Source organism: Thalia democratica, chromosome 1 (genome assembly GCF_965202585.1).
Source record: "Thalia democratica chromosome 1, ktThaDemo2.hap1.1, whole genome shotgun sequence".
NCBI lineage: Eukaryota > Metazoa > Chordata > Thaliacea > Salpida > Salpidae > Thalia > Thalia democratica.
Genome location: NC_139165.1, coordinates 67,610,885 through 67,682,973, shown reverse-complemented (window position 1 = coordinate 67,682,973; position 72,089 = coordinate 67,610,885). Strand labels below are relative to the sequence as shown.

General features: G+C 25.8%; 3 protein-coding genes across 4 annotated transcripts in view; 1 reads left to right on the top strand and 2 right to left on the bottom strand.

Moving 5' to 3' along the window:
* Positions 1 to 780, bottom strand: part of LOC145832139 (uncharacterized) — a 9,734-nt gene extending 8,954 nt beyond the window's left edge. Inside the window, exons 1-2 of the mRNA XM_082939498.1 lie at positions 713 to 780; positions 123 to 451 (exon numbers count right to left, since the gene is read on the bottom strand). Coding sequence (XP_082795624.1) covers positions 123 to 451; positions 713 to 752 — 369 coding nt within the window. The 5' untranslated portion in view covers positions 753 to 780. The remainder of the gene's footprint in view (positions 1 to 122; positions 452 to 712) is intronic.
* A 39,848-nt stretch (positions 781 to 40,628) lies between these two features.
* LOC145830340 (uncharacterized) lies at positions 40,629 to 53,667 on the top strand. Its single transcript, XM_082938263.1, has 9 exons — positions 40,629 to 41,399; positions 45,822 to 46,129; positions 46,414 to 46,963; positions 47,137 to 47,281; positions 49,145 to 49,261; positions 49,992 to 50,131; positions 51,303 to 51,461; positions 51,928 to 52,128; positions 52,461 to 53,667. The coding sequence occupies exons 1-9, from the start codon at positions 40,884 to 40,886 to the stop codon at positions 52,953 to 52,955; spliced, it is 2,631 nt and encodes an 876-aa protein (XP_082794389.1). The 5' UTR covers positions 40,629 to 40,883; the 3' UTR covers positions 52,956 to 53,667.
* A 12,153-nt stretch (positions 53,668 to 65,820) lies between these two features.
* LOC145829912 (large ribosomal subunit protein eL38) lies at positions 65,821 to 71,876 on the bottom strand. Of its 2 annotated transcripts, none has more exons than XM_082937789.1 (3): positions 71,806 to 71,876; positions 68,694 to 68,805; positions 65,821 to 65,983 (listed from the first exon to the last, which is right to left on the bottom strand). In XM_082937789.1, the coding sequence occupies exons 2-3, from the start codon at positions 68,796 to 68,798 to the stop codon at positions 65,876 to 65,878; spliced, it is 213 nt and encodes a 70-aa protein (XP_082793915.1). In that variant the 5' UTR covers positions 68,799 to 68,805; positions 71,806 to 71,876; the 3' UTR covers positions 65,821 to 65,875. The 2 variants fall into 2 exon arrangements, with proteins under 2 accessions (XP_082793915.1, XP_082793924.1); XM_082937798.1 differs by lacking the exon at positions 71,806 to 71,876 and adding an exon at positions 71,773 to 71,795.
* Positions 71,877 to 72,089: the final 213 nt, after the last annotated feature.

The window sequence follows — 72,089 nt, the reverse complement described above, 5'->3', positions numbered from 1 at the left end:
TTTTTATAATTTTTTTTAAGCAGGACTCTTAAAATGATCTCGAAATTAATTGTCTCTTATTTACACAAACAGTACTTGTAATCTTTAGACAAAATAAACTTTGAAAGTTTTTCATGACTAACTGAGCAAAATCCTGAGCAAGGAGTCGTTCTTACGAACCTCGTGTCGCTGATGTCGGCACGTGACCAGCATGATGACGTCACGTCGCTGATCGAAGTGCCTTGGCACTCGACGCAAGAATGCTTTTCTGTGACGTCATTTGTTCCTTCGAGCTCGTCGTCAGTAAACACTTCCGGTATGAAATCGCTGGAAGGCAGCTGCAAAATTCGAGTGGGCTTTTCTAAAATTGACGGCCCGACCTGAACATTTGGATTCGAAAGCGAACTCCTGATGATATCTGACAAGCTGGCAATGAACTCTTTATCGCTACTGAGCTCAACTACGCTAAAGTCTGCAGATTTTTAGAAAAAAATTAGTTTAAAACTGAGTTCTTTTTTGGTTTACACAAAAAATCTTAACAAAACTATACTTTTAGATTAGTTTAACAATTAAAATCTTAAAAAGAATTAATATTAAATTTTTATTATCTAAAACTGTCTATAAAATCGTGTTAGACCTATTTATTATTTATCTTCAAACTAATAAATAGAAAGTTTAGTGAGGTATAAGTTGAGCTATTAGCTAAGCTTAAGCAAAGACAATCAAAACTAACGTAATATAAACAAAAGACCGACTATGTATTTACCATACATTTTTAGCTTTCGGTGTGTGTTTGCACTACAAATTTTAAAATTAAGATTAAGCCTGGCACGTGCAAACTTATTCATCAATGTAATCTGCTGTCAGCCTCACTCAAGCGTGAATTTTAATGTTGGCAAATTTACTTTTGTTCGCGCGATGACTTTTGGCAGAAATTCCATTTATTTCACACGATGAACTAACACATGTCTTTCAAGAATGTGTGAATAAATTTTTGCACAACGAAGAACAATTTTATTTTTTAATTTATATCTTTAACCGAGTACTATATTGTTTATACATGGCATTGTTCTATATATGACTTAGTGGTAACAGTTAAATTATTCCTGTTTATTAAATTTTTTTTCAACTTTTGAAAAAAAATTGTATGAATGATTTAGGCATAAATTTTTATAATTATGGTTATTTTTAGGATAAAATATTTCAAAAGAAATATATTACGTTTTACGTAGTTAGATCAAATAAAGTGTTTTACAATGATCAAAAAAATTAAATGTTTAAATTATGATGTTTTACTTTGTACGTGCTAATCAAACTTTTTCATTCTATTAAAAGATTATCTGTTAGTACATTTAAACAGAACACCAATCTTGTAATATAGCACATTTGACTGTAAAAAAATAAACACATTACAGTAATAGAAATTTAATTTGAACTATAAAAAATAGTAGACTGAAAAGATAATATAAACTTATAATTTTATTTTCCAAAAAACGCTTTGAAAGGAAGTATTTAAATAAAATTTGACCTAAAATAGAAACTGTTTTATTTTCATATACAATCCTAACTTTTTTATAGGTGTTGAGGTTTTTATTTAATTATTGAATACCTACTATAAAACGTTGCATACATAAAAGTTATTAAATAAAAAAGGTATTAAGACAAACTAATAAGGTTTGATTTTTTTTAGTTGAACAATAACCAGACATTATCTTTTAAAATACCTTTAAAATTTCTTGTCTTAATCGAGATTAACTTTGACAGACCTGGGTTATTAACACTTTATGTTTGAGATTTTAAGAATTCAAGTTTGACCTACTTAAATATGAACCCTAAGAGCTATCACTTAGTCAAAAGTCCTAACCACTACAAACTACTTAAAGTGATCTACTTATTAAAAGTTAACTGGCCTCAGGGTGTGACGTAATTATGCTCTTTTCAGCACGATTTTAAATATGTCGGTAGACCTTTCAACAGATCATGATAAACGTAGACTTTATTTACTGTAATTTAGTTACAGATTGATAAAGTTGTTGTGATTTAGTAATACCTAGTTTTTTTATAAGTTTACGTGTAACAGCTGCTGTAGTGAGTTATAAATGTCTTTAAAGATAAAGACTTAAAGAAAGTAGTAATACCTATTCAAAGCTTCTATCATTTTGAGAAAATTAACTTACATTGATATTTTTGTCAAAATGATTTACAAGAAAAAAGTATCAGTTTTTTATTTTTATTTTTATTCAGTTTCTTTTAAACAAAACTTTCTTAACTTTGTTGCAGTTTTTATAGACTTTTTTAAAGATTGACTTTATCTGTTTCGTTGTAACACAAGACAATAATTGTTCAACAGCATAAGTATTCGAAGTTTATTTTTAAAAGACGATATAAACACAAAACATGCACCGTTTGTGCTCACTAGTTGTATATTTTTTGATTGCTTCAAAAACTTTAAGTTTACCTTTAAAAGATTTGGACTGTGAAAAAGCTTTGGAGAAAGATAACAATACAGTTTCACATGAAAATTGTCTTGAAAGTAAGAATTATGATATCAGTTGCTCACACATTAAAAGTAAATAAAGTTGTTTTGAAGATGCGTAAACACTTGATTGGTTAAATAAACACTTATCAAATATGTTAAGTTATAGATTATGTTTGAATTCTTTTACAATTATTTGTTAAATTATTTCTATATTGTTTAATTTTTCTATCAGTTTTAATCAGATGAACACTTTCAGAAGTTTAAGCAAAACATGGTTATTAAAACTGAAGTTAATAATCTCCTCTTACTATAAATGGAAGAGTTTATTTTTCATGTGGTACGCAATCATATAGCTTTGCAATCATATTATGACAGTTCTTATCAAATTAAATATTCTAGTATAATAAAAAATGACAATTACATAACTTAAGAGTTTATACTTACAAACGTTTATTTTTTTTAATCTTTATGTACTTTATTTACATTTTATGAAACAAATATCAATACTCAATTTAAAAAAAAACGTTTAATACTTACTTCTAATTTTAAACTAAAAACAGACAGAAAAATTTTAGAAGGTTTTAAAACCAAGTCGGTTTGCCAAGAGCTTTTAAATTGTACAAAAAATTGTTTACTGGGAAGAAAAATAAATTTGAAAACAAGTTGTGAAATTTGTGAGTGCAAAAGTGCCGGAGGTAAATTTTTTATGTTTAAAAACAATAAATCTTTATATTTAAAAAGAATCAACATATTTCCATATAGTTATATTTTTATGTTAACAGACATTTATCAAGGAGACATTTTATTAACACCAGTCATTGAACAATATCTCTTGGAAAGGCTAGAAAGTAGGGCTGATAAAAAAATTACGCATAGGAGGAAGAAAAGAGCATTGACATCTGTACTGCCATTATGGACTAAGTATAAAAACGGAATATATAGTATTGTCCCATACGTTGTTAATCAAAATATTGGTAGGTAATGTTTTTTGTAATAACTAATAAAACTTTATTCATAAAACATTTAAAAGTTAAAAAAATATATTACTTTATTCAAAATGAAATATTATCAACTGTAGGGGATAAAGGTGTTAAAGCAATACAAGAAGCAATTAAGGATTATAACAAGTTTACTTGCATAAGATTCCAAAAAAGAGTTGATCAAAAGCATTACTTAAACTTCACTGACGAGGGAACAGGGTGTATAACACCAGTTGGATTTACTGAAAACGAAAAAGTATGCTGAAATTATTTTGTCAAACTGATTGTTTTCTTTTATGTTTTTAAATAATCTACATTTAACTTATTTATTTGTTGTTTTACACTAAAAAGAAAAGTTTTTGTATAGTATTTACCTTATATTTTGGTTTTAAAGGAACTTTACTTCTTTTATGTTTACAAATACGTTTGCGTTTTACAAATACAAACAAAATAATCAGGTGTCCTTATCAAAGGAGTGCTGGACGAAAGGAACAGTTATCCACGAAATTCTACATGCACTTGGAGTATGGCACGAACAAAGTCGGCCTGACAGGGACCGATATATAAAAATTAACTGGTATAACATTCCAAATGGTATGCTTTTATGCTTTAATTTATAAAATGGTTGTATTATATTAAAAACTTGTGTTTTATTTGATAGTATGTAAAAAATGTAGTTAAAAGCGACTTTTTCTTGAAATATAAAGTTTTGTTATTCTTGCAAAATGCGATCTTCTCCAACCACACTCGTTTTTTGTAGTTTTTTAAAAATGCTCACAGATTGACTTTTTGCTCAAGTGGTAACTTTTGATCCGGGTATGCAACTTTAAGGTTATAAAGCCAAAATTTAGGCTTCAAGTGTTAAAGTTAAGAAATTTAACCTTGTGGTAATATATGATTTTTATAAAAGCTTAACAGACAGGTGATAAGCAAGCAGTTAAGTAGTAAAAATTGAACATAACAATTGTATATTGAGTTAAAAGACAAAGTAAAAAAAATGTAAATAAATTAAGAATAAAATACTAAGTTTTTTATATAATATCCAAAGGTGTGTTCAAGATTATGGAAACAAGGATTACGGTTAGAAGTTAAGCTAATGGGTTGGGCTTTTATATTAAGATTAAAACAGTTAACCGTTTGTTTATTATAGTTAGGAGTGGGGATTTAAGTTGAAAATCTGAAAACTACCGACTACACCGATTAATTTTCAACAAAACGAAGACTTTAAAGTTGATTGAAGATGTTTTATTTTTACATCTTGATTTTAAAAAGTATTAAAGTTTTACTCTTTTAACTTTGTATAAGAAATATCCCTTGTCCGTAGTATAGGTAATTTTTAAAATAATATCTACTACTTAGTAAACATTGTTAACAATCTAAACCACCTAATAATTCTTTTATAAGAGTAAATTAATATTTTTTTTTAAGTGTCTTCTTTACTTTTTTTAATTTATTATTAGTTTTAAAATTCAAGCTTTAAAACCATTCGTATACTATGTAGGCTGAGCTAACATACAGCTTTTGATATTTACTGTTAAAAGTACTGCAGTAAACTTAACAAACTTAAACTATTGTTTTCAGATTAACAATGTCAATGAAAAAATTAAATGCATTAATCTTTTTACATTTTCAAAATATTTTCCACACAACTAAAAAAAACGTAAAAACTTTTTAGTAAAATTAGAATGTTGCAAAAATTTTCAGCTCTACATTATAACTTTGGAAAGTTTGGTGATTATGAAATTGACTCTCTAAAGTCAAAATATGACATTAAATCAGTTATGCATTATAGCAGTATGGCTTTTTCAAGAAACGGACGACCTACTATTGTAGATAGAAAAACTAATCAGAAACTAGATACACAAGTAAGTTGAAATTAATGTTTAAAGTATATTTCTATTCTATACAATAATTATAAATTTAAAGAAATGTTTTATGTTATCTTAAATAGAATAAATAATTTTTAGAAAGAAAATTTTTCAGAAGAAGATATAAAGCAAATAAATGCACTTTATGGCTGCCCCAACTATAAAGCTTCCAGTGTCAACACAGCTGTTGACAAAGGTACAGAACATCTTAAAAATTTAGCTAAATGTGTCGACGCTCGAACATTTTGCTTTCAGTTTGCTATTCAAGGTTTTTATTAAACTTATTTGTATCTGAAACGTTTGTATTAACTATAAACTTTATCATATAAGTTATAAAACTTAATTCTTTAAAATAGACTCTGTCAACCTTTTGCAAGTAAAGGGCCAGGCTTATAAAAGTAAGACTTTCGCGGGCCACCATAATTCTGAAAATTTTACCAAGAAAATCAACAAAAACCTTTAAAAATAATGTTTAAATGAAAAAACAATTTAATAATCACTACTTAAAATTGAATTAGGAGCATATTTGTTTTTATAATGGATAGTTGAAGTTTTCTTATTTCCCACAAGTTGTTCCCAATCTATAAAACATTGTGGGTCAGAAATGTATGTTTGGCCAAAAAATGTCAACAGTTTAGAAACTTCTTCTTTAGAAGTTTTTTTAATAATGGTTTTCAAATTAGTTATTGATATAGTTTCTAGTAAACAAAAAAAAAGTATAAATTAAGTTATAAAAACAAACAAATTTCATAAAAATAAACTTAAATTTTCTAATTTTGTAAATCAATTATCAAGCAAAAGTAAAAGCTCTACGAAAATTCTAAGACAAACATGCAAATTTCACGTGAAGTAAAAAAGTATGTCTACTAAAATCAAAACCTTTCTATTGCAACACTATATTTATAAGAAAAGTACACTAAGTACGGTACTTATGTATAATAAAGTTGGAGATAGTTTTGTTTTATGTATATGTTTATTAGTAGTATAAACGTTTGCAACTTATTTTTATTTATTTATCCAGGCTCTTGTAGTGACAGTGAAATATTTTCCGAAAATTGCTGCGCAAGTTGTCGTATTGCAACCAAACTAATATCTCAAGCAGCAACAACTTCTTCGAACGTTTGTGTGAGAAACAAGCGGTCACAATGCACGTGGTGGAAATTGATGGGGTATTGTAACAGGCAACCCAACCTTATGAGGAAGTTTTGCTGTAAATCGTGCAGGGCTCCGAAAATTAATTGGAACCAAGTGTTTAAATAATTAAAAACATTGTTAAATGGATAGAAGTGTATAGATCTAAGAATGTAATAGCGTTATAATGAAAACTGAGAGTGGGACAAACTTAATGGCTATTTTATTGAATTTATAACAGTTTCTTTTTATTTGAGTTGATATATAAAATCATTTTAAAGGTTTATAAATCTAACTTCTATTAATTTCATCATTGAAAGTACACATATTTATTTATGTAAGTTTTATGTTTATATTTGATCTTTTGTTGTTCTTAAAAATATTTCTGGCGTTTTTCTTTATAATAAACTATTCGTTGAATAAATAAAACTCGAAAAAAGTACATAGACTTCTGTTAATATCAAATTTAAAAATGTACCTGAATTAAGTAAGTTTTTTTTATCAAATTTTATGGTGTAATATATTTATTTAAAAACTAAATTCTAGTTGTTTAAAAGTAAAATTTTCATCCAACATTTTTCTTAGTTTTATAAACTTTCTCTAAAATTATATTGTTTGAAACTAATAAAGTCTTTATACTTTAAAATTTATTTTCTTTTACTTTTATAAATTAAAATATATTAAACTAATGAATTCCAAAACAAACTAATTAGATTGTTTTTTTATATAATGTAGTTTTGCTTTAAAACAGTCATTGTTAATATCATAGATTATTTTAAAGCTATAATATTATATATCTGTGTTTTTTTTCAGTTTGTAATTTGAACAATAAAACTTCAAGATTTTGTTGGTTTAAAATAAAGGTTCATGATACTTTTTTGCTTTATTTTTCTTTATAATAAAAAAATGTTTTATCAAGTGATAAAAAAAGTGATTTTTTTAAATTGAATTTGTTCTTTTTAAAAACGCTTGTAAGAGTAAAACTCTAAAAGTCTTACACTTACACCTTCTGTTTAGTAATAACAGACCTGATAATTGTTTTTAAAAGATATACTTAGTAATCAACACCTTTATTTATACATATTTAACCACTTAAAGTAGAAAACTACTTGTAGATATACTGTTTATATAGTAAAAACATTTCTCGATTTTAAGTAGTAAGCAAAATGAGTTTATATATATTTTTTATTGAACGATAAAAAAAGGGCTCAAAAAGTTTGGTTTAAGGACCTGGTGTACAAAGAAACCTTTTGGTTATCGAGTCGTACACCACATATAACTGCAAAAAATTTTTATAAGTTTTTACTCAAAAAGGTTTTATGTTTTTTTTTTTAAAGTTTGTTTTAATTTTTTGGTAGACTTTTAAAACATTACTTTTTCATCAGAGAGTTTTCATTACGTTATATCAAAAAAATAAATATGATGCATTTTTTATTTAAAGCTATTATTTTTAAATCTTTTTTATTTTGAAATTTTATAAGTTTTTCTTTATAAAACCAGCTTACATGATTTTTAAAAAGCTCTATGTTGAAAGAGACTTGATGTTGTTAGTCATCTTCAATCATAGTTTTGTCTTTTGAAATTTTGTCTTACTTTAAGTAGTTTTTGTTGATAAAAAAACTAATTCTGACTAATTGGAATAAAATCTTTATTTATTATTTTAATTTCTAAGAAAATCTATTTGGAAATCTGTTTGTTATATACGATAATAACATACTTATTTCTTTGTAATTACTATTTGTTAGTAAATAATATTAATAAAATTTACTACTTCAAATTCTTAGTAACAGTCACTTTTCAAAGAAGTTTAAAGCTAATATTTAAAAGGTATGATAGTCCTGTAGTTTAGACAACGCAATAAACTATTTTGAATACAGATTAAAAAGGAAATAGCATACTTTGATAATCATCTACAGAAGTATTCTTTTTATAAATGTAAGAACTTACCTAACTTTTAAACTTTGCTAATTTAACTAAGGTAACTATTAGACTATAGTGTAAATGTTAGAATATTTTTATTATCATTTGTTGAACAAACAATTCAAATACAACTTTGCTTCGAAAAAGCAAGATTTTCTTAACTCCTAAACAGTAAAATACATATTCGGTTTTAACTAGTCTACGTCATCACAATTTAGTAATTTTTCTAAAAATCGCTTGTTTTTTTTTTTTGTTTTATTCATAATCATATTTTACTCAGTACCTAAAAAAAGATGTGTTTTGCACCAACAAAGCTTGCTAAAAAAATCGTACTCATGTTTTTTTTTCCAATATATTAGTTTTCTTTTTGTTTATTCAATTCGAAGTTAAATCTAATTCAAACAGAAACTAAAGTATTGTTTTTTTAAATGGTCAATACTACTTATCTAAACCTAACAAAGTTTAGATGAAAACACATTAGCGTTATTTTTTTGATTATTTCTTATACTTTTTTTATTGATTTTATTATAACAAATATCTAGTTGAAAATACGTTTTTGGTTAATCAAAAATTATAATATTCTATATATATATATACAGTTTGAACAAAGAAAAATTAAATTTGTGGTAAACTACTATTTTCTATATTATATTATATACCCATTTATTTTACATAAAAATGCTTGAATGTTTTAATTCTGTTGTTAAAAACTTTTTAAAAGCTTTAAACATTTGAAAGAAAAATTCTGTGCACAACAGGTTTTGTACTAAATAGTTTTTATTAAGAACAACTGATTCAATTTAGTTGTATTTGTTACCACACAATACGACAAAAATGTTACAAGTTATCAAAAAATACGTTTGTAAATAAGACATTAAAAATGTATGCTATCTACTTTTATTATTTATTTCTAAAAAATTAATGGCATAAAAGTTTTATTTCTATGAACAGATTTATATTTAAAGCCACTTAAAAGTCTACTACAAAAAGCATTGTAAAAATGTTGATCTAAAATTCCTAAGCACCGTTTTTAACTTTTTTCAATATTTTACCCCTTTACACAAGGCAGTTACCAAATTTACCCCTAATAAAAAAGTTTTTGACTAATTTTGAGAAAAAAATTAATATTTAGCTTACTTAGTAAAAATAATGTAAATAAATAAGTTTTATTTGACTTATAAAAAACAGTTCAATAACAAAATATAGATGAAAGAGACAATCTATAAACTTAATTTTACACGACTTGTTTTCAAGAAAATTTACCTCAGTTTAAGAATCGATGATCTATAGAATATATATTAGAATTTTAGCAAAGTAGGTCGAAAGATACAAAAGCATTATAAAAAATGATTAGCAACCTATTATAATGATAGAGTAAAATTTAATATATAAAAAACAACTCGAGGGTAGGATTAATATAGAAAAAATATTTTGCTAGCCCTTTTACTTTTTATATTTGTATTAAAAAATATAAAGCTTCTTCACTTATTAAACATAAAATTAAGTAATCATTTAATTGACACTATTAAAAATTAACAATAAGAAAAATTACACTTTTGTAAAAATGTAAAAAAAAAAAGCATTTGTGCTCAAGTGGTTATCAAAAATTATTTGATTTGTGCTTGCCGGGCCGTAGTTTGTCGACCTCTGTCTCTAAGACTTTATATTTAAAAACTGTTTAATAAGAGATACACTATATGAAAATTCTATTAGTTCGTTGATGAAACTTTATATTAATATAATTTATTAATTTAAGTTTTGATTATTATTTTTTAAACTGCATTGTTGTTATTTTTTTGTTAAAGTCATGTTTTATAGGACGTTCTTAATTGATTGGTATTGAAAACTCAAATTAAAAACGCTTTTTTAGTTTTAACTCATCCAAATAAATCACATATAGTTTTAAAAAAATTGTAGTTTATTGAAAACATTTTTTCTTAAATTGAACCGTAAAACTAGTTTGCGAAAAAAGACACTTGTGTCTGATAAAAATTTAGCGTTCAAACTTTTTGTTCTTTTGTTAATTTGAACTCAAGAGTCACTAGAAAGTGCTTTTATTTCAAATTACCAAAAATGTTAACTACCTTTAAACTTTTATAAATTTTTAAATAATTTATAGGATTAATAAAAGTAACAAAATGTGCTTACATCTCAAGTACACAAAACGCTTTAAAGATTTACAATTAGAATTTAAAGCGGGAATAGCGAGATGTAACTAGATTGAATTATAATAAAAATTAATAATTTTGTTTTGGTGACTTAATGCAAAAACTTTTGCCAAACGAAAATCAAAATTGAATTGATATGCATTAAATAATTTTTTGTATTTTTAAGACTTTTTTTAAAACTATACCTTTGTTTGGAGGATAAGTAAAATAATACACACCAGTTTAAAACCAGTATTGTTTTTTATTTGGCATGAGTTAAAAAAGTATTATTAAATAAAATTATTTTTATAGCAGTGTATGTCTTTAATTCAGTTAATATTTGATAAGAAAACAAGTCTTAACTCATATATTTTTTTTATGCATTTTTAGTTAAGCGATATAGCATTATAAGTTTATTTAGATTTTAAGCAGAGTTTATTTTAGTTGCACAATATAGCATTTATATGAGATTAGCTGTACTGAATTTTAATTTTTAGAGCTTGAATTTTTTCTAAACAGAACGTTTTTTATTACTTACTGAGTTTAAGCAAATATTAGCAGTTTTAAATTTACTTTCTAACTTACTGGTTTATACAATACTTAAAAACATTGATTTTAGTTTGGCATAAAAAAAACATAAGTTTTATTATAAAGAAAAATGATTGATGTGAAAGCCTAACTGTTCAGTTTACTTTCTAAACTAATATACGTACCATACAATAAAATAAACTATATTTTACGCTAACGATTTTAAAATATTTTACTGAGTTGTACTTCTTTACTACTGATGTTAGATTATTTATAAGACTGGATATTTTTTGACATTAAGTTATAGTTTTTCAAAATATTTGTTTTTAACTTTATAAATTTAGTTTTATGTACAACTATCACGCTTCATACAATTTTCGAAAATAAATCTGATACCATTGGATTAAAAGTGTTCACGCTGCTAAATTTTTATTGTGAAACTTAAATTTTTTCACATTTTATGACATGAGTATTTATTCTTGGAATTTTTTTTTTATTGGAAGTTTTAAACATATTTTAGATAAGTCATTGGATAATATCGGAAGCAATAGAAAAGAAAAAAATACATTCTGTGAACAACGTTATCTTGCCAAATAACTTAGTGTAAGCTTTCAAATAAAGTCTAATCCTTACTAAATGTTTAATAGACAACTTAAAATTATACTTGAAAAAATTTATTAGTTCTAGTTTAAAATTTTTTTTTGTTTCTACCTAGTTTTATAAGGAAGTTCTGATATATGTGCAGTAAGTATATAATGTTTAAATTCAGAACGAAGTTTTCAAACGAGAAAAACTTCTTAAATAGAGTCTACACAATTATTTTAGTTTAAAATATTTTTTACTAGCTGTATTGTTTAAAACCAGTTATCTATTTTTCTAACTACTTAGCTATTAAATAATAGTAAACAGAATATATCTTTTTTAGATTTTTTTTGTAAAGTATAAGCTTGTTACACAAAAATGTTCATACTGTTTTGGAGACAACTTTATGATAAGTTTTACTCCAAAATTGCTTGTATAAGTCACAACTATAAAACAATTATGCTAACTTTAACAAAATGTATAATATTCACAGAAGTAGTTAACATGAACTTTTCTACAACAATAATGCTGGTATTATATTTTTTTAATGATGTTTTGGCTAGAGTGAGTTTTTTAGTTCATAACCAAACGGCTTAAAAATAATTAAATTCTATTGTTAAGTATATGTTTAATTAAAAAAGAGTTGAGTATTTATGTTATTTTAATTTATTATTGGTGAAAAAAATAAAGAATAAGAAACGATGAAAATAATTTTATACTCAGTGGTAAACTATATTAAGAACACTGTAGATTTAAACTTGTTTAACATTACTTAATCTAGCCTAACTTCCTCTCTACTGTTCGCTAAATATTTTTTTTGTTCATCAAAGTTTGAAAGTAAAAGTATATGTTTCCTGATGGAAACTACATTATTTTAAAAATTGAATTAGTTTTAAATCTTTTTGTAGTAAGAACAACATAATTTTTAATAAAACTGCCTTTGTTAGTTAAAAAAAACAAAATTACTAACTATTTCTCTGTTATTTACAATTTTGTATTGCTTTTTTTGATGACTTAAATGTGATTAAATACGCTCATGACCTTAATAGCAGGTTCATTAAACAAATTAAACAACTTAATGACGTAAGAACTATGTAAACAAAACCAAAAAGTTTCGAAATCGGTAAAATATCTTATATAAACTTGTTTATTTATTTTTTATTACTAAATAATCTTTTTAGTTATTTTAAATAACTTAGTGTACAATAAACAGTATGAAAAAGTTTATATAGTTATTACATGATATTAATATTATTGGAGTATGTGAAACTTTTGTTTTTTGAATCATTGTATTTTTTAGTCTAACTACAATTCTTGCATGCAAAAAATATCTTGTTTAAGTAAAAAAAGTACAGCGGTTTTGCTAAGAAATAAAACAAATTCTCATTTTTGTTTAATTACTACTAATGCTTCTAAACTTTAGTATAATATCAAGTTAATACAACGCAATAATCAAATTTTAAACTAAAATGTTTAATATTGCCTCAAAATCTTACACTACTTTTTTGATAAAATAATTCTAATTTTACTTAAAGAAATACAGGTATACTGGAAAGAACACAGGTAGATTGCAAAAAAAAAGTGAGCTTATTAAAAATTATTTTAAAATTTACTGCTTTTATGCTATACCTTATATTTAAATATAAAAGTTATTTAAAGCTAGTATATTAATTTTATTCATGTAAAAAATAAAACTGTAGTAAGATTTTAAGTTTATAAAAGTTGATATCTTAAATCCAAAATATTGTCAAATTTACTGACTTGTAAAGCATCAAAGTTTTTTTTTTAGTCTCATAATGTTTGTTTCTTGAAAAGTCGTATAGTGTGTTTATGTAAACATAATTTTAAATAAATGATAATATCTTAATATAATATTACTAGCAAAACTTTATCCGGTAATGTTTTTTATAAAACATTATAACTGATATAGAACTATGTAAATATGCTGTTTTCGTTTAAATTTATCAAGATCAAAGTTTTTAATATCTTTAAGTAAGACTTAAGTAGTTATTTTTACAACTTAACAGGGTTTACCATGCCTGTTGTAGGAGACAGAAAAGTAACAAAGGCTGAGCTAGATTCAGCTAAAAGTCATGTTAGTGGTAAAAAATATAAAATCAAGGTGACAATTCTCGTATCGAGTGATGTAGAACGACTATTTGAAAATCGACTAGAATGTAAACACTTTTTGTTAGCAATTATACACATGGTTTGTAATTTTATTATAATTTACTATCAATTTTTGAATTGTTAAAATATTTTAAATGATGAAGCAATTAACAGGCAAACAAAAGATATAACAGAATAAAATCAGTTTGGAGTCTAAGCATTGAACATGAGTCGTACATGTTTTTAGAAGATAAAGTTCGTTATGCTTTTTAAAACTAATAAAAGTATTTTTTAACTTTATCACATCTAACTAGAAACTTTTCAAGTCAATTTGTTTTTCTAATTTGCATTCTTTACTAAATTTTTTTTATTTGAAGTCAATTTTTTGCTAGACATCTCATAACTGTAATAATTCAAACTGTCCTACAAATGTACAGTTTTAATATGGTCGGCAGCACAACTAATTTGATTTTATTTACTAAATTTTGGTAATACTCAGTGTCTATAAAAAAATTAACCAATGAAAACTTTAAAAACTTTACAAATTTACAGACAAATGAAGCGCAAGAAGTTGGTAATGATACAGTAACTTGGAATAAGTTTATAGATTTCACAACAAAGCATAGAATAAAGGGAGATGCTGTAATTTTGCTCACAACTACAGTTGATTTGAGTATGTTAAAAGCTTGTTATAAGGTAACTATAAAATGAAATGAAGGTAGAATGAAAACATCGAATGAAAATGTTATATAATTTGGACAAAACACTACACCTTATATTTTTTAAAATCATTACAACTTCTAAATAAGCTTAGTGTATTTTATCTACCAATATAATACTATAATAAACAAACTCATAATAGAGCCTAAAACGTACTTTTTTTGCATTAAGATTTTAAATTTTTTCTATATAAACTTGATGAATTTAGAAAATAAGAAAAAAAATCTACTTAAGATTTTTGCAGTTTAACTTACAGATGCAATAAAAAACGACACGATAGGTGAATTTCCAGGTGAAAGCAACATAGTACTTGCCTACAAAGGGTTTGAAACAAGCATTGGACTAGTTCAGTCAATTGCAAGATTGTTAGTTTCGTGTCTGCCCTTGATAATAATTTAAATTAAATTTAGATTATTTACATTTTAAAGTTAGATCTTTTACAAATCATAACTAACAAATATACGTAAACTTTAGTATCACTATAATAGAAAAGCATTATACAAAGTATTTTACTGACTATAACTGTAAACTTTAATATTTTACATAAGAATTGGCATACATGACCCAACATTATGCAATCAAAAGGATGGGATAAGACACAAGTATTTGATGAGTCATGTAAGCGATTCTCTTAGAAATGCAAAAAGGATGAAATTTAAAAGCAAGGGATTTCAGTGGAGTAGATGTTCACTTATGCAATTTCCATTCGCACTAAGGTGAATGTGAATTTTTCATTGGTCTTTTTTAAGAGTGGTAAGACTACTAAGTTTGTTTGAAAATAGTTGGTGTAAAAATAATAGCCATGACTTTAAAACTTTTAACCACATTTATTTAATTTTTATGGTATTTCAAAAATAAAACTATTGCTATACTTTATAGTGCATATATCTAGTTCAAAAAATCAGTTTAATTTGAAAAACTAAAGACAAAATTTGTTATAAAGTAGATAAGTTTAAATTAACTTTATTATCTATCTGAAACTAATTATCAGAAAGTATGAAAGTCTGCTAATAGACAAAGGTGAGAAAGTAAAAAAGTCAGTGTTCTTGCATCACCCGGGAGAGTATTTCGACAACAACAAAACTTGTAGTATTGAAATTAGAGCCTTTGATCTTGAAGGATTAGTAAAAGTTTGTACTTTTATTTAAAAGCTAAAAATAGAATTAAAAATTTTGTTAGAAAAATAGTTATTTGCTCTTTAAATAACTTTTTTAAGTAAAACTTTTTTTAGTAAATCTGGTCCATTAATTAGAAAAAGCCATTTAAAAAAAAGTAACTATCATTAACAACTAGTCCATTTTTGATGGTTTCAAGATTTTTTTTTGGTTAAAATGTCAGCTTTTTAAGATAAGAAAAACTATCTTTGATAATTTGTTAAAATTTAAATACGATAATCACACCTCTAAATTCTACTACTTAAAAATGTAAGATTCAATGGTTAAAATTTTCATATCGAACGTATCACAAAAAGTTCGAAGATGCATATTTTTATAGGTATAAAACAGTTATAAAATAAATATATCAATTTTATATTTTCAGTCTAAACAAAAAAAAATTAAATTAAAAACTTATGTGCTATTTTACGAGTATTGCTTTCAGTACATGTAGCAATAAAATACCATCAAAAGCTGGTATCATTTTGATAGGTCAAATGGCATTCGTGCAAGAGAGTAGTCTGCTATGTGAACGACAGCTATATTGGAGAGCACAAAATTACAATAACACCACTGGATGGAAGTTCTTGTACAAAGGATGAAACCGAGTCTGTTAGTTTCTTTTAAGTGATTTTTTTAAGTTCCGAATAAGACGTAGTAACTCACACAGTGGTGTGTTAACAAAAGATGTGTGGGCAAATTTAGTGGCAAGCCAGCCAGATTCCATTCGAAATATACGTATAGCAAATACAACAACGATCTGTCGAAGTTTTGGAATTTAAAAAGAGTTATCAAAAATTGTAACTCAACTTGCTCATCTAGAGGTAGAAAAGTAGTAAAAGTGTGCCACAAAGTTAGGTGAGTATTTATAAACTTTCATACACATGCTTGTAACCTTTAAACTAAGCATTATTCATTTAACTTCTTACTATTTTTATGACGATATTTTTATAAATAATTTTAAGCAGAAATTCTTCAAAATTTTAGCTTGAAGATCAGGGGTAGGTAGGGTTGTATAAGTAACGGGCCAGAGTTTGAAACTCAATTATGATTAATATAGTTTTGTATTTTTCTATTAAAAAACTAAAAATCAGAGTCTAAGTAAAAATATACTAGTTTAAAAATTAACAACATAGCATACACGAAAACTATAATTTAAAAATAAATCGTAGCCTGAAATTTAACCTTAACGGGCAGAATACAGCCCGCAATCAATAGTTTACCTACCTTTTTTTATAAAATATTTTTCAAACTTCAGTGATTATAAATATTAAATTTTTATTCCTTTTTATTTTTTTGACTAAAATAATATTAACAGGACTAGATTTTGCCGTCAAAGAAGAATTAGTTGTCCAAAGAAAGTAAAAGGATGTAATTAAGTTAATTACACATGTAGTATTAGATTGTATTTACATTTATTGCTTTTTTTGTATTTTTTCCTGATAAATTCAAAATATTTTTCTTTTTCTATTTCGTTGATTTTAAAATAAAAATTTACCAAGTTAAAAAATTGTTTTAAAATTAATAGTCGAATGCTTAAGATAATTGTAGACTGGTTGTTTGTAGTTCTAAAAACCATAACCTTTAGTCACATAAGTACTTTATGACGAATCATAAAAGAAAATTTCATTAGTAGTAGTACTTTTTTTAATATATCATTATCTTGATATCTTTTTTTAGCACAAAAACATGTAAAAAATGCTACCTAAAAAAGTAAAAAACATAATGTTATTTGTACTGCTTTCTTTTTTATATTTTAAGCAAAAAGTGACTAAGTTTAGTATGCGTCATTAAAAGTGATTAATTTAAATTGATAAAAAATACTTTACATAAAAATTAATTAGTAGCAATACAGAATAAAACACTTATAAGTGCTAATTCAAGTTTAAGCAAAAAAAGTTAATAGCGATAAGTTCTATTTATTTAAAGATTCGTTTCAATAAACCTTCAACATTGAATGTATAGAACGTTATTTATGAGTTTAAACTGTAATTTTTTGCTTTAAATGATTGTTATGGTATCATTGATAAGCTCTTAACTGTAGCTAAAGTATATTTTTGTAAAAAATAAAATGAAAATCAATTAAACTTTAATATTATAGATCTAACCCTTAGTGTCTATTTGTTACTTTTAGTTATAGTTAGAACAATAAAAAGTTTGTAGTTTTAAAGTTTAAATTTTAACTTTCTTTAATAAATTTAAGCTTTTGAATTTTAATAGTTGTTAAATCATAGTCATATTTTTTCATCTGATAGTAGCATTTTTTAAGATTGAAAACTCTTTGCTACCTTTTAAGACGAAACAGCACTACATTAGACGGATATTGCTTGGCTAAGAACTATAAACTTGCTAAAATATGTTTTAAATCCATATTTCAATGTTTGAAAAAAATTTAATCAAAATAGTTTTTATTCTAATTTCTTTAATTTGAAAGATTTTTTAAACCATAGCTTAATTAAACATATTTTTAAAAGTCCTTTTGTTGCAGTTTATGTATGATTGTTTTACCATTATCAATAGCTCAATTTTACTAGGTACAATTTTACTTTTCGAGACTTTAATTTTTTAAGAAAATTTTTATACTTTAGTTTTTCTAAACTTTTTCTTACTTAAGTATCCTGAATGTGAAAACAAAACATAGTTATGTAAGTACTGATAAATTAAAAAAAAAACTGTATCAGTACTTATTATACGTTTTGTTATAAAAAATTCAGTGTTCTAAATAAAATTGCACTCTTTTTTTACAAGGAGAATTAGTACGATTTAATTTTTTCTAAATTTTGTTACGCAAACAGTGTTTTGCTTAAAGAGCTCATCAATGCTCATTTAGTTAATATACAAATAATTGGTACTTTTTTCTAAATCTAGATATTTATGTTACATGATACAGTAAACACATACATACCTACACAATTTAATATGTGTTATATATATAATTTTTATTTCACTGTCCTAAAAGTTTCTAGAAATTAACTTGCGGATAACTAGACACTATATTAAATAAAAGCAAACTTACAGTTTATACAACAGTCGTACAAACATTTTCCGATAATAATATGGATACTGTTGAACGTGACCGTTTAGGTAAGGTAACGTTTTTTATTTTTTATTTTCAATTACAATTTAATCAAAAAAATAAAAACTGTTATAAAATAAATTTATAACTTTTGTAATACTAGTATAACTAGTTTTTTAAGCGTGAAGGAATCACTATTTACTTTAAAAAATATTTTTTGTTATTTAGTTATGAAAAAAAAACATTTATATCACATTTTATAACAGCACTTTTTTGACTTCATTAAAAATTAAGTCGGAGCTTTTTTTTTGTTATTAGTAAAGTTAACCAAGTTTTTATTTATGATAAACACTAAACTTAAATTTTCAAAACGTATTTTATAAAACGGAGTATATATATATATATATAACGATTACAGCTGTCATTGTGTTCTTGTTAGCAGTTTTTTTGTTTTCACTTATTTCTGCTGTCGTAGCCAGGTATATATACAAGAAACGTTGCTTACCACGAAGAAGTCGAAATGGGGAAGGCTATCCCAACCTTTTCTCAATTAGTAAGTTTGCAACTAGTAAAAATGGTGTTTATTGTTTATAGTATTACGAGTATTGGATGAAGTATGGTTTGTTTTATTAGTTAAAAAATAGTTAGAACGTTTTATAGTATAAAATTGTGTAAGAAAACAGAAAGAAATATAACGATATCTTACTACCATATGAAGAACATAATTTTTCCAATTATAAGAACAATAATTGTACTACACTCTTCTTTGAATAAAGTAGTAATTATTTTAATGTCACTGCTCTTTAAAACCTCTTTAAATGTTTAAATTAAACCAGACTATATTATTTGAAATTTTCTTTGAAAAAAAAAGTAAGTTATTTTATTTTAACTTTATATAGGTTTTAATTAAGTATAGTCATAATGTATATTTAATTAAAAGTTTTAAGACAAAAAAAATTTAATTTCTTATAGTTATTATAGTTTATTGAACGATAAAAAAATACGTTCAATTTTTTTTTTGTCTTGGGACCTATGTACGAAAAAAACTTTTAGGTTATCGAGTCAAAAGGTTATAGGTACAAAAGTTTAGAAGAAAAGTTATATATTTATCCTTATATAGCTTTTTAAACTTTAGTTTGCAAGAACTTTAACATAAAAGTTATAAATATGTTATTTTTTATAAGCTGACACAAACATTTAACCGATATCCAGATTTTTTTTCCAACTACATATCTAAACTAACTCAATATGCTTAACGGTTTTACAATACAGCCTTAGCTAACGTCTATAATAAGTATAAAAACACAGGTTCATCGTTCTACCAAGCTATGGGGTTTCAAAGAAATGATAACGCTCAACCGTCAGCACCGCCGGTGAACATCATTGAAAATGAAAGTTATCGAAGTTAGTTAACTTTTTGGCAGTTGCGGTAACATGCAATTGAAAAAAATTATTGTAAAGTTAGTATTTTTTAACTAAATAACTTTAAAATTTTGTTTTAGGCTCCCAATGAACATTTTTCTAGTCTTATTTTGATATAAGTGTTTACGGTTAAACTTTAGTAAAAGTTTTTCTTTAATAACAGATGTAGAAAGTTTGCATGACTTAGACGGTGAGTTGTTTATACAATTTGATTATTTTTTCAATTGCAATTGAAAAATCTATAGGAAAACTTTTTTTAATAACATACTGACTAAATACTGATATGTTTTATATTGTAGCGCATTAGCTATTAATCTTACATTAAACTATTTTGAAAATAAAAATTATTATAGATGTTTTATCTACGAAAAAAGTATACAACTAATTAACTTAATATTTATTCGAATCTTTAAAAGTCTTAACTGGTTATTTTTTGTTTTAAATCTAGTTATAAATTTTTTCACATATTGTTTATAAGATACTAACTTCTATAAAAATCTAAAATACAGTTTTAAAAGATTTTATCAAATTAATATACTAGCTTAGTTCAATTAAATAAGGTTCTTATCACAAAATGCACTTTTATATATTAACTATTTTAAAGCATAAAACAATAAAACCACAAATAGTTGATCAATTGTTCTAACATTTTAGCCGAAACCGAAACAGAAACACTGCCACCGACATATGCAGAAATAACTAGAAGTACATAGTCTTTGTAGATGACTATTGGCAAAAAAAAGTTATATATATGAAAGAAATCTAGCGTCGAATAGTTAATTTATTTTTGTTTATGTTATGCTAAAAAGTTGTTGACTAACTTTATCACTGACTAACTTTTTACGTCTTGTTAACTTTTTAATAGTTATATGATATGTTTTAGTAACTTTTCAAGTAGTTATTGGTACTAAAACAGATTAAATAAATAAAACTTTTTTATAAAGCTCCTTTGTTATTTAAAGTCAATATAGCTTAACTAAAATGTGTTCAAACTATGTAATATATAAAAATCTCTAGTTCTCTTTCTTTGCTTCAAAAATTTTTTTAGTGTGACTTGTAATTATCTATTATTTTCTTTAATAAACAAATCAAAGTTTTCAAAATTATAATTTCGGTGAAAACGTACTACTAACTAACTATATACGTAAAATAATCATAAATGGTTTAGATTATTGAAAACAGTCTTTATTAGGAGACCTACAACTTCTTAATGTTTTTTGTAAAAAAAAGTTCTAAAGTCTTAGGTAACCTTACTTATATTACGAATGTTTGAACACTTTGGTTGTAAATGTATACAAAATAAGTGTTTAACAACTTGTACTAATGGTTTTATAAGCGGTTTTCAAGATTGTTTTGCTTTAATGTATAAAAAAAATTATTATAATTTTTTTTTTTAATTAAGTAATTTACTTAAAAAATTATTTCAAAATCAAAATAGAAGTTTAATACCAAATATTTTTTAACTTTTCGTTATAAAAAGCAGAAAAGCTAGTGTATTTTTTATAAAAATTATAATTTTAAGCGTTTTTTTTGTTAAAGTAAACTAACGAATAGCTCACTTGTAATTGTCAAACAATAACTATATCAGTATTTTTAACAACTAAGAAAATTTTAAAAAATTACACTTGAATATAAATAGTACTGTATTTTAAACAGATATTAAAAATATTTTTCAACTAATAGTTCGTCTAACACTTTCTCGTGTACATTTGTTATGAAAAAACTTTTTTTACAAGTAGGTTTTTTCAATTTTGTATTAAATTTGATAAAATAAATTCTATACCTTAGTTTTTTAGTGTTTTTACCGAAATCCTAACATCGGTAAATATGAATGTGTTTTAAGTTTTTCAAAACCACTACTACATTGTTAAAAATAAATAATAAATTGTTTATTTTTCATAATTATAAAAATTTTTCAGTCCGTGCATGTTTTGAAAAGTCTATAAATTTAAAAATAAAGAATGATGCAAAAAGTATAAAAACATTAATCACTCAAAAGTTATAGATTATAAATTAATTTGCCTTTGCATGACCTAGGAAAATTATATAAAATTTGACAATTTATATTAAACGAAATAAAGTAGTCTATAAAAAAATAAATAAATAAACTAAAAATAAATGTTGTTAAATATTTCAAATAATTATTTATACCTTAAATGTGCTTTATTCATCAATCTAAAACAAGTTGTTTGCACTTATTATTAAGTAAATTAAAATGAAACAATAATAATCAACGTTGTTAAATATGGTCTTAAAAAGATTGAAAAAAAAATTAAGGTAGTTGTCTTCTATTTTTGAATTGAAAGTCTTTTTTAGGTCTCCACAATAGATTTTTCTACTTATGCATAAAGTTGTTGAGATTTAAAACTACTTTTAAATGTTTCTACTAAACTTTTTTATTGTATTAATTTATTAATGTTTAACCTTTATTTCATTCTTTTTTAAGGAAAGTTTAAAGCACAAGAAAAATTATAAAATTTAAATTATCTATTAATATTACGATTGCTGTTGAGCAGCAAAACAAGATAATTCCAACCAGCTATATTTTCCAATTTTACAAATAAACAAGCTACTTTTCCCCATTATCTAAATTTTGGTTTCTACACTGTTGTCACCTGCATAAAGTGTAAAGTTAAAATGTTTGATTTAAAAAATGCTTTTTTTCATAAACATACTTTTAAAACTTGACCAAATTTATGAAACTCAATCTAACCTTGACCTCGTCAAGTACAAAGTCTCTACAACTTATAACGGATTGCGAAATTGTTGCAACCTCATCGGCATAGCAGTAACTAGTCTCACTTTGAGGAACTTCATCATATAAATGTGTGGACTTTTCTACTATTTTCTTATTTATGGGACTTTCTGTCTTATAACTAGAATATTCACTAAATGTAGAGTTATTCTGAAAAATAAGTAGACTGAATACCTTTAAAGTAACTTTAAATATTGGAGTTTTATGTATCTGTTTCGATTAAATTTATTTAAATAAATATTTTAAATTTAATTTTAGTACTTCCATTGAAAGCTCCTTTACTTGTACGCTGTAAAATTCAGTGTGTAAAAAGACTAGACTTTTTTTTAGGCTTTTAGGAATTTATATCTATGTTTTTGAAATAACACTAGTTTCTCAATTTTTTGATAACCGATCTACCAAGCAAACAATCTTTAGAATTTATTATATGGTTGATAAACGTCTACAAAAAAATAACATTTTAATATTTTTTTTCAAAAAGACTACTATAAAGTTTAATATGTTTAATTGTATTATTTTGTTTAGTAATTAAAATAGTTTTATACCGTACATAAACGCCAGATAGTGCCGGATCTGGCCATAACTTGCCAAGGTCATGATCTAACCAGCATTTTATTTGAAAAAAATATATGTATCCGGTCTAAGCTTGATCTTGATTTGAAAAACTGATTCTATCTAGTTCCTATTTGACGTGAATTTAGATTAAAGTTCCGAATCCAGCAAAGCTTATCTTCAAATTGAGCTTTGCTGGATCTGGAACTTTAATCTAAAATAACAACCAACACAATCAATACTGACTACTCTCAAAGATAAAGTAGTTATAGATTTTTTCTAAAACATTTGAAAGAAACATTACCATTTAACTTGTTAGTATCCTGTTTGTTTGAATGTTTAGAATAAAATTTCCCTCAGTTTAAACTATAACCTTATAAATAAATACATTTTTATTTAGTAAATGTGCGCCGAAGCTTTCTTTTATAAACATGAATGATGCTCTGTGCAAATTTTATTTTTAAGCTTATCCATTACCTAGATTAGGTTGGTCAGATATGACAGTCTTTTGTACATAACGGGATATATGTAATAAACATAAGACGATTGCAGACGTCTTTATTTTGTAAACTTGCACTAACTAAAATGGATTTACCCATAAAACATAAATAGTTTAAATTATAGCTAAAAACTTTTTACAAATATTATTTTAAACACAACAACTGAGTGCAAAATGATAAATGAAAACTAAAAGTTATGCAAGCTTTTATATAAACTTTTAATATAAAACATGATTAGCTAATCTTGTTCGTACTTTCAAACAAAACTCACAATGTCCGAAGTAAATTTTTGATTTTCATCGTTTTGAAACCTATTTGCAGTATTAGCTTCAGGCAATCTTGAAATTGGTAGAAATCTCCTGGGAGCGGGAACTGGTGGTCTGACGCTCATAGCGTCGTCAAAACTAACCTCGTCGAACTTATCTTCATCTGGTATATTTCGTGTTAGTTTTGTTTTGGAATTGCTTTTTAAACTTTGTTTTTCGTTTCTACCGATTTTGTTTTCTAAAGTTTTGTAGAGTGATGACAGTTTTCTTTTCTGTTGATTTGATTAAAAGTTTAAACTTGTGTACCTGATATTTAGTATCTTTTTCACTCACACGATTTAAAATTTCTTCTATTTTTTTACTTTTAATATGTATTACATTTTTTAGGCTTTATTTTCAATACTACATTTTAAATATTTAAAATAAGTATTTGCTTGATTAACTAACTTCTGATGTATTTATAAGGCTATTTAAGTATAAATTTTCTTTATTTTGTTACAATTGGTTCACACTGATGAAAATTTGTTGAAATATATTTGTCTTGAATAAAAGACCTTGTTTGTTGTTATTAAAATACAATAGCAGACTAATGTTCAAAGTTTTAAAATAATTGTATCAAGATAGCATAATATTGCAGTGATTAATATTTTTGTTTACTGTTTTTGTGTATAGATCATTCTCTTTGGTATCCAGGGTAGAATTTTTTTTCTTATTCTCAATTTCTTCTAGTATTTCTTTGTATGTTCTTAATAAATACCATAATTAAGGAAATTTCCTTACTATAAAGTTTAAATTATTTTATACACTAAATGTAATAAAGATTAAACAGCATCTTGTCCTAGTTACTTTAAAACTTTAAACGTTTAAAACATTTATTTCATTACACAGACCTTTTATTTAACTTGAAAATACTGTATGAAAACCATATGACCGTACAAACAATGCATAGCCCGAACAAAATAGATACAACGATTAGCATCCAAATATGCAAGTAAGTTTTACACTGATCACCGACAAACCCTGAGGTAGTATAGACCCGACAGCTGTGAAAAATTAAAATTTTACAAAACATATTTTTTGTTAAAACAGTCTTAGTTTGTTTAAAAATATTACTTCTATTAGATGAAAGTTAGTTTTAATGATTGAATACATGGTTGGAAAAATATATTAATGTTTTTTGTTTTCTTGATGTGTTTTAAACTAATTGAATTGAATTTATTCATTTTCTTAAAATTTTAAACCTAGCACAAAAAATATATTTATTTTTTCAGCTGTTAGAAACTATCTTGTAAAAAATATGAAAAGGTTAAAAATTTATTTCTCTTGTGCTCAATCTCTAAAACCTGCAAGAAGGGTTTGAGTTATTTTTGTTGTGAAAACAAACTCCTCCATTATAACAATACTCAGATGTACAGCAAACTGACTGGCAACAAAGTTCTATTCCATTTTCAGTACAAACAGTACCATACAAACAATCTGTTTTTCCGCATAAGCTTTTTTCTGATCAAATTAAAAGGTTGTTTAAAATAGTTCTTAATAGTACTTCAGTACTGAAAATATTTTTCTAATTGATAAGCATTTTATTTACTCTTTTATTACTAAAACAGATTCAATAGTTCTAAAACATAAAGAAGTATTATTTAAAAGTAAAAGTTTTAAAGTTTTAAAAACTGTTTATTTGCTATCGTGTTTATAATATCTACAAAATTAATTACACAAACCCTAAAAAAAATCAACTATTTTGTAAAATAAATTAAGCTAGCTATTTATATTGTATCAAACCTTGGTGTTAATAAAATTAGATGTGATTAAATAAAGTTGCTTAACGAAACTAGACTAAATAACTGATTTAAGCATATGACTTAACACCAAAAATAAATTTGATTTCAATATTTAAAAATTAATTTAAGAGTAAAATTATACTTTAAAAAAAATTGACTTTGTTTTTTAAATAAAATATAGTACTCATTATAAATGCGTATCTAAAATGAAAAAATTACATAAAAAGGTTATAAGTAAAACTAAAACATAAATATATTATAAAAAATAAATCTAATAAAGTTTGTGACGTTTTATACTACTAGGTATCAAAAAACTATTGAAAGGTCGGAATTTTAAGTTGAGTATACTATCATATTTTAATCGTCTTTGTTACAAAACCTAATAAACTTTAGTTTTTATAAACGACTTTATTTGTATTATTTCTTTATAGTTTATTAGCTAAATACCAAAGTGAAAACAATACTAAATAAATTTGAAGCAATTAAGCTAATCAGATAAGTTATTCTCAGAAAGTACTAAAGAGCTTACTTAAGTAGCTTAACAAATAAATAAATAAAAAGTATTATTACAACCCGTACGTAAAGTTCTTACTTTCTATCTAGCTCAACTTTAAACATAGGTTTCTTAAATTTCAAACCGCCCTTTTTTCAAAAATTAAAAATGATCGCCCCCACTCATTACAAACCCTAAAATATCTAGTGTAAGTTTCAAATTTCTGTATATATGTACCTAAGACTTTTTGGGCTCTTAATTTTAAACTTAAAAACATCTAGTGTAAGTTAGATCGCCCCTTTACTAAATAAGACCCCCATTTTGCCCCTTTACAGCTTATCACCTTTTATTTGCTCATTTGGACCTCTTTTAGGAAACCCTGCTCTAAACTGATCCTTTATACAATTAACACTTTAGTTTTGTTATCTTAATACAAGAAAACTTTTATAATTTGCAGTTTTGTTTGTTCATATAAAGGTGCAAATCTTATACATAAAACTCTTTTTACCTGTTACAGTAAGACCTTCTGATAAATTTACTTTATAGCTGTTATTAAATGTTTCACTACTCCATAAGTAAGCATCAATATACGTGATATTTTTGATTGTTGCCTCAATAATTTTGTTAGTACCTTGTGAGCGGAGAATGTTATATACATACAATGTTTCGTATTTTACCTAAATGCATCAATAAACAATTTATAAAAACTTTAGGTTACTAATTAAAACCTACATAACTTTTTTTTTTCTTTTACATTATTTTTTATATAATTTTTTGTAGCTAAGTTGATAAAATTTTAAACTTTAAAGTAAATAGCATAACATATGTAACTTAAGTAAAGTTTAATGCAAATAGTTAATTTTATTAAAAATATTTCTACTAATAATTTAAATTAATAATACAGTAAAATATACTAAAAATAATTTGTAGTTAGACAACAGATACTCGATAGGAGAAAATTAAGTAAATAGAAATAAGCAACTGATAAGCTCGTCAAAATCAATTTAAAATCAAAACGGATGAAAAGCAGTGATCAATACAAATCAAAATTAAAAAGAAACAAATAAAAAATAACAAAAAAAACACAATATTATAACAAAACTATAACAATTTGATACGTTACTTATTTTACCTTAACTTTACTATAACTACTTTAAATAGCTTAGTTAAAAACGATAAAACTATTACAAAACCAGCAGTTTTCTTAATCTGTTTATCAAAAATATTTTTTTTAAAAGGGACTAAAAAAGGCATAAGGATGCTAAAAACAATGAGAAGATTTCCTTTTTTATGTTACACAAAAATAAAATAGCCTATATGAACTTTGAATTGAATTGCTCTTTCTATTCTAATAAGAAAATCTTTACAACTTTTAAATAGATTTTTTTTAACTAGTTAAATCTACAAGTTTTGTTTTTATTTATTACAATACTTTAAAACTTTTGATTGTGCAATTTGATACAAAAAAGTACTTATTGTGTTAACAATATGTAATATATTTTACTAAAAGTTTTTTTTTTATACATACTCATATACTGCAATGATTATTATTCTCTTAAATAAGTATGCACAAAAAAATAAAATTAATGCCATAAAGAACTAAAGTATTAAAATTTTGTATTTATATGAAGCAAGAACATACTTAGTGTTGAAGGGTTAGTATAACTACTTGTAAAAGAGTACTATCAGTTTTTATTTTTGAATTGAAAATAAACTCTAACATTTTTGTGTGTTTTAAAGCAGTGATTTATAGGCTTTCAAATAAAGTATGATGAGCTGTACGGTACATTTTTTTTATAAGTTTCTATAACTGTTCAAATTTACAAATAGATAATTTTTTGAAAATATTTATAAAATTTTAAAAACTCAGTATACAATTTTTCACTAGTACTAGATTAAAGGAACGTTTAAAGATTATATATTTACAACAGATTAGTCTTATTTCGATGCGTACCAAGTCCGTTTTTTATGAAGTATTTTTTCGCCTATTACTGTTTCTCTAGTACTACTTTATTCTGTTAAATAGTTAACGACAAGCTATATACTATAAAAGTGTCTTGAGAATATTTGTTAACTTAGAATTGCAGTTTTGATACTGACTGCTTTATTATCGTGGTATTAAATATTTATAAAAATAGTTCTTAGTATCATCAAATAAAATATTGCAATGCTCAGAAGAAACTTTTTGTTCCCTACTTGACTGAAAATAGTAAAAGTAAAAACTCCTATACAAGTTTTTCCACAGAAAATAAAACTGTGCACAGGAAGAAACGGTAAGTTCAATGGAAGCTAATTATCAGCTTCATTGCTAACGAGCTTGCAATTAATTTACACAAGTTTACTGTAGAACCTTTCTAGTAGTTTAAGTTTTCCTAAAATAAAATAGTTTTCACCGAAACACTATAACAAAAGAAATTTTAGCACCACATGCTAATCATGTGGTTTCTCAAGACGTAGAGTATCCCAACCCTCAAAATTGAAATGGTTACAAAGTAGCTAAGCCTACGAAACCATCAGGACTTTGTTTTAAAATAGAAAACTTTACTAAAAATACTAATTACTAAAAGTTTTTTTTAAGAACAACCTGTTTGATATGTACTTAAAACAAATGCTTTTATTTTACCTGAAGACAAAAAAAAATTAAGACTGAGTAAACTGAATTGAACCTAATTCCTTTATATAAAAATATTTCGTACGTATTTCAAAAACTGATTGAAAGTTTATCTGGATTTTTAACTAAAATTAATTGCACGAAAATCATGTATAACTACAATACATTGTTAGTAGCCCTTAAAATAAATTTGTTTTTGGACTTTTTTATTATTTATCAATATTTAAGGTCTAAAAACTTGTTATAAATATAAAGTTTTAAAACTACAAAACTATGCGTCAACTTTTTTATGTTTCATACAGTATTTATCAAATATATTATTATATAAATAAAATCTTTGTCTTCATAAGCCTAAATTAAATTTGAATTATTATACTAAAGCTATAAACTTTGTACAACATATACAGTTCGCAGAAAGTGTTATTTTTATTTACACTTAAGGATGATTGCTTGCAATTTTTAGGCAGAAAATACACCTTTTTTTTAAATAAATTAAGATAAATTGTGATTGTTTAAAACATAATGTTAATCAAAAGTTCTACTAATTTCATTAAATCTTTTAATAATTCTTAAGTATGTATTACCACACTATTAACCTTGAAACAATAACTAGACTATTGTACAACTATAAAACTTTAGACGCTTTGATAAATAAAACTTGAAATGAAATCTTAAATTTTGAAGGTAGTTTTTAGAATGGGATGTCTTATGTTTATAATGAAATAAAAAATCCTCTTTGGATTATTATTTACAAAACTGTGTTATTTTGTGGGATAGTTTTAAATTTTAATAAGAAAAGTATACTATAACATAAATAAAAGTAATTGGACAAAGCTGAAATTTACATAACAATTAAAAACTAAAAACCAAAACGTTTCTTGTTAACTGTACATATAAATGTTATGCGTAAAACAAGTTTCGACAAGTTTTGCTTCAATAAAACTAAAGTATGATTTCTAAAACACGATAAGAATGTTGTTATAGTTTCTAATAGTTTTCTGTTAACTTGTTTTATTTTTATATCAACCATCGTCTTAGAAATATATAGGTTTATTTACTTTATGTTGACTTGAAGAGAGACTATCTTGTGACAAAATGTTGATAGATTTAAAACCTTGTAGAGTTTCATTATACATCATTGAAACCTGTTCAAAGCAAGGTTTTTAGACTAAATTTGAAATATTTTTTTTTTAAATCTTCTATCATAACATGTTTGAACTACATAAACAATATATTGATTTAAAAAAAAGTATATATAAAAAAGGAGTTTAATGTTTTTAACAAAAATTATTTTGTAAAACGATGCCATTTAGTTTATACTAATTTAGAATACAATAACACATAATCAATTAAGAATATGTACTAGTTAGATTTTCAAAACCAAAAATAACAAACTGATTCAATAAAAAGCGATTCTTCAAAACTTGATCCATTTTTTGAAACTACTACTAATGTGCTTGTGTACACTTTTAATTCACTTTTAGCTGTAATCAAAATTTGTTTATAATTTACAAGTTATTTAAATTTATTTATTTTTTTAGTACAAAATACTTACGATATCTATTTTAATATAAGCTTTATTTGTGTTTTTGTGCTTAAAATAAATAAAGAATTAAAACTTAATTTTTAGAATTTGTTAAAATCAGTATTGAAGTCTAAGAAAAACATTTAACAATGTTTAAATAATAAACTTTATGCAAACTTACATATTCCAGTTTCTGCACATTTTAAATCCTCACTAACAAATGGTGAAAGACATTCATAAGTAAAAACTGAAAATTTAATAAAAATTATTCTACAAAACTAACTTAACACAAATCTAAAAAACTAACCATGAACAAAAAACAAACTAAAAACAGAAAGAAGACTTTTCATGTTAATAAATATGAATGTATGTATACATTACATATATTTACTAGATTGAACAATGCTGTAGTATAATCAACAATATGTGTGCTGCTTTTGTGTACAGTAGTTAACTTAAAATATATTTTTGTTTGTTCAATTTTTTTCAATGCAAACACACCAAGCAAACAAATCAAAAATAAATCATTTGTTATTAAATTGTATAAACTCGTAACATTTTGAATAAGTCTTAACTGTTGATGCAGTTTATTAAATTTCTACAACACGATAATGTCTTGCTTTATTCTAAAAAACAACGTTTTTAAAGATATTTAGTATAAAAAAAAAACAGTTTTAATGCCCTTAAATTATTTCTAAGCTTAAATGTAAAAATTTCAAAAGAGATTAAAGCTATTGGTATATAAACTCTATAGAAGTAAGTTCACAACTCTAAAAATAAGCTAGCAACTAAAAAAATTAAATGTAGTAAGTTACATGTGAAAACTGTATCCTAAATTTCATCATTTTTTATTAGCTTTATTAGGGTGCATCTGTTGCCCCGACCCTCGAGTTTCCGTATGATTTTTTTTTTCAGCGTGGGGAATCTCATGAAAAACACTACAAAAAAATTGCTTCCTAGCCTTTACCACCATTGCGCTTTGAAATTTTTCTGAAAACAACCCCTATGTAAATTTTATGAGACCTTAAAAATTCACCAATCAAGTTTTTGATTGGTACAATTTCTAAATGTAGCAAAAACTCATATTCTACACGTTTTAAAAGGATTTAAAGAAAGTTTCACGGAGGCATTAGTGGCAAATTGTTCTGTGACATTAGTGACAAGTTTGTGTCACTACAATATTTTTTTCTTAAGATATAGAGAGGTGAGTTAGCATTTAAAAACATATTTTAAATTAAAAATATACAATAAACCTAATTAATGCAATACTAAATAGAAATAAAATCTTTATTTTTTATATTTTTTAGAATTCTAAAACGCGTAACTAAACGAGAGTGCGTAACGTAACGAGTGCGTAAAGATGCGAGAGGTTACTGTAATTCAATTTAAAAAAATTGATTTTGTATTGATTTTTTTAATTATTGTATTATTTAATTAGGGCAATCATCCAATATGATGGTAGTGTTTCTGATTCTTTTGAAATCAAAAGTGGAAAAAGCAAGGCTGCGTACTTGCTCCAACTCTGTTTGGAATCTTCTTTTCAATGCTATTAAAGCATGCTTTTAATTCCTCAACAACTGGTTTTAAGTTCCAGACAAAAACTTATGGACGACCTTTCAATCTTGCAAGTCTAAGAACAAAGCGAAATCTGAAGGTTGTCACAATACGTGATATTCTTTTTGCTGATGATGCTGCACTCGTGGCTCACTCTACCCAAGACCTGTGTCAGTTTTCATCGGCATGCTCTGATTTGGGCCTTACTATAAGTCTTTAGAAGATTAAATTTCTAAGTCAAGGAACATATACTTTACCATTAGTCAAAATCAATGGCAAGCATATCGAAAATGTAAAAACTTTGTATACCGTGTCTCAACTTGGCTACTTTAAATAAAATAAATCTCTCAAAAAATAAGACCAAAGCTTTTACTGAAAGTTTTGGACGAAGTTGCAATAAGCTGTGTTGAAAAGGTATTCTGGTACTGCAAAATTTGTTGGTTAAATATTTTAATGTTATCGAGATTTTAAAGACGTAAAGAAATTATTACCATACAAAACATATCGAATTTTTTTGAACAAAACGGCTTTCTAGTTTATATAATTAGGAAGAAAAACTGTTACTCAATTATTCATGTATATGCGAAACTTCCTTGTTATGTGTATATTATGACTTTATTTAAGTCGTTAACTTTATAATTAGGTAACAATAAGAGTTAATTTACTGATTTCATCTATTTTTGTTAACAAAGTAATATCACTATTCTAATGGTTTTTAACAGGTATCAAGAAACTAATTTAATGATCGTACCAATAATAGACCTGGTTGCAAATTATTCTCATAGTAGCCTAAGTTGTTTAAATAGGTTTCTAGTTTTTGAGAGTTCTGCCCATATTTTTAAAAAGTTGTAAACACTACTCACAGTATCATATGCATTACTAATAGATTCAGATATTAATCTAATAAACAGGAAACCTTTTTCAACGTTTTTATTTTAAGTCATCATTAGAGCAAGCTTACTAACGACACGTTTTTTATCATATAAGTATCTTGTAGCTCAATATGCGCCACTGTGAAGAATACAGAGTCTGATACAGATACTTATGTTAAAAAGTTTCTAAAGAGATCGGCTGCTTTTCAGTAGTAACAGGCCAAATTTATTTTAAAAAGTTGCACGCGGGCCGCAGTTATTTAGAACAATTATAGCAGTCAAAAAAATACTATCTTAAAATAATTGATGAAATGTGCAAAAATAAAACACTAGTAGTTACTTATTAATATAGTAAAGCCTTATTGTAAGTTTTAAGCAAAAAATTGTTCTTTTATTGAGTTAAAAAGTTTTTTTTTTTGAAGAAAATATTTCTTAAAATGCATATTTTTGCTTGCGGCCGCAGTTTCCCAAACCCAAACTCAAAGCGTACACTACCTATTTTAATTCATAATCAGTTGGTCAAAAATATCTTATATCAAAAAAGTCACCATAATTTTCGACTTATCTTTCAAAAAACCTAGTTGGTAAAATTCTATGTGTTTTTTTTTTACTTTATCAATTCCCTGTTAGCCATTTTCTATTGATAAAAAAGGTAATATCTTTAACTAGCTTACTTACTTTTTAAACAATTTTATGTGTAGTAGATTTTTATTTGTAGTTAACGACAAAGACAAAACAAACACAAATAATGATTCACATACCATGAGGATGATTTTAGAAACTTAGACATTATTTTATGCACAATAAAATACTTTTTAGACCGTCTGTAAACAAATATTTTTTGTTTAGATTCCAATATAAAAAAAACAGCTAATTTTTATAAATGCAAAGAAATATCATCGTAAAATCTTCAGCATTCTAAGACAAATTTTCCTTTTGTTGACTTTTTTTTGAAAAGTCAAAACTAATTAGTAAACGAGAAAAATGGTCTTATGCTTTTTGAAATCAACCAAGATGCTTGATTGTTATGACAAAAGTTTTAGTACCTTAAGTTTAACTCAAAACTGACCGCAAAAAAATCAATAGTTTTTAACACTTTAAATAAGGGAAGATTTACGATTGTCAGATAGATCTGGATTTTATCAATAAAATGCTTTAAACTAAAAAAAATTATCTACAAATAAAGTTATCAACCTTAAATAACAACAATACAAAATGTATTTGATACATACTGTTTTTAAGTAAAAAATATTTATGTAATAGTTAATTTTTAAACTGGAAAAAAAAGTATATTATAACTATAATCGAACTGTTTCTGTTTCTATAACTTTTTTAATTTACTGATGGTGAAAAAGTTTATAAGGTGTTTTAGGTTGTTAATCCAAACGTAAATTTGCAATGTTGATTATTACCTAAAAAATCAATGTGTGTAAAAGTTTATATATTATAGTAATAGTTCAATACAAACCACAACCTCCTATTACGCCACTGTGTAACTGCCACTCATAGTTGTCATTTGGCTGCAGTTTAACAGTAAAGTGTATTTTTACTTTAAGCACAGTGGCTTTTAATCAACCTTATTTAAATCTAACGGCTATAAAGATTTTTATTTCATACTACTTATTTATCAAGACTAACAGCTCGATAACATAACTGGTAAAAACCAAAACATTTACAATCGCTATGTTTACAAAAACTTCGTTTATGGCAACTCTTCTGATGCTAAAGTTTTTTTACCTTTACAGTGTGAATCAAGCATCGGCAAAGCATATTTAAAACTTAGACCACCTAGATGACTATCCACGTCTCAGTTTTACTAAACTAATGCAAAATAAATGTAAGATCAATCAATGGCTTAAAGGTGTAAGAGGCAGCTACAGGTGTAACAGGAAGGCACATGACAGTTTATTAACCAGGGGCGTAACTCTCTGCTTTTATCAGAGCTTACTCTTGAATTTGATTCTAATTTGACATACTTAAATAACTATGTTTAATAAGGCTCATTTAAAAAATTTAAACAAAATACTTTTTTAGACAATAGTAAACTTAATAAAATGTTTAACAAAACTTTAGTTGAGTCATTTTTCAAATTTTATAAACATTAAATAAGTTTAGTACTATTTTAATGAATAATATGATTCCTGTAATCACAATAAAAAGTATATACCAAATTTAGAAAAAATAAAGGTTAACTACTTTTTAAAATAATATTTGTAAACATCTGCTAAATATTTAAACATGTTTTCAATAAACTAACTTTAAATATAAACTTTTTAACAGTATAGCTTAACTTATTGCCCTTTTCTTATTAAAAAACTAAGTTTTGCAACAGAAATGTATAGTTTTAATGTTTTAAAATTAAAAGCCAGATTACATTTAAAAAATATATCTGACAAATGTCACTTTTTTTGTTGCTTTTTAATATTTTTTAATCTTAATTTTAATAGCTTTGCAAAACTTATACCTAGTAATAATTAAATCGTTTTCTGAAACCGAAAATAGTAACTTGGTTTTTATTATGCTGGTATACTTTTTTTTATTGTATATTTTTATAATATAGTAATTGCTGGATTAATAGTAATTGTTAACTCTTTTTAGTGACCGTTTTGTCCACAAACTTCTATCTTTCAAAACAACCAACAAGAAGACCCTTATAGATATTGTAGTTTTATTAAATGTTTAAACATTTCAAATATTTTGATCCGAAAAATGGCCTTAAACGAAATATAGAATAATAAAAGCTATTTTTCAAACTTTTTTTTTGTGTTTCCACAAGCATATGTTTTTAAATATAATAATAGTTTAAGATAATATCAGTTGCTTTCACAAAAATAATTTCTATTAACTATTGTATTTTTATTTTGAATAATAAACAAATAATAAGCAATAAATGATTAGTACAATGTTTTTTGCTTTTATATTGTAATTTTTAATAAAAGCAACAAAAAATAATTTATTTTTAAAGTTCACGCCTGCTTTGAAGAGGTTTTAATTTTTTTTGTCATATTCTATCCGGTGTTTTTAACATATAACCAATAATACATATTTCTAAGAAAAGTTTCTTTTAGCTTTTAAGTTTAAAGTAAGATCGCTTAACTTCTTGAAAGCTTTTTGAAAGCTAAATAATTCAAATTATTTTCAAGAAAATTTTAGCATTTTTGTGGTTACTTAGATTAATAGATGTTTTGCGATCATTATAAAATTTATATAAGTAATACTTTTTTTAAATAAAACTTATTTACTGTAAAGATAATAGTAGGTTTTAAAACATCATACAATAAAAACATAAATTCATCTCAGGCAGTCAAGTAAATTCAATTAAATTTTATGTCATGTAGTTTATATAGATTAAATTAAAGATTACCATAAACATTATTAGCACTAAATTTTCTAAAAAATAACTTCTAAAACCTAGTTTCACGGAACAACAAACTAAAAGACTTTAGTTTTATCTCGATACTATGTTTATTATCTACTGTAAAATATTGCTTAAGTTTAACATCTTAAAGTTAAATTATTCTGTTATATATCGTACTTTGTATAGTCTAAATTCTTGTTACAATTTTGCATTTAAGTTTTACAAGTCGTTGGTTGAAATTAAAACCAAGTGATTCCATTTGCATTTAATTATTTTTTGTACACATAATATATTTTTAATATTTATTAGATTAATTGTTTTAAAAATACTTAAGTGAAATTTACCTTGTTTATTTTAGCTAAACTGTTAATTTATAAACTTTACTATTTTAGACGGAAATATTTTTTTATATTTCATTAGTTAAATTATGCTTCAAGTACATGTTTGTTGTCAATCTTAAATTAAATTTGTCAACCGTAACTTTTATTTCTAAACATATTAGAAATGTTTACAAATGATACTTCAATGTTTCAATGACATAACGATCCTAAATTTTAACGACCATTTAAAAGTCTTAAACTCTGTGTAGCAATTTTTTTTCTTATCAAGTTTAATTAAGCTACAGTTAAAATTCAGTAGTTCACAACATTTATACATTTTTTAAAATGATAATAACCTTGTATAATTCTTTTTAACTCTTGGTATTTAGTTTAAATTAAAATACCGTATACAGTAAATCATTTCTATAACCATTTAGTAAAGGTAAAACAAAATTACAATTTGATAAAAACTTACATTTTCTAAACAGTGTATCTAAAATAAATACTTAAAATCTAACCTTTTAAATAAATTTATAGAACAGTAGCTATATGAAAAACTTTTACTGTTAATCTTAATCGGATCACGTTTAAAATAGTTTTAATATTTATTAAATAGTAAAATTTATAATGCTTATGTTTAATTTTTGAAACAGAAATATTTTATTTCAAAAAATTTTAGCAAACATTTTTTAAACTGATTAAAATTGAAAAAAAGAAAAAAAAATCTGCAGTTTCTAAAAATTCTTAAAACTTTACTGAGAAAAGTAAAATTAACAAAACTTAAAGCAAGTGCACTTAATAAATAAAAAATTTGAACGAGTAAACTAAATATTATTTCTTGCAACACAAATGTTGAATAAAGCATCTCTCAAATATTTTCGAATGCTTTTGATGCTTCAGAAGTGCGAAATTGAATGAAGAATTATTATGCAAGTCACGGAGAAAGAATGTTTGCGTTTGTCATTCATTTCATGTTTTTATTAAATTAAGATTTCTGTTTGTTCTTTTTCGTGCATTTCTTTCAAGTTTTTTTCTAGCGAAAACAGGATGCTCTTACACTTTTATTTAATTTTTTTTGCGCAAAATTCCACTACAACAATTTTTTTTCGAATAAAAGTTTAATTTTTCACACGGGTTACTGTACAAACGTGCAAAACAACTTGTTTAAAATGCTGATTTAATGACTAATTATCCTTAGAGATTAAGAATAATGACTAAGAATATCTATTTAGCTGTGTAAAAGTAATCATAATTTCAAATATTTAAAACTTAATTATTCACATTTTTTTAAATTAATCAAACATTAAGTTAAGAGTTACAATCAACTTGCTAACTATGTACTTTAATTACATGGTGCTTTTACCAAGCACAAATTAATTTTTAAAATTTCAAATTGACAAAAAATATTTTTTAATTTAAATAGATATATAAACGGCTATCTTTTAAACATTTTTAGAAATAAACTTTTATCAAATTAGCATTGCAAATAATACATGATAAAGCACTAGGTAATAAATTATTTTACTGATAAGCACTCACACACAAAAGAAAACCAAAAGATTTTTAAGGCCAGCTGCTTCTCCGAGGCGTAATATCACGAATGAGTTTGATGAAAAACAGCTTTTATTGATTAGTAAAAAAAGCAGTTTTAAAGCAAGCGGTGTGTGCTGATATTAATAATGCACATTCTGCGGTCTCGCATACATCAAATACTTGAATTCTTGAGCAATGAATCAGTTCTGGCTAATCATTTATTTGTTCATACTTTTTTCTATCTAAAAGCTTTTTTGTTTTATTTTTTTGTAATATTAGCAAAGTACTAAATAAATACGGAATTGTGATCGATTACTCGACTTCTAGTCAAAAAACCACATTTTTGCAATACTTTGAAAGCTAATAAAAAAGTATAAAATACAATAGTTAACATATAAGTGTATGTGACTATAAAGTTTTACAGTTATATAATTAAAAATGTTTAGGATCGGTTTTGCAATACAGTAAAACTTTCGAAAAAAAAAAAACTACTTAATATTTACACCAAAAAATTGTTTATAAAAGTATTAAACTCCTTTTTTAAAGGTATGCTTTTTAGATACAATGGTCAAAACAATTTAAGTGCTTTTGTATAATCAAAGAAAGACTACAGTTTTTATTAACTTTAATTAAGTACTCACAATCAAGATTTTTTTGTAATTAAGCAATAATGAAATTACATAAATCTGTTATTGGTTCTACGGCAAACCATGTTTCGTGACATAAGTTGTGAAAAAAAAATTTGAAAAACTTTCTTGTCTGGCTTGAAGTAAACTAGATTTACTTTTCCAGATCTGGTTTTACCAATTTATTTAGGTATTTTTAACAATTAATAAATAGAATACCACAAATATTTAAATACATAGTAACTTTTTCTAACAAAAGTTTGTGTAACACAATAGTTTTTAACAAAGCTGTTGTCAAAACACATATTTTAAACCGACAACAACTCTTTTTTCAAAGAAATTAACTGATCAGTTGAGAGGTGAGTAGCCAGCAGCACAGCCACAGCTTCCAAACAATGAAGTAGGAAGTAAGAGGCAGATTGGAGACGGAAAGCACAAAATGATCGTAGTTGCAAATTCCTCAACAACGAATCACCGTTTGCCAGAAGAGTTTCCCTTTTTCAACCGTTTTTTTTTTCTATCTGCGACCATCAACAGCTAGGAGCCACCACTGGCAACAACAGGTAGTAGTAAAGGCGGCTCGTAATGGCAATTGGAATTTTTCGTGCGTCACACACGTAGCGTGTCTGTAAATTCTTGAAGTTTTTCTGGCATGGCAGATAATCGCCTTTGCTTTTTTTACGATTTTTTCTTTCGTTTAACTTGTGTCGCATACTTAAACCGTGGCTAATCTGAGCAGTTATTGAGTTTTGTTGTTGGATTAGCCAAGTAATGCCTAGTCATTAGACAAAAGTCCTGTGACGAGCTTTGTTTTTTGTGAATGTGCTTGTTTTAAAGTTTTTTTGCCTATAAGAAAAACAAGTTGTGACTACAAGTGTGTCATTAAAAAATTAAATTTATGTTGAAAACAAGTCTAAGTGTTTGAAAATCTAGTTGAATAGTTTGAACAAAAAGTTTGAGTTTTAAATAGATAAAACTTTTCTTTTTATTTTAATGTAATTTTTTTAATTTTCAAGAACACTTATTACAATCTAAATAGGCTTTAAGAACACTGTTTTTTTTTTCGAGCTTTCAGTATATAAGTACTATAAGTATAATTTACTGAGAAATAAAGCATGTTATTAACTTTTCAAATAGTTACCTCTTTTATATTTATTTGTTAAATCTAATTTCTCTTTGTCATTTAATACTCAGACAATAAAATTTATAGCACATACTAGCTCTTATCACTTTGACGAAAGATGCTGATATAAAAACAGATTTTTGCAACATTGGAGAAAAATAAGAAGTATTTAAGTTTGATAAACTATTTAAATTAAGTGGAAAGTTTTTATATCGCTAGTTAATAATAGATTTGACAAGTATTATATTTTAAAGAGAAACTAGTTTAACTGCGTCAAGAAGAGTTTTTATGGCGCATTCTTAGTGTAACCTGACAATCAAGATTTTTTTTAATTAAATATAACCACTGTATAGTTTTATATTTCTTTTCAACATTTATAAATAACTTAAGTACAAAGTGTTTGTAGTACATATAATAAAACCTTTTTTTATTATATTAATTTAAGAATAAGTATTTTAAAACCAGTAGTTTTGTTCTAGTTAGTTTTTGTCCAAATATTTCTTGTTTCCGTAATGATAAAACTTTTTTTTTTGGAAACAGTTGTAATTTAACATTAGTGTTTTTTCAATGTTTAAATGCGTAGATAGTCCTGTCATAACAATTATAATAAAATTATTTTTACGAACAGTTTTTAATCGTTCACAGAAATAAACAAAACTATGAATTCCTTAAATTTTTTTGTATGATAAATTAACTACCAATTAGTTTTTTCATAGATACAAGATTAAAGCTGTAAATATAAAACAATTGGCTACATTCCAAAGAAGCTTAATCATTTTTGACTAGCACATATAAAAAAAGAGACAAATACCTTACAATCATCGTTCAATCTATAAATTTTCTTTTAAATTACCATAGTGTTGAGAAAAAGTGAAATCTCGGGAATTTAAAATAGCCGAAAAACAAGTGAAGAAAAAAGCGCTCCTCTCACAGCGCTCTGCTGTACATTTCGATCATTTCATTTCGAAGCTGCATTAAAATGGACAGTTTCGTTTCGTACACTGAAGATGAAGGCAACAGGATCCCTTCTAACTGCAGCATGGACTCGAGTGAAGCGAACGACGAAATTAACCAGGTGTACAAGGCTCTGCTGAGAAACTTTCCAGACAAAAACTCCGACAACAAAGAGTCTTTGTCGCGTCACAACGGCCACGATGCGTCTTATCGCTCTTTCGACCTCAGCTACCAAAGCGTCAACTCGGAAAAGAGGCTTTCCAACGGCCGTCATGTAAAGTCAAAGAGCGGTGACGGGGATGGATTCTGTTTTGGACGAGAAGTCAAAAAGGAGTTTGCGTTGAAAAACTCTGTCCCGAGCGCGCGCAAAGCTCAGACACCCGGCTACTTTTACAGGCAGCTCACGCCAGGAGAAGTGTTTTTGTCAGAACAAAGCAACAGCCAGAAACCTTCGGCTGAGCAAATTCGTAAAAGTTGGCTGCAAGGAAAAATTTACAAGAACAAGCCATTAGTACCGTACCACATTGACAACAAAGCACAGGTCAGTGTAATTGTTAACTTTTTATTATATACTTTTAATATATTTTTAACATGGTACATTTTTTTTGTATTACATGTGTAAGAAAAAGCATACAAGCGAACAATAAAACTGAAATATAAGCTGAACGTAACATTGTTGCATTTACGCTTCGTTGCGTTTTATTTGATTTAAGAGTTATGCATTTAAATTATAATGCAACTTTTTCGACCAGTTTTCATATATTGCAAAATGTTGTTTTGTTAATTCAACTAATTTTAACGTTTCTCTTGTGTTTTAAATTGCTCAAACCTAATTTACATAAACAGTATTTTTTTCGTCGGAATTTTGAAATAAAATTACAACTTTAAAACTCGATTATTACTAATTACTTCTAATTATATTAATCTAGTGTCTTATGATTTTTTATTTAATTTATAACTCTGTCTTAAAATATATTCAGTCCATATACTTTTATTCTATATTTAATAAGAAGCTTGTATTTGTACAACAATCCTAAATAAATAAAAAATCTTTAATAAATGTAGTATTCACAAACAATTAACTAAATTTAAATTTGTATTAATTCTGTAAGTTAAATGATTTGGCGCGAGTTTTATTTAAAAAAGTATAAATACGTTGTAATAATAAAAATTCAATACGCTACAGTTGATTTATCGACTAAAACCTACCAAAAATATGTTAAATCTTTGTGAGCACAACACGCTAAGTTAAAATATTTACATTGAAGGAAGTCATTTAACGAGTTTGTGGTTCAGTTTAATTACATACGAGCACCTCGGATAAACAAAATGTGAGCAAACTGAAAGTTTATTTAGCTTTCATGCCGTTGTTTGAAGAAGAAGCGAGAGTTTAAATATTACTCGCTACACTGTTGTTACAATTAGAGATAGGAATTTCAATAATGCTTCAGAAACATTATATGCCTATCTCTCTCGGTGTTTTATCGTTTCTCTAAATTTTTCAAGTAAAAGCGCATGCTTTTGACAATTAAGCTTAGATATATTTTGAAAGTTGTTTAGGTGGTTAACGATATATGCAATTGAGATATTGTTTAACTATACTAGTTCTTGAACGTTTAAGATAGTTTCATTTTATAGAACACAATTGTTGAAACAGTTAAGCTTAAGCAAACTGCTAACATTTTTAGGTATTCTGTGGTTATTTTGTGTGTGACTTACTTCGTGTACTTGTATTTTCAAGTTTAGTTTAATTTTGCGTTACTTAAATACTACTATTATTATAATTTCTTAACACTTAACGCTTAAGAACAAAACACTTTAGATTTGAAAATATTTATTCTACTTAAAATGGTTAATAATAAAAAACATTTGTAAGACAGTATCTAAGTAAGAGTGATATATTTTAGACAACTGTTAAAACCAAATGTACGCATTTGTTTGCAATGGACTACTTTAGCGTAAAAAGAATGTTATCATTGTTTATTTAGCAGCGCTGTAGATACAACAGCGAAACTAGCCTCTAACGACCATTAGAAACAAATGGCACAAAAACGAGCTTGTAAGCAAAATATAATTGCGATGGCATGCACACACAAACACCCGAAAAAAACTGTTGTAATTGTAATATAAGGTATTTAAAATATTTTCGCTTTTGGAAATTATATCGCCTGCTTGTATTAGAGCGCTGACCGCGTTGTGCTTGTCACGAGATTTTTCAGCAGCTTGAGAATTTGAAGCATTTTGAGAAAACGTAATAAGCTTATCTGTTTTCATCCAGCACAAAAGATGCGCTTGTTGCTAATCGACTGCCGGAGCTATGTAGTAAAGCTGAAAATATGTTAATATTTTTTTATCTTTTTAGCACTTCCGCGTTGGCGTTTCAAATGAAAACAAATTCATAAACTCCTTATTTTGTTTAAACCCAGCTCGAGAAATTGTTTGTATAAAGGAGACTTTTCGCGTTAGCGAAATGCTTTACTTGCTAATACATAAAAATCATGCTGAAATCAAAACAAACTGTTCAAGCAGCACATTACTTTGAATTGGTAAAAGTCAGTAGTTCACCGAAAATTTTAACTCTGGCCCTCGGGTGAGCTTGAACAAACGGAAGGTATTTCGCCGTGCGCCGTGCGTTCATTATTCGAAATAAAAATTGTTTTCATTGTCATTCGGTGCCAATCGAGCGGCGTAAAAAGCATTAAAATTAGAACGGCGACCGAGGCCAAGAAGCCGAATTCTCCGCTGAATGAAATTGTATTATAGCGAGCACAAATAGCTAAAAAAAGAACGAGGTTTTAAAAGCCTTAACCCTCATTCTCGGCTCTCGATGGAATGCAGCCAACGTTCGAGCTGCGAGTAAAGCGAGAAGGAGAAACGAGAGAAATGAGCCATCAAAAACGAAGAGAACGAAGTAAGTTGTTCGAGAAAGTAGAGCAGCTGAGACGCAGAATTGAATTTTTTTATTCTGAACAAATTCTAGACGGGGAGCTAGCGTTCGTTTTCTTGACTTGCGTTTTAATTTTAGAGTTGTTTTTTTCAGGTACAGATTTAAAAATTTATTTTCACGTGATTTTGTTCAGAGGCATGATTTTATTTTTGTTTTTTCATTTAAGCAAAGTTTCACATTTGTAAATATATGTCTTGTTCTTTCAAAAACTCATTAAGTCTTCTTGGTGCTGCGCCAACGACATAATGCATCACGCTTGGCAGGATAAGCCTCTGCAGACGCGGTCATGCGTGTCGATGACGATATCTAATTGAAATGAAAAATTAGAAATGACAAGGCATCAGTTCTTTTGTATGTGTGCATTATACAGTTTATTCTCCAAGGGGCAGCGTCTAATTTCAGATGTCAGCCGAGACGTCAAGCCAATTGACGCCATCCAGCTCTATGCGAATTTCAACAGCTAAAGAGAAAGTTTCGAGCCTTCAGAAGGGAGTTTGTTTTCTGCAGAACGTTTTTTTCTTTCTTTCTGTGAGTCAGACTGCTTATAAGTCAGTTTTATTCAAATGTTTGGTAAGGCTCAGCAAATACAGTTTGTTTTGTCAAAAAACCTCGAGCTTTTGTTGGAGAAAGTTTTCAAGTATGAGTTATACGCAAAAAAGCTTTATTTTATAAGTTTTAATTGACAAACGTAGAAGTTAACTCTTTTTGACTGACAGCTTCCAAAATAGTTTCACTACGACTCTCATGCTTTCAAAGTTTACTTGCGAGATTCTAAAAATAGAGTTGAAACAGCTGCGAGAAGCTGATAGCATCAGCCGTCAAATATTTATCAACAATGAGTTCTATATCTGCGTTCATAAAACTCTACAACAATGAAGTCTTTATCAAAACTTAATTTTAATTTATACTGAAAATGCTTTTGTGAATAAAAGCATTCAAGTATGTTATTTTGAAACTAGGGTATCATTAAAAACAACTTAAACCTACTGATTGACATTTTAAAATATATTTTAAGTTTTAAATAAATATATAAAATGTTAAAGTAAAAGTTTTTTATTTACCTACAACCTATTAAAAAGTTTATAGTCTGAATTACCTACTGTTTTTTAACACAAAAGCTAGTTGATATAATTGAAGTAATACTAGAAGGGTTCATACTAGTTCGTATAAATGCAAAACACTTTGTTTTTCTACAGATAAGAAAAAAAAAATTAATTAAAGTTAAATCGACAGACACACATTTATTTATGCAACAGAAAACAATACACGGCTGACAAAATTTCAGACTAGTTTAGCTATTTAGAATTGTAAGAAAGGTTACCTTTTTAGACAACTTTTATTCAAAATTTTTTGTTACTTTAAAGCTAGTAAATTGGCTATGAGTTGTAGTTATAAAAATAACAGTTTGATTAAATGTTTCTTGCTCTGATTTTGTTTCAATGTTTTTTTTTAGATTAAAAAATTAAAGTTAAAGTACAGCTTAGTATAAATTTCTAGTTAAAAATTTTAAACTAAAGTTTAAAAAATGTTTTAATTATTTAAGCGCCAAAAGCTGTTTTATTATAAAACAAACAGTTCATTGTGTCCATTTTCTTCTTTTTGAAATAAGTTCTACTCAATTTAAATGTTCTGCGTAATCATTTAAAGATTACGAAAGCGATCATGTGTTGTAGATTTGCCACATTCCTCTGCTTACGTAACGTTTTCTTAACACAAAAGTCAAATCGATAAAAAAAATTACAAGGAATTTCCTAGCTGGAAGACATAAAACGTATCAAAAAAAATTATAGAACGTTAAATACTTTTATAAATTCACACTTATTTTAGTTTGTGAACAAGTTATGTGTGTTGTAATTATAAAAGTCTTAAAAAACTCATTTAAATTATTTTATATGGTTTTTTTTATAAAATTGTTTTTTTCTGTAGCTGAACGTTTATTTACAGATAGAAAAACATATTATTATTACACTTACAGAATAATATAATGAAAGTACAATAAAAAAAACTTGAATTTAGGTCAAGTACAACTCGAAATCAGCAAGTAGAAAAACTAACAAACACAATTCAGCATCCGATCCAGCAGTAGTTTACAATTTGAACGAAAGCGAAATGTCCAACAACAATTTGATTCAAACGAACAACTTCGGAAAACATCACCAAAGAGTGGTTCAGGGGCAAAGGTACTACAACCAGGGTATTTCCAACAACGGTGCAAGGAATGCCCTCAATTCTGTTAACAGCTCCGGAGATGCGCTAGAAAATGTGAAGAACAGCCCGCAGAGACCAAGCTCATTGGCAATCAAACAGTTAAACAACTCTAATAGGTAATTCACGTTAAATTGAGTTTGAATGTACCCCATGTAGTACCCCATGTAGTAACGATATAACTTGATTTTTATAAAATTTAGTTTTGAATTTCCTAATTTAGACTTTAAGGAAGTTCTTTTTGGGATTAAGAAACTTTGCTTTCTTACAGCTCTAACTTTTATGGATACTTCTTAACCATAACTAGCCATATTTCATATCAGAAAAACTATAGCATAATCAATAGGATCTTTATAAGTTTTTTCAAATTTTAACAAATTATGTAACAAAACAAATTTTTCAGCAACGGGTACATGAGTCCTTCCATGCAGTCACCAGCTTACCACCCTAGTTACCCCCAACAGCAACAACCCCACATCTACGAGCAGACCTTCGTCATCACCCCCATCAACCCGCCCACACCCGTCCGCAGCCACCCGAGGCAGCAGAGCGGCAGCGGTCAGCAGATGATCCGTCGCAACGGCAGCGGCACAAACATGGCCGCCTTGCAAAGGGGACAGGGCTACAAAAACGAGTACGCAGGTGACATCAGAACACCTAACGGTTACCCCCAGCAGCACGTGCTAAAAACCCCCGGCTATGAAAATGGGGGTTACCCTCAGAACAACGGAGAGCACGTTCCCAAGGGTTTTTACCGCAACAGCGGCGGGTCTTTCGGGTATAACAGCGGTGGTGGTAGCGGGAGCTCGAGCAGTGCAGGGAGTCGTCCGAACAGCCATCACGCACACGCGTCGGAGGAGCTCGCGCACAATCCCTCTCCGCATGAGATCGAACTGGAGGCGTTGAAGATCAACTACAGCAAGTGCAAGAAAGATCTAAAGAAGATGCAAAGCGTTAGTTACAAAGAGTTGTAATCTTTTTACGTTCAATTTAATGAGCCTCACTAAACTAAATAAGTTTATGCTTTTAACTACACCTTATAAAAACGTAAACCAGGCGCTCAGCAAAGTTTTTCGTTTGATGAGTCACTTTTAATCCCGTGTTTTTATAGTATTTGCTCTGACAGGTCAATCAAAAGCTCAACCATCTGATGGAAGACTACCAAAAACTAAATCAGAGCAAAATTAAACTGGAACAACATTACGCTAAATGCGAAGAGCGTCAAAATAAAGAAAATCGGCAGTTAACGATGGAAAATATTGAATTAAAAAGTAAGACACATCTGATCTATTTTAATTTTTTAAGATTCTAACTTTTTTCCTGTGAATAACGTTTATTGTTTATCTTAACTCATTTTTGTGAATATATACACTCAGTTGTTTTATATATAAAATCTTAGCTATTAGCATTTTAAGATTCAGACAATAAATATATAAACTACTTCTTGTTTAAGTATCATGTTCGGTACACTATTGACTCTCTTAAACTACTTTCAAAATTTCAAAATAATACATTACAAATCTAATCTTTACAGCAGTTCACTTTCAAAATTGTAAATAGTTTAAATTTAAAAACAAGATAGCTTTTTTCTAAAAAAAATCTTTATTACGGTAGTTTTCAAAATTCACTTCGAATGTCGTAAAGTATCATATGCCCTCAGCGAGTCTGCTTTGCTGCTTTTCAAGCACCGCAGTTTCACCTTAAGTGTTTTCATTTTTCAAATTTTATGCTTCTTAAAGAGTGTTGCGGCAGAGTGGTGTGAAAGAAATTAAATCTGTTTTTACTCAAACGATCGTTAAGTAGTTGAGTGCACTTTTTGTGCACTGTGTTTTCCTTCTTTCAAAATTAAGTAGCTTAAAAGACATAGAACTTATACTACTTAGCAGTGAGACATCGTAAAATTATTTTAGTGGCTTTAAGTTTGATTTTTAGATTTTGGCTGATTTATTATAATAGGAAAATAATGTAAGTATAGGAAAATAATAACTAAAACAATATTGACCCAAAACCACAGATACTACAGATAAAGCTAAACAATTTAAATTAAATGTTAAGTATGCTTTACAATTTTTTTTTTATAAATTATGAAAGTGCTTTTTTTTTGTAATGAACATTGGCTCACAGCCGCGGCTAAAAACATAAAAGTGGTTGAAAAAGTTGTTTATTTTAGCCCTTTGGAATGCGGAGATGTATTTTCCTGCACTCATGCAGTAGTAGAAAGTCATAAGACAAGTGGGGGAGGTTTAAATGCACTTGAACAACATTCTTATGTTGGCTAGTGAGAGAAAAATGCTCGCGTAATACCATTGCTTTAGCTTTACAAAAGTATAAATGCTCAAAATTTTTCATAGAAGAATACGTTTGAAACAAATTGTTAGCAAAAAATTTAGCATATCGACATTTTAAGGTTATTTATCACTAGGTTTACCTATGTAAGGTAATTCAAGTTTTTCAACTAAGAAACTTAGCTTGAACTTGCTAAAACATATTAATTAGACGACATATCCCAAGTATCAAATAGTTTTTGCTTCCAGCATAAATAGTATATGTTTTTGTATTTTTTAATACTTTCCGAAATTAAACTTTTAGTTGCTTATGAAAAAAAAAATTTTTCACTATATTACAACAAAAAGTATCAACTAAAATAGAAAAATACTTCTTTTTAAGTCTTTTTTAAGTACTATTTTTTTTTTAAATAAATTATAAATGTACGTACTGATGTTTATTAATTTATTGTAGGAATTTACAGTTAAAATACTTTGCAATATGCAAAACAGTAATTTAAATTTTTCGTGAATTTAAGCAAACAACAATAACATTTTTGTCTTTTTAAACACAAAAAATAAAACAAAGTAATTTCAATGTTCAATGTTTTTGCTTATAAAACTTCATTGTGTATATTTCTAAAGTTTGTTCCATATTGTCATTTATAACTGTTGGCTAAGACATAAGCCTTAGTTAAGGCTTTATAAAATATGATTTTGAAACTTTAAAAAATATTAAGTTTTCAGAAAACTGTAAAGCTTTCTTTGATATCTTTTTCGAACTCAACAACTCTAATATATTACTTAAAATTAAAATAGACACTAAAGGCTAGTAGCTCACATACTAATCACAATACTGTTTTAAACTAGACGAAATTACCGAGCTGAAAGGCATGCTGAGTCGCAACAACCACTTTGCATCGACAATTCAAAATGATACGAGCAGAAGCAGCCACAATGCTGAAGAACAAGATTACTTGGTCAAAAGTAAGTGAAAAGTAAAAGCTTACATATATGTACTTTGTTTTTTTACTAGCTCAAAATGTCAGTCAAATATTGCTAACGTGTTTAGATATTGATTATTTTTTTTATAATCATTTAATAATAGATGTACATAGTTAAGTAACTTTTATTTGTTTAAGTATTTTATTAAAAACTTAACAACAATCCAATTTTAAAAGGTCATTTCTTATGACACAAAACTCATTTGTCAAAAGAGTATCAGTGCAAGAAGTAAAATTTTTCGCTATTTATAACTATTTTCAAAATTTCAAAAATAAATCTTAACCATCGCGTGACAAAATTCCTATAAAATATTTTAGGCGATTAAGTATGTTTTACCTTTGCGTGTTAAAGTTTTTGTATGTATTTTCTATGTTAGAGATTTTTTTTCCTTACTTTCAAGTATATTACATACATGTAGCAATTTTTGAACAAAACCTCTTTTTTAGCCATAAAATATATTTTTTGTTTCTTAAAACCAAAAGTTGTGTAATAAAACATTTTACACTCTGTTAGACACTCAACAGATTAATCATTAAAAAAAAACTTAAATTGATTACAATAATTCATTCACTATATTTTTAAATGTAGATATTTTTCTCACCAATGTTAGATACAATTTTTAAGTTTTGTTTATTTGATTACTCATGAAGTGTGTAAACAAACGTTTACACGTGCTAATTTTTCTTGATAAAACAAAATATAATTTTTTTAGATCGTCAACTAGAAGGAAAAAACAGACAATTAAGCGATGAAGTTGTTGAATGCCGTGAAAGAATGCACGAACAGCAGGAACAAATAGAAGAAATGAAATTATCATCTGAAAATACACAATGTCAAATCAGCCATTTAGAAGTGAGTTCGATTAGTTTTAAATTTAAATCAAAGTACACGTCACATACTTAAAATCGTGCTTAAATAAAGTATGTGTTCTTTAATTCTAGTTTAAAAACGTTTTTATAACATAAATAGTAAATTTCAAACACAATGCCTATTGTAAACTTCTTTTTTTTTTGTTTTGCTTATATCAAAACAACTAAGAAACGTTTTTGTACTAAAAGTTTCAAACAAAGCGTTTTATAAAATTTAAAGTTAAGAAAAAAAACAAATCAATTTGACATAACATTATAGCGTTGCTTTGGTTTGAACTTTTCACTTACACGAAACATTCCTGGCATACTCAAACTATAATGTTGATAATAAGACTGTTTGTAACTTTATTTTTCATTAGTAATATGTGAAACATTCAGTCATGGGAAATAGTTAAGTACATTTGGTTTTTTTATTAAGAAATATTTAATTAAAAACTTTAATGAATTTTTATGAGAGGTCATGAGCTTTTTATTATGCAATATTGTTTTTTCAAAAAATTTGTTTTTTCTTCTAATTAAACGTTTGAATTCATTTTAAGTCTCTAGTTTAACTTTGAAATCCTCGAAAAAAAGTTATTTACTACAAGCTTTAATACAAATATAAAAACTTGATCACATTCTTTTACTAATTAAAGTAGCATTAAAAATACATAAATTTTGAAATGAGAAAAACAACCATTTCATAATAAAAAACAAGTAGTTGAAACCTTCAAAATATTGAATTATACCATGAAAAACAAACAAAAACAATAAAAATGTACGGTGCAATATACTTCAGCGCTGTGGCCAAAATTAAGCCTGAGGGTATGCATTCCATAACTTTTCTGTGAAATCTTTTAATTTTAAGAAAAAAAAATTTCAACAGTTTATGAGAAACTGGTTTAATTAAATATTCGTGTTTAATCTCAAGTTGCTGTATTACAAGCACAAGTTTCTTAACATTTTACATACTTTTTTTATGTGAAAAGTAAACTTGTTATTTTTTAAGCTTATTTCTTTTTTCTTTTGCAACTATCTTAACCTTTAAAAGTCAAAAAATATAGTTTTTTTCATCTAACATCATGTATACTTTAACTTTTAAGTGCAGTTCTACTAACGGAATAAATTTATGTTGGAAAAATTGACAAACTCATTTAAACGTCAATTTCTTAAAGGCGATGGTGAAAAAAGAACGAAGCTACACCAACGAAATCGTCTTCAAAAACCAACAAATGGAACGGGAACTTATAAACCTGAGACAGCAGCAAGCAGACGCAAACGACCAGCAGCAGAGGAGGTACAGCCAGCCGGCTCCGAACTACGCGAAGCAACAGGTGTGTAAAAGTTTTCGCCGGCCAAATTTTTTTTTAGTAGTTTTTTCGTGCTCTTGGCTGCGAGACGTGGATTTTCGTCGAAGTCACGGTGGTGGAAATTTCGATTTGTAAGCGTGCAGCTGCTTGCCATTCAGTTCTCTCTTTTGAAAAACTATTTTTGTTTTGCTCAAGATGTTTGGTTATATTTAAACCAGCTAAAGCTGTCGAAAGCAAAAAAGTTTTATTTTTAGTATTTGAAAAAGGTAAAACTTTTAAAAAGAAACTGGCGGTTGTATCAGTTGGTTCGGTCAAGACTTTTATTTTAATGGCTACTTGTTCTGAAATTTAAGGTTTGCCAAACTAAACGTGTTTAAACGGTTTATTGAGTCTTAAAAATTCGCATAATTACAATAATAACGCAAAACATTCATACAAAATAGGTAACTTGATATGCCTTTATCTTATCTAATTACTCTTTCACGACCAGGTACAGTACTCGCCATTCGAAAGCCAGGAAGTGTGCGGGGGAGTAGCAGCGGTGAAAACTGAGCAAGCGTTCTCTTTCAGTGAAGATTTAATCGGCGTCGGTGAATCCAGTATCGCGGTGAAATCTGTTGCGTCACCGGATAATGGGCAGCGCAATACAAGCATGAGTAACTTCGAAAAAGGTGTCGATAATCAATTTGAGGTAATTTGTTTGACTACGTACGCGCATGCCTTCTATTGTTTGCCACAGGCTGCTTCTATATAGCTTTTATTTCGTTTGACGCTTTGGCTATGTTAAAGTTCTCAGTTAAATTATTGTAATTTTTCAATTTTTTATGAAAATCAATTTTATTTATATTCTGTCTGTAATTTATTATGCAAAAATAGACTATGATGTTTTCTTTGTGTTTTTGTTTTAATTTTGTTTTTAAGTGATCAGCGTTTAAGTAATTTTAAGAAAATCCGTGGCAAAAAATTTTTTTTGATAGAAAGCTAGCTTTAAAGTTACCATAATTTTCTTATATCTTTTTTTAGTTGGAAGAAGATGATCAACACGTTCTTTCTGGGGAAACAGCAGAAATGGTTGAAGAAATAAGAAATAAATATCTCAATATGTTCCCTAAAAACCATGAAGCCAACAACTTGATCGGTCACAATCAACAATACAGTGCTCCAAACTTATCCCAAAAGAAAGTTTCCTACCATCGAAGCACATTCTCAGAACCTTCACATAAATCTGGACTACAAGACTCGCTGAAACCATTATATATAGAAAAAAAAGCAAACATCGTCGCTGAGCAAGCCGTTGCGAGCCCGGAAAAGCTGAACGCATCTTGCCAGACAGCTGAAGACTTATTTTTGTCTACACAAGTTTCGTACAGTGAAGAAAATAAAGCGTCAATAATTGCCGACAAGACCTCTCCGACTTCCGAAGGATACCATTCTGGCTCACCGAGCCCAGACCAAGAAAGAGGCTCTCCGGAAAAAATGCTGACTTCTTCCGATTTTTCGCAACAAACAGTGAATTAAAAGATTTCTGAAGGCTGTGAGAAAAAAAAAAGTTAGAGCCTTTGGAATTTTCCAACAAGGAACAAGAGAGTGAGAGTAAGTTAGGAAAAATTATTGAGAAAATTAAACTTCCAAAGTATTTTAGTTTGGAATGCCAGTACTTCGCCTAATCGCCAAGCGCTCTTATTTATGATATAAAGTGGCTAGAAAATTAGTTTGTTATTTTTGCGATTACTTTTTCGAACTTTCTTAACATATACAAAGCTTTTGTCCTTAGTTACAGTATTAGTATGAGACACAACGATACATAGCTAAAAAATACTTTTGTGTATTATTTAATTGATGTCTAATAGACTTTAGTTTATTGGTAAATATTTTTATACTTTTAAGCAACACCATTGCCACTAAAAATAGTATAGTTTTATGTAATTTAGAGAATACTTTAATTTTACCATTTTTTGATATTTTATTTTTTACGATAACTGATTAGGAATAGTTTCAACTGTTAAGAACTAAACATTTTCGGTTAGATTATCTTATGTTTCTTAAATTATAAAATAGTGTTCAATAAACTTGCTAATTGCTTGCCTTTGAAGTTCATTATTTATTTTTTCAAAAAAATGTTAATTTTATTATATCAATAAACTTTAAAAAGTTTTAATTGCAGTTCAGATTTTTTTAATCAAAATTTATTTTTTTACTTTTTCAATCGCTTTTTATTTTGAAATAAACTATTACGAATCATACAGTTTTTTTTTTTTTGTTATAGTCATCTTAAGTTAAGTCAAAAAAATTAAATTGTTTGTAATATCATTGGTAGATTTAGAAAAAAATAATCCATAAAAGAAAATATAAAAAAGTAAACCAACCTTAAAAATTACTTTAAGTTTTTCAGGACTTAAAAAGTGTAGAAAAAAAATTTCAAACAAAAATTTTGAAGTTGTTTCAGCATTTACTTACGATAATTATAAAATTTTTACTAAAGGAAACAATAATTTTTTTACAGAAAAAGTACTTTTTAAGTACATTTGTAGAGAACAAAACACAAAAAAGCATTTTTAAATGTTTTAGTTGGTATAAACTTGTAAAAAAGCAAGAATTTAAGTTTTCAATTAAATACCAAGCTAAAATCGAAACAGACTAACCGAAAAAAAAACGATTTTCTCGTAACAAAAATGTTAGGTATGGCATCCAAATTGATGCGAAAAAAAACTCGTCATGGAAAGTTTTTTTCTAGGCATTACGTACAGTACTTAAATTAGTATTTTTGGTTTTAAAAGGATTGAATATTGGAATTTTACATTCCGTATTCACTTCATCGTTTTTCTATGTGGTTTTGAAATTCCTAAGCTATGTAATGTATTTTTAATTTTTGACTTTTTATTTATATAATATACTTTAAACGGTCTTTATTTTTTGATAAAAACAAAAATAGTAGTTTAATTGAGTAGTTCAGTTGTCTATAACTGAATGATTATAAACTAAATATGCATAAAATATTTTAAAACATTTGCAATAAATAACATAAAAAAATAAAACAAGCAATAATAAACATATTAAATTAGTAACAGTTTGTATAAATATTATCGAGCTGCTTAAACAACAACAACGACAACAAAAACCAATTAAGTTTTCTAACAAGCTGAAAATGAAAATGAAAATGAAAATTTCAGTTTATTTTTCTAATCAATAAAATTTTTAAGAACAATTTTTATTGTAACTATATAAAATCATTTATAAACATTTTCTAAGCTCTAATAGACAAACTTAATTAAGATAGTCTTAAATTATGAATTAAATTTTAAAATATTTAGATTTTGATTATACAATTGGGCGGGTTTATAACTTTCCTCAAAATATTACTTAACTCGAAAACTAAAATTCAGTATTTTTTTCATTAAATTAAATATAACTAATATACTATTTCGGAGTAATAAATCTTTTTAAATTTTTATCAAGAAGTTATAAAAACAGTAGTAATACTTTAATACCAACGACTACTAACTACTTAAAATATTATTGTTATTAACTGTTGTGAAAATAAATACTTTAAATGTTTAGTGTGTACGATGTACCTCTTTGTTTATAATTTTTCTTTATTTAATTATGGTATCAAATACAAATTTTAAATCGCATACATAAAACTTACTAAAAAGAATTAAGTAAGTGAAAATAAATGTTTGATTATTTTAAATATTTTTTGTTATAAACACTGTAACACTTATGACATGCTTTTATTTTTAAGAGCTTACTCACTTAAACTAGTTACTGGTGCAATACGAATTTCAAATGAATTTAATATCGTAAAGTTAAAGTTAAGTCAAAAACTACTGCTAGAACACCATATTAAAATTTACATCAGATATATTTGCAAATGCATCAATGTTAAGTATCAATTTGCAATGTTTAAATATTTTCAAATCAAAAAAAGAAGTCTAGTTTATAGAATATATTTTTTCATATGCTTATTTCGTAATATATGATTTTTTTTTAATTTGCTAACATGAAATTATTTATAAATTAATATCATATTTTTGACAATTACAAAAAGCAAATACAACACAAACTTTAATAAATGATTTTTTTTTATTAAAAGTATTTAATTATTTATGTATCTATGTGACTTGTAAATAATATATTTACACTACAGTAAAAATTTTCTAAGCTTTAAGACCAAATAGTTGAACTAATTAAAAATTAAGTTAATGTGAAACATATCGAAAAAATAATACATTTTTAACACAAACAAAAAACAGTTGTTTCCAAAATACAGAAAACAGTACAAGACTTTGTAACTAACAAGCAAAACCAAATTATATAAATATTTTCAAACTATTACTTACTTTGTTAATGACTATCTATAGCTCTATAATGGTTCAAAACATAGTTAGACTTTTAATATAGAAACATTTGTTGTTTTTATTCATTTCCTCTTAAAGAAAAACAAACAAAAAAACAGTTGCCTTTGACTAAGTTCTTACTTAAGACAAACCCTAAAGTGCAAACTCAACAAAATTTCTTTTACGTCCGAATATTCGCAGTCTACTTTCGAGGACATTAAATTGATTTAGACCTTTTATTAGGAGTCATAAAAGAAATTTTAACGCTTGTTGTTATTATTTTTTATTTTAAATTAAAATAAACTTATGGTAAAACATGATAAACCGTTTGTAAATCAACGACTGCAGGTTTTTTAGTTGTGACTGACTGACGAGTTTCAATAAATAGGAAACCCAGGTCTCGGTCTTACGAAAGCTTAATAATTTGTCTGATAGTTGAAATGATTTGCTCAAGCTTTAACTTGTTTCACGGCATACGTAAGTCAAGGCTTTCGCCGATTATTCTTTGATTCTATTATATTAGTGTTTTGATAGTTTAAAATCATTTGATATATCCAAAAACAAGTTTAAACTTGTAAAAAACTGTCAGAAGTTTAGAATTACTTCGTCACCTGGACTCATACACAAGGCGTTTTTTTTTTGTTTCAAGTTTTTTGTGCCATGCATCAAAACTTCTGTTTTTATTTTTAGATACGTATTTGCTATTTTTTTGTCATCAACTATTTGATATGCAAAATCAAAAATTATTACAATAACTTGTTTTGTTTACAATCATTACGTAATTGAATTACTCTGTGTGCTCGTTATTTTTCTGATGATTCTTTACTTTTTTTTGTCTACATTTAGTACGTTTTGATTTAATTTTTTAATTATTACTTTATCACATATTTTTGGGTAAAGTTTATGTAAATAATAGGTTTTTAAATATCTTTTGCAGAAACTTTTATTTTGTGCCAGAAGTGCAAACAAACAGTGCAAATAAGGGAAGTCCGAATTTAACTTTTGACAGAATACTCTTAGGAAAATATACAATTATTTGTAAACGATGCTATAATCCTAAAACGAGTTTATTTATTATCATAGTATAGTTTTTTTTAGATTTTTGCACAAAGTAGTTATAAAGGTTCAGTACTGTAAAGAGCTAATACTTCTTAAAACTGCTTTACTACTTAAACGTCAATATTTGCTTCTTTTATAAAACAATTCATTTGAAAGTAAAACAAGGTTATTTAAAATTTCAAAAATTAGGAATAAAAAAGTTTTGTTTCTTTATCAAATTTTGACATCAATAATAAATAGAGTAATGGAAAAATAATTTCTTTGAAAATGGGTAAAAGTGTTAAAAAGTTAGTAACCTATAGTCTAAAAAAATAACCTGAAACTAAATACTGAAATTTTATAAAGATGTGGAGTTAGAAAACTCAAATAAAAGCAATAGTAAAATTTGTGTGAAAACGCTATGTATGCATTTATGTCCTCAACACATAAAGCATAAAAATATAAATTTCTAAATACTTTTGTGTTTTACTTTATGTAAGTTTTATTTTAAAAATAGTACGTCAGAGCTAATTTTTAAAAGTGTTTTATTAATTTTTTAGTTTTGCTTCCGATTACTTATTAAACTAGGTAAAATAAAATCTAGATATAAATTTAGTGATACTTTTGTATTTAAAAAAAGATATTTAAAAAAAAATTTTTATACATTATATCAATTTAATTTAATACATTATAACTATCTTTAAATATTAGTATAAACTAAGTCATCAAGATACAAAATAAATAAATATTATACTAATACTATATACATCTTAAACTACAGAACGAAGTTTTGATTTTATAATAAAAAAAATTGGTATGTGTTTAGTAAAGTTATTTAAACAAATAAAATAGTTTTTCTTGTCTGTACTATGCTTTTATCTTAATTAAACTAGGTTAAATTAAATTCGTGATCTGCATCAGATCACGGAAAAAAACTAATATAAAAAACTTTCTTAATTGATTGTTTTATACTTATTGATAACATAATTCTTGATTAATTATGTTTAAAAAAACAAATATTTTTTTTCAGACTGTTCTAAAACTCAAATAATTTTTGACCGATAGTTTAAAAACATAGTTTTTACTTAACAACGTAGATACTTGTTTGTATACTTTAGGTAAATTAGCAAAAATGTGTTTGGAATTTTCTCGATCTTTTTACAATATTTTTTTTTTATTTGAATAGCCTCAACATAGAATTTTAGAAAACTGTATTTGTAAATTTTATATTTTGAAACTATATTTTTTAACTTTTAAAACGCAAACACAGCACTATAAACAGCACTTTAATACTGCTGCATTTATATATATATGTTTTTTTATAAAACAAGTTTACTAAAGTATAAAACAGTTTAAAACGAATTTTTGTGCTGATAATTGAGTATTAGTAATAATGGTATGTTTATTTAAAAACAACAAAAACTTAGCTTTTTTATAACAGTCAATTAGAGTTATAAAAAATAGATGATTGTTCTCATAAATTTAAACATTTATGTGATTATTGTTAATAAAATACTCTTACGAGTTTTGTTTTATTTTTACATAGTTGTTTACTTTTAAAAGGAAATTAGTGTTGTTAGACAAAATTATTCGAACTTCTACAATATGTAGCAAAAACTATTTTCGTTGTACCTTTAAACTAAATCATATTTATAGAAACTTACAGTAAAAGTGTAAAGTTTAGTATCATGAAAAACGAAAAAAGTTTTAAGGTATATAAAGCTATAAAATAAACGAAGATATAGTTAACCTTATAAAATCTTAATTTTTTTCTAATTATAAAAAAATCAAATTTATACGGGAAGGGTCAAATATGCACGAAGGGATGCTTTTGCAACAAGACTCTTTTGCACTAAGGAATATTTTTGCACGAAGGGACATTTTTGCACTAAGAAACTTTTGCACGAAGGGTCACTTTTGCACGGAGGGTCACTTTTGCATGAAAAACCAATTTCGCACAAGAGTTAAACAATAAATAAATAAAGAAAGAAAGAAAAAAATAAAATAAAATAAATACTTTAATTAACAAAAAAAAACACAAAAGAAAAGTTACTGACCGAGGGTAAGGGTTAGGGTTAACAGTGATAGAAAGAAAAAATAATAATAAAAACAAAATATTGAAAAAAACATAATAATAATAATAATAACAATAAATAAAATATTAAAAAAACAAAAAAAAATTACTGACTGAGAGTAAGGGTTAGAGGTAACAGTGATAAAAAAAAACTAATAAAAGAAATTAATATAAAATAAACTATAAAAAACAAAAAAGAAGAAAAAAAATACCCCTCGTGCAAAATTGACGCCATGCAAAAGAGTCTTTGTGCAAAAGTGTCTTTGTGCAAAAGTGTCTTTGTGCAAAAGTGTCTTCGTGCATATTTGACCCTTCGTGCAAAAGTGTCCCTTCGTGCATTTTAGAACCCTACACAATTTATACATACATTCTTTAAGAAAATATACTTTTTGATTATAAGAAAAAAAAATAAAAGTTCTCATGATAGTGATCATTTTATAAACCAATTTGTTTTTTATACAAATTTGTCTCAAACTACTGACAGTTTTAAAATTACCTAACGACGGTATATATCATATTGGTATCATCTTTCTACACTGGACTAACTTTTTTTTTTTGTGTTGAAGTATTTAAATATATAAAACAATATATTGGATAAATTTTTTATCTATTATATTTTTTTACTAGATATGTAATAAGATTTTGCACATACCATGTTATATTTATCAATCATTTCTACTATACTTCTTAACACTACACGTTTTAAGTAAAGTTAGCTTAAAATCTTAATTTATAAAAAGATGAGATAAATTGAAATATCGGATCAAATGAAACTTTACTCTTGTCTAAGTTTGATTTATTTATTTTTTAAGTTAACTTCAAGTTTTTACTATAAATAAACAAATTAGTTAAAATTAATTTAGATTTTAGTAGCGATGACGTTCCCTGTCTAGCGACAATTAATAGAGACTCGAGTTCTGTTAATTAGTATGACATTTTTTTTAAATAGATAACCTTTGTACCATGTTTATGATAATTTAATTAAGAAAAAGTGTCAAGAAATAAACTAGATAATATTTTTCTTTTAAACTGTTTAAAACTTTTAAATAAAATAAATTTTAGCAAATTTATTTTTGTTTACGTTTTTTAAAACTATATATTTTTTAGAAATTAAATTTTTTTTTGTTGTATTGTCTTTTTGTACAAAAATTTTTTTTTTGGTTTTTTTCATTGTTGTTAGTAAAAAATTAAAATACTTTTAGAAACTTCAATACCTATTATTTATTTAACTGCTTGATAATTTATGATATACATCTTTTCTGTATATGAAAAAACATAGTTGATACTTGTTTAGTTTCAAATACTTAAAGAATGAATGTTGTTTATATGTTATTATTAAATGTCACGAATCTAAATATCCTAAAATCAGCTATCTTTTACAAATACAATTTATCTTAATAAACTTACTTTTTTTAAAAGTGATCATTTTAATTAGTACAGCTTATTTATCCTGTCTACTTAAATAAAACTATTCTTTAACCCTTTTTTAAAAATTTACTGCTATACCTTGAAACTGAGAAGTAAAAACTTATGGCAAGCTAACCTTGCAATATTATTATAACTATGAATTTGTAGGTGCCTTTATTTTATTTAAAAAAAAGTATTTATTTCAAAAAGTTTTGTTTAAGGCCTAACTTATTTTATTCTTTTTAGAACACATTGCTTTTATAACTTGTTAAATACCAGAGTTTAACCTTTAGCATAATTTACCTTTGTTGTTCTAAATTTCAATAAAAGCTGAGTAAACTTTTATTTATTTATAAAGTTGTTGGTTTCATTTTAACTTATAAATCTTTATTGTATATTCATGATATAAAGCAATCGACAAAGTTCATTGACTTTTAGTAACTTGCATAACTTTTATTGTTATTATGTTTGTATTTTTTTATAACTATTTTTTATAATATTGAATAAAAAAAGAATGTTTTATATGAAGAATAGTTGATGTCTTAAACAAGTTACTGAAAATAATTTTTATTCAAAACTTTTAAATTACGTAGTTACCTTAGACTTTTATTTTTAATGATATTTTATGAATGTACTGAATTCAACTAAGTTAGTTACATATTTAAACTATGATACATTGGCTTCTTAAACTAACATCATAAGAAAACTTTTTTTTATCAAAACAAGTACATGCTTTTTATTTTTGCATATATAAAACATCTTACTTCTATTAAGAATTTAATTTTTTTTTTCTAGTGTGCAAACTCTTAAAATTAAAACTTTATTTTAATCAAAGCTAATTTGATAATGAATAAAATAATGAAATTTTTAATATTTTTCTATACAAGTCATAATAAGTTCTTTAAAACATTCTTAAAACATCTATTACTGCCAGTTTAAAAGAAATGTTTGATTTTTTTATCTTTTTTGGTGGTATCACACTGTTAACAAGGTTATTATTAAATTAAGGTACAACTATTGAAAAGTAGTCTCAATTATAAAGTTTTTTTTTTTCTAATCATTCTATTTACTTTTATTAGAGCCTGTAGCTGATTACAAAAACTTGTAGTACTTTTATCAGCTTAGAAAATTTATATGACTATCAAATTGACTGTTTACATGGGAAAAGTAGATTTAGTTTGTGAATTGCTTGGAAAACAAAAATAAATTTTTGAATATATAAAAATTTAGTTTTTAATTTGCATAACGCTTTAAAAAAACTATTTCTTACGCAGCGTAATTAGTATTAAAAATCATGTAAAAAAAAATTAAAACATTTAAAAACATACGTGCTACGTGCACAGTTTTTTGTGTTTAAACATACAGGTGCATGTCACTGCGACCAAGAACACTTATTCATTGTAAAGTCACGTGAACACAAGAATTTAGTCGAAAAGTTCACTAGAGTTTTAGACATAAGTTCATAACATAGACTGCTGACGATAGCTTAAGTGTGATGTCACAATCAAGCAATGCGGCCGCGCGTCAAATTTAAGATTAGTGGAAATTAAAGTTTGTCGTAGAAAAAATTTATACACACTGAAAGTTTAAATTGTTTGTTTTGAAGCACTTTTGCTGTCTCTGCATTTTTTTAATCATTTGCCAGGATGTTTATGTTTGACAAAAACTAATAACAAAATAGTTTAATCTAATTTATGTTATAAAAAAAATAAACAAACATGTGTAGGAAACAATAAAACTCCTTATTATTTTTTTATGTTTTACAACTCTAAGAAACGTTTAGTTTGTGCTATGTCAATAAAGTTAAATCACAAAATACTAATGTATTAGGATGTATTAAAAGACTTAAACTTTATTTTATTTTTAATTTTATTTTTGCACTGTTAAAATGGTTCTTTGTCATACCTATATTTTAAAAATTTTTAATTTTTCCTAAATATTTGTTTATATACTTTTTTTATATACATATTTAAACTATTCTGTATTTTGAAAACTAAGATTTTTTTTTGCAATACATAAAATATCTTATAGTTTCATAATCAAAACAAAATCTTACACTTAAACGAACTTAATTACCGTAATTTTTAAATAAGCCTGTAATTGATTAGTAATATAGATTAGCATTAGGCTATAACAAATTTATTGATAAAAAATGAGTTAATCACAAGTATTTTTTAATAACTTTGATTATTTTTAGTTTTTTAAGATGACTTAATTTACTTTAAGACTTTAAAATTTTTATAAAATTTTATAGCAATTGGGACTTAATTAGGACCAGAATTAGTTAATATTTTAATCGGTCTGAATACAAATTATTGCAACACGTTTAATCAAATTTTAAATACTACAGGGTAATTTTTTTATCACTAACAATTTTTTTTAAACGCAGCTCTTTATTATCTATAACATTGAGTAAGATATAAAATGCAGTCTAATTTACCTTATAAATCAAGGTAAGTAATAAACATTTATTTTTAAAGTCATGACAAAAATTTAAAGACAATAAATTTATTCAGGCTACAGAAAGCTTATGCTTACAGGACATTATTTTAGTTTTTTATTTTAAGAAGTAAAGTTAGTTTAGTCAAAAAAAGTTTATCACACAGCTCACAAAATTCCCTTTCTTAAACCCTTTTCAAAAAAATAAATCGTGTATCATAGAAAAGTTGTTCTAAGTCATTATATAATACTTATTTTACTAATTTAGTTGAAATAGTACTCATAGCAGAAATTGAAAGAATAATAAAAGGTACGTTTTAGGCCTGAAAGTTCTGGGACACGTTCAAATCCACACGCGATCAAAATCCACCCAATCAAAATCCACCCAATCAAATTCGAGAACCGCTTACCGAACGAGGGTCAAGGGTAACAGTGATAGTGAAAAATAAATAAAAAATATATAATAAAAAACTAAAAAATATATAAAATAAATTAGTAAATAAAAAAAATGTAAAAAAAATCTGGTGGATTTTGAACGAGGGTGGATTTTGATAGTATACCAAAATTCTCTGTGTAATTGCCGTATATTTTTTTCATTTGTAAAAATGTATCAAGTGATAGATGGAAAAGTAATCAATTTATCTGCTAAACCAAGACTATTACATCTCAACTAGTTCTCATCTGAAAAACGTAATACTTGTGTTATTTACCCTTTTAAAACAGCTATATAATTCAGATCTCGAAGGATAGAGAAAGCAGAACAAAAAACTTATTACAAAATGCGTCCAAAACTATATTAAGAATATATTAAAAGCAGAGTTTTAGAACAATAAAGATTTTACTATTTTTAACTTTTTAGTTAGTAAAAACAAATTTAGTTTTTGTAAAATTATAATGTTAACTCTTGTTTGATCTTAACATTTTGGTAGAAAATAGACTAGCAAGCTTATATAAGCTGAAGATTTGCAAGCACAACATATTTATAAATTAAAACAATGAATTTTGAAAATAAAATATTCTACAAGCTTCATATTTATCGGGAGACGTAAATTTACAATGTAAATACAGAGCTTATTCTTTTATCCGGACACCTTGGGCAAGATTTTTCTGTAAACATGTCCGGGTAAGTATTTTTCCGGATAAGTACAAAAAAAATTTTTTTCCTAAAATAATATAACTGCTGTATATTATGAAATGCATAATAAAAGCTCAGGACCTCCTTTTCTGATTTAAACTTCATTTTCCAAAATGTCGTACAAAGTCGACCTGCATATGCAAACTGCTCCATTATAAGACACATTGAATTTACCATTTTACAAACGAGTTTAATTTCTATGATTAGTGCAACTCGTTTTTTTTAATGTCTTGTCCATTTCTAAAACCTGATTCTGTTGAGTGTGTCATACTTATATAACTTCTAAATAAAATCTAAGAAAAATGTCATGCATTTTTTCTCAAAAAAGTGTTTGATTTAACAACTTATATAACAGTTTGAATTAAAAATCAAACATAATAGAACTGTTATATAAAAAAACTTAGTTAACTATTAAAAAACTTTAAAATTTTGAATAAAAATCTTTTATATTTACATAATTTGACCCATTTTAAGAGGTCAACATATAATAAGAGGTCACATTTTAAATAACATTGTTTAAAAGATTTTTAAAATTGACTTAGTCTACTTATAAAGTTTTTCTAACTATACTAGTTTTGAACAAAGTTTAAATGTAAGCTTCAGTAGTTTATTGTATAATATTAAATTAATTTGCAGAGTTTATAATATCATTTGAAACTTTTACAGCATGAAAGCTTAAACGTTTGTATCAAACAAACATTTTTGAGTTTAAACATAGAAAAATTTGAATCTTTTTCCCGACTGAAACTATCCGGATTAATGAAAAAGCACTGTATCCTAAAATTGATTGGTAGGATTTAGTAGTTCCAAGATACAAATATTTATTTTTTCTTTTAGGAAGGATATTATGAAACTACTCATACCAACGGGGAAATACAATTCTTTAATTTCACACTTAATAATTAAAAATAAGTAAATTGAACAATATACTAGACTTGTATCTATATTGATCTAGTTTCATTTATTTAATTCTTCAAAAAAATGTCATTAAAACTGTCAATTTGGAAACTTTCTAAATTCCATTATTCTTGAAATTTAATGCTTTCCTTTTATTATTTAGTCGCTGTTACTACCTTTATGTATGTTATAAAGTTTATAATAATGTAATGTTTATAACTAATTTACTATACCAGCATGGGTATCATTATAGTGGGCAGGCACAATTTACAAGTTATTTACGTGTATCATCACAAACATTAGAGAGCGGAGTAGGTTCAAAAGCAGCTCTAAGAAAACAAAATTTGCAACGAAGAGGGCTGCCAGTCAGTTTTTTGGTACACATTTTTTGGTCTATTTTTAGTTCGTTAAGAGATCGTTTAAATACATTGAAAAGATATTGTTAAGATGATTTTTATGACAAATTTTATTTGTATGGACTTTTAGAGTCTAAATCAGATTTTGAGTGAAAATTGGAAATATTTAATGATTTTGTCAAAAATTACATGTTTTTTTTTAATTCCAGGTTCAGTGGAAACACTGAATATAAAAGATTCAATATTACTGCGAAAAAATTTTATTGAATAACCCATTCAGCATCAATATATTTTCAGGTTGGATTTTTATTGGCAGGTCGGACATGGCCCGTATGTTGCCCACCTCTGTACCTCTTAGAATTTTTAAGGTATATTAATGAAGTCTTGAAAAATTTTTTTAAACATTTTTGCTTTATTCAGCTTCAAGTCATATTTCTTATTCAAATAATAGATCATAAAATTTATTCATTCATACTGTTATAAAACTAATTACCAAACAAATCATTTTATCAATTATTGTTTGATATGACTAGTCATTTGATACAACTTTGATCTGATTTAAAAAGTCTTTATTTTAAGGAAAACAAGTCATTAAAGCTCAACATTTAAACCTTATTATTTATTTAAGATATCTTTCTTATCTACTTCTTTTTATTTTATAAAATTATGCTTAAAATGGCAATAAAAACAATACACAAAATTTCAAAACATCAAACAATTTATTTAAGGTTTATTGTCTACGAAGAATGAAACATTTATTTCAAATCTTTGACGCTCAAGCCTGGGGGGAGAGACTGACGGAGCTTTTCTGCCTTGTCTTTATCTTCAATGACCAATGTGTAAAGGTATTTGCTGCACCTTACCTGAAAATAAGCACATTTTTAATACATGTATTTACGGTTTGATAAATCAAGTCTAACGAGTTTAAATGTACATCAGCCCTTATACTCACATAGAAATATGTGTATTCTGAAGTAAGCAGTTAAACTGTTGTATTTTAATTTAGTTCCTTTCCATTTGATACAAAATGTTACTACATTAAATCATGTTGTATTAAATAGGAACAATTCTTCGCAGAAAACAAATGACCAAAAAAGAAGTTATATAAGATAAATACTTTCATAGCAATAAAATTCGTGAATTTAAATAATACGTGTTTAGTTTTTAAAAATAACATGATAACTGAAAGGAAACCAAATACAAAAAATTACTTCAGTATAAAACTTTTATTTGTACAGCTTGAATAAGTAGTTCTATAAAAAAATACAAATAGACTCAATGTTCTTAAAAAAAAAAATTGCTACACTGTACAAAGTTTATTGGGAAATAACTATTAAATTAATCTAGTAGTATTTTAGTTGTAATAATCAACATTATAAAAAAATACATGTCCACAAATTATTAATTTGCAGTTTTTGTATATGACACTACCAGGGTTGTAAAAAGTTATTTTTAAGTTTCTTCCGAGTTAAAAAAAAATATTGGTCTTAGTATAACATTAAACTTTAGTTTTTTAAAAATGTCTCAAATAGTAAAACAACATTAAAAAGATTCTGTAAAGCTAATTAGAACTTTTTTTGTGAAAAACTATAAGATTTTTAATCTTTATAATAGACTTTTCTTATTGAAATGTTGTTATTTTACATGTAAAAATAGTTTAAATTTACAGGTTTTCTAGTAAACTTCAAATTAGAGATTTTTCCAAAATTTCTCGTTATTTTTACCTAAATTGTCAAGTTGCGGGTTTTAAGGCAACCATGAAATAAAGTTTTTTGTCCATTTTAGTATAAAACTATGTATAAGGTAAAAACTGCCAGATTTAGTAAAAAATGTTGAGAGGATATTGTAACTCTACTTTAAATATGCTTGATAATAACCAAAGTTCAAAATGATTGAAAAAATATTAATGATATATTTCTTGTATCTAATAAATATTTCATTATTTGACATGTAAAATATGATTAAAATTCCAGGATTTTCTAGGATTACAGGTTTTTTGGTAACCCTGACAATACTTTATTAATAAAATTTAATACCACTTTTATTATCCAATCTTATCTTTAGAACAGGGTTGCCACTCATTTTTTCAAAAAAAAATTTCAGGTTTTCCAAATTTCTTCCAGGTTTTTAAAAGTACACATTCTCAGGTCTATTTATAGTTTAAAGTTAAGTTTAAGGTAAGAAACTGTGTTAAATAGTATAAAGAATATTGAAAAAATACTGTAAAGCTACTTTAAATGTGTTTATTAATAAAAAATATTTGATGATTACAAAAACTTTTTACTTATATGATAGATTTTTTGAGTCAAATCGAAATTTTACTACTGAAAATGTAAAATTATTAAAATTCCAGGTCAAAATCCTAAATTGTCAAATTCTGGCTTTTTCCAGGATTCCAGGTAAAGTGGCAACCCTGTTAGAAGTCTAATTTTTATCTTAAAGAAATATTATTAAAATACAAGGAACTAATAAACTTATAAATTGATGTAAATGGTATTTATATGAAAAATCTACAGCCTTAAATATTTTTATTAATTATATTTTTTTTAATTACTCAAAGTTCAATTTGTGTATTTAATAAAATAAGCAAATAAGATATGTTAATTTCATAAATTAGAGCTTGGTAAAAATAATGTCTATCTTAAATTTTTGAAATTTAAATTATAACTGAAAAAAAAGGTTACAACCAATTTTTGACACTTCAGAGATTTTTGATAGCAAGAAAGGTGTAAATATATACTGAATATTTCTTAATTTTTGTTACTCTCAAATCTAGATTTGATACCATTAAAATAATCTAATTTCGTTTAACTAATTCACACTTGCTTTCATTTTTATAAATTACCAAGGACGGCAAATATAATAGTAATTTGAATATAATTGAGAGAACTAATTTAATGAATAAATATTAAAACAAGAACAATGTTACTTAATATTGCTTTTAAACAAACTTATTTGAAACACAAAAGCTGACATAAATGTTATAAGATGCTAATTAAACATAGTTAAGCAAAACTATTTTTAAAATTATCAAGTACATATTGTTTTGTTTAATAATCCAACTTATATTTTTAAGAAAATGATTGTAGAAATTTAAATTAAAGTTCAAACCATAATTAACATAATTTAATCAACCTTCTAATTTTATAAATATAAAACAGTGTAACCAATAACAATTTTGATTCTACATTTTTATTTTAAGAATATAAGTGTTTACTGCTTATTATTTTTATTTAAAGAACATTATAACTTGAAACTTATACAATTACAATTATGCAATTTACAATACAAAAAATGTAAATGAGGTACAAGACATTTAATAACATGAATGTCCCCTTTCAGTAGTTAGTAGAAAATCATATAAATAATGTGTTACATACAAAAATCTATAACTTTTTTGGACATTTTTGGTAACTTTAATTTGGCAAAAATTTAAGATGAAATTTAATCAAAATATACTAATAAACTTATTGGTATAAAAATATACTAACTTTTAAAAAAATAAAATCATAAACCATTGGTTTTTAGCTTAAAAATATCTCTAGCTTTTCAAAAACTCTTTAAAAAAACAACCTTGAATTTGGTGTTAGACTTGTTCTTCTTGATCTTGACAGATTTGGCATCTGTGCGGCGAGCCGTCAAGAGGAAATCTTTGATTTCACTGATTTGTTTGGGCATCTTGAATCTAATAAAATAACATAGATATTACATGAATAGGATAAATAAAACTATGTTAACAGGGTTGCCACTTGTTTTTTCAAAAATTTTTCCAGTTTTTTAAAAGTACACATTTTTGGGTAAATTTTTAGTTTTAAATTAATTTCTATATAAGAAACTGTGTTAAATAGTATAAAAATATTGAATAGATACTGTAAAGTTACTTTAAATGTGTTTTTTAATAAAAAATGTTTTGATGATGACAAAAATATCTTATTTATATGATAGATTTTTTGTGTCAAATAGAAATATTACTACTGAAAATGTTAAAATTATATTAAATTCCAAGTTTTTTCAGTTTTTTTGATCAAAATTCCAGGTTTTTCCAGGTTTCTTTCATAATTTATCAAATTCCAGGTTTTTTCCAGGTTTCAAGGTAAAGTGGCAACCCTGTGTTAATAAAATTTATTTTCAAAAATCAGTTAATTTATATTAAATGTAAGCAGGATACATTCTAAACTAATGTCAGTATTACCATAAGGTTATCAACCATGTAACTGTTGTAACACTAAAATGATAACACTTTTACTTTAGCACAGGTATGAAACATAATAGAGATATATAACTCTACTATGGCACTTTTCTGTGCATCACCATTATTAATATATTGTTGAGTGAGCATATGTTTAACATTTAAAATTTTATTTTTTATAAATTTCAAAAAATCAAACACCAGTATAACAACTTAAATCTACCATTATTTTAATGTATTAACAAAAAACTTCAGGTGCACATCAGAGATGCATTGAAAAAGCCATATAAAGGGCAGAGGGGGTATAACACTTTTTAACAACTTTATCTTATTTAATAGTTTTTTCAGATTTTAAAAATTCCAAATAACTTTCGAGATACATCCAGTCAATGTGAGAGGCAACAATAGGATCCTTATGGGAGGCGCAAACTGAAACAGCAAATATAGACATTTTACTATTAATCTATCTTCTACGTTTTTTGAGATAACTACCTTAAATTTTTAGGAAATGTTCCTTGCAATATTTAGAAGTTCTGTCCAAACAATTTTTTTTTTTATCAAAATATAAAAATTGATTTAAAAATAAACAAAAAAAAGTTTTTTTTCAATAATTTTGTTCTGGGAGAATTTTCTAAATACTGCAAGGATTATTTCCTAAAAATTTGAGGTAATTATCTTAATAAACGTAAGAGATAGATTTATATTTTATTTATTTCTAGTTAATTGCCATTTAAGTTTTCAACTCCCATAAGGAACCTATTGCTGCCTACTACTTTGACTGGCATATATCAAAAACTATTCTTAAAATCTGTAAAAGGCATATTGTAGTTAGTAAAAACTATATAAATTCAGATTCAATTGTGAATAGAGTGTTCTAACAAATAAATATTCAAGTTCTATTAGTTTATGATAGCTTAGTTTAATTTTATTATTTAGTTATTAAATATAAATTTTTAGCTTAAAATTAAGGTTAAAAATAACATTGAGTAAAATATAATTTCGGCTTGATATTGGTGCAATATCATCCTAGGTAATTACCAAAAAGTTTTTAGAAGGTTAAGTTCAGTCGTTTTTATATTTTATAATGCATTTGTTAGTTATTAACAAATAAATGAGTACTAAATTGTACATTCAAGATCAGGTCTGAAAAATTTGAAATGTTCTTATCAAGAATTTTATCCTATTTAATAATTTCTAATTTTGTTAAGAATAATTTTGTGAAGTCTAATTTTGTAAGGTGAAAAACTAACTATGTTATTAATGTCATGATTTTACAAATATGATAGTATAGAATTTTAATTATATTTTAAAGCAAATCCAAACAATCCAATTTAGGCTATTTAATTTTGACATTTATTTTTCAATTTCACTTTTTTCTTATAAGTTCTTATTCTCATATTTTGGCTATACAACATATTGATGCCTCAGCTAAATGTAAATTTTATCAATTGTCACAATTTTTTCATACTTCTATTGTTTTAATTGGATGTTAATATCGTTTTATATACTTAAGATACTATTTAAGGGTTGCTAAATCTTTTTGGCAAGTTTTCTCAGGTTTACATAATTTCTTCCAGGTTTTTACAAAGGTGTTAAGGTTTATTATTAGTTGAAATTAAATTTAAGTTAAAAACTGTGTTAAATAGTAAAACTACATGGAAAATATATCTTAAAGCTTCTTAAAATGTGTTTTTAATAATTTAAATTTTGGTGGTGAAAGAAAATTTATATCTGTACAATTAACTTTCTGAGTCAAATCAAAAATAACTACTTAACATGGTTTAATAAAAAATTCTGGTTTTTTCAAGTTTTTACAAGTTTTTTAAGAGAATTTTGTTCAAAATTGTAGGTTTTAGAGATTTTTGTTCAAAAATCAAGGTTTTTTCATTATTTCTCAAATTCTAGGTTTTTCCAGGACTCCTTTTTTTGGAAACCCTGCTTGTTTAACCAGAGCCAATTTCTAAAATCTTAATGTAATCATTAAACCTTCAAAATGTTGAGACACCATAATGATATATTTAGTTTTTGTTTTAAATTTAACTGAGTTCAATCCATGAGAGAGTTTTAGTTCTGTTTAAAATTAAGTTTAAGTAAAAATGGAATCTCACTGTTAATAAACTGTGGATGGTCACTCTTACCTATAATTTGAAATGATAGACACTACCAAATAATGAGTTGCAGAAAGATATCTTAAAATTTAGTAATAGATCACAAATTTAAGACTACACAGAAATTGAGTGGGGATATGTTTTCATTATCCAGTTCAAAACTTATAAAATTTAACTGAAATATTGAAAAATTTTTCATTAAATAAGTCATGCACACTCAACAATCAACATACCTCTTTCAACAAATCAAGAGTGAAATAATTTTTATATATTCAATTGGTTAATAAAATGTTGTAATAGTTATATAAATTGTGGCTTACAATAGTAAAGTAAAAAAAAGTTAAGATAAACTAACATTTTATACAATGAACAGTAAAACAACACTAACCTAGCTGTTTCAATATACCTAAAAGAAGCTTATGTTTTACTAAAATAAATTTATGATCATAAACCAAAATGGTCTTTTACAACTCAGGTACTAAAAAATTTTTCGATATACTTCAGTTGAGCTAAATTATCTTGAACTTTAAATAATAACAGAACTTTAAAAAATAACAGTAAGTTAACTATATGAATAGGTTAAACTAAAGACAAACTATACATAAACTATATTAAAGTAAAATCTGTAAATGTGTATTAGAATCTAACAAAAAGCAAATTTTGTAAAACATC

Bases quoted from the DNA above. Each gene is read 5' to 3' on its own strand.
- LOC145830340 (XM_082938263.1), top strand. From the start codon at position 40,884: ATGGACAGTTTCGTTTCGTACACTGAAGATGAAGGCAACAGGATCCCT. The intron at 46,130-46,413 runs GTAATTCACGTT...CAAATTTTTCAG, and splicing joins CAGTTAAACAACTCTAATAG to CAACGGGTACATGAGTCCTT. The intron at 51,462-51,927 runs GTGTGTAAAAGT...TTTCACGACCAG, and splicing joins CGAACTACGCGAAGCAACAG to GTACAGTACTCGCCATTCGA.
- LOC145829912 (XM_082937789.1), bottom strand. From the start codon at position 68,798: ATGCCCAAACAAATCAGTGAAATCAAAGATTTCCTCTTGACGGCTCGC. The intron at 65,984-68,693 runs GTTGTTTTTTTA...GCTTATTTTCAG, and splicing joins AGTCTAACACCAAATTCAAG to GTAAGGTGCAGCAAATACCT.